This window comes from Vanellus vanellus, assembly GCF_965231255.1.
Source record: "Vanellus vanellus genome assembly, chromosome: 4".
NCBI classification, from domain to species: Eukaryota; Metazoa; Chordata; class Aves; order Charadriiformes; family Charadriidae; genus Vanellus; species Vanellus vanellus.
Window position 1 is genome coordinate 27,713,590 of NC_138909.1, and position 72,089 is coordinate 27,785,678.

Below are 72,089 nucleotides of genomic sequence, written 5' to 3' on the forward strand. Positions count from 1 at the left end.
ACGTTCTCCATCTCATCTGCAGTAAAACAGAAAACAGCTGGGGTTAAGCTGACGCACTTCAAAATCATACTTTAAGTCAAATAGTGACATGAATGAGGGACTGATACCAACCATCCCCCTAAATTACCTTACATTCTGACTTGGTAAACACAACAAACTTAACTCTGTCCAGCCATAATTAGAAACAACAACAAAAAAGCAGCTGGCTCTTTACTGAAGAAAAACAAACTCAATGTATCAAACTAGCAAGAAACATTTTTTTTCAATATTGTTTCCCTTATTTAAGAAGCAGCCTATTCTGCATCTGCCATGAAGATTTGGATGGTGGGTTGAGATCACACTGAAAGTCAGGGTGGCCTACATCAGAAAAGTTGCATTTCACAGAACATTTGCTATTGATATGTTGGGAAAGTGTCAGACTTGCGGGAGGAGTGGAGAGTATTTGCATGATACATTAATAAGAAACAGTTTAGTATACTAGATTACTAAAACATGGTTAATTTTGAAGCCAAAGCCCACACATTCTTAACTTTGTTTCCCAGCTGAAGAGCCAATATACTCATGTATTGTACAGGAACCGGCGCGTTATTCTTTGAAAGCAAACCCAGTGTTTAGAAAACCCAAACCTGAGCTAACAGCACAGCATATAGGCATCACGCAGGATGTTATTTTAAGCTGTAATGCAGAAATGTCAATATACTTGATATCTTTATTTGCGGCACGGGTGTTTTGAGAAAGCAGGTTACATACGTTCTTGCTTTACAAGTCCTGTGAAACCGAGATAGTTTCATTTGTCTTGGGAAGCTTGGTGTCTGACAGACTGACAGGACGTCTATTCAACAGTTCTGAGAGGTTTGAAGAGATGCAGGGACGTACGCTCCTCTTCTTCAGTTTTGAGAGGGAGCTGTTTTTTGAGACTGTTCTTCTCATCCCAGGATCATTTTAAAGAACGAGTTACTTTCTGAAATGCAGAGTTTAACTGAGTTTAATTCAGTTTGCTGTACAAGATCCCTAGCTGCTGCGCCTGTCTTCTAGAAGCATTAATCATCTTCCCCACCTGGAAAAGAACACTGGACCTATAGGAATGTATGTCCTCTAGAGCTAATTTTAAACATAGTATTGACAAAGAAGTCCAATTTCCTAAAATCATATGAAAAATTAGAACTAGAGTAGATTAAGTATATTCTCGGTTTAATCAACACAAAAAATAATACAACTTCCAAGTCAAAACCAGGCATGGCATCCATGTTGCAGCAGAGTGAAAAAGCTATCAAATGCTGCTGTAATTGGCTGGTCGTCTGTAAGTTCAACGTTTATAATACTGAAGCTAGTGTGAGAGAGAGAGTGTGTGAGTGAATTTCTGATCATCTTAATCTTTTCTTTCTTTTTTTTTTTTGAAAGGGAATTTTCTGTCTTTGATAATGAATGCATGGTAAGGGGCAGTGGCTTTCACTGAAGCAGCAGAGCTGCACCTCCCAGCCACTTTGGGTTGGACACTTGCCTTACAGTTAATCTCACTGTTGCTTGAGTGAGAAACTCGAGTTGTAGATGGTGTCCTCTGAAAAGTGCCCTGGATTCTCGCTCCTTCTATTTCTTTTTTCTTTTTTCTTTCTGAAAAATACCTGGCTCTGATAGTAGTCATCTGCACTGCTTTGATGGTTTGTTACTGACAATGTGGGTTGTGTGTGGTAGCAAATAAAAAGGATAGTCTCTTAGCCTTTAACCGGGTCACAAAATACCATGCAATTTGGGAGGGGGTTATTTCCACAAAGATACTCCCCACTCCTGCCCCAGTGATACTGAGATGATGATCATCTGTAAACCAGTGTGGACAGAGATAACAAAAAAGACGTGTAGTTAGACAATATGCAAGTTAAAAAAGTAATAAAACATGTTGTAACAATAAACTCATATTAATTTCCCTTTATCATAAAATCATAGAATGGTTTAGGTTGGAAGGGAACTTGAAGGTCATCTAGTTCCAACCCCCCTGCCATGGGGGTTGATTACTTATAGAATCCCTGTGAAGAATCTTCTCTTGCTCAGAATTTTAGATAAAAAATTACGGTTTTATCCAATAGTATGTTTGTGATACATGAAGATGTAGTTATAAGAGATCTTTTTCAGTAAATTTATACAGAATTTAAAAATGAATATCAGAATTGATGCTTTGCTGTTTCAATATTGCAGACTATTTACTGTTATTTTGTGAAAAATTCCTGACCAAGAAAGATTAAGATTTAGCATGTATCAGTAACAACTTATTTTCATTTAGTATGTAAAATTGGGAAGATTACATGACCCAGACATAAAGTATGGGGTAGAAGTGCAGTATTCTTTGCACACTGACAATCGGAGCCAACTCTAGGCAGATACATAGAAATAAAAAATTTGAGACTTTAAATACCAATTAAATGTCCAAAATTGATCAGAATTATCAATTGAATAGTAAATGAAAAAAGAGTCAATGTAGTAAGTTGCAGGTTTGAAACCTTGGCTTAAAACCTATTAAAAAAATAACCATAAAATGTTCCTAGATTGTTAGCTGATTTACTTCTTCCTGATGACTCTCTTAGTACTTATTCCCTTTCCCTGTTAGATTTTGTTCTCTTCCTCATAAATTGAATTCCACTGTTTTAATAATTTAATCATTCATTCTCTCATTACTCGTACTTAATACAATTTTGAAGTGGCTATTAGCACCTTTTGTTGCCATCCAGTACTTTTATGGGTATTGAAAATCTGTCATTACTGAACTGGGCAATCTGAGTGATTTCAGTACTGACTCTGTCAGGATACAAGTTAATATTTTGGACTATAAACTAACGCTTCACGCCTCTAGGGAAGCCTAAAAGATCTAGCCTGGGCTGAAAGAATCAGAAACATGAAATGAGAATCATTCTAAAACCTAACATTTCCATGTTTCCATTATTTCATTATGTTTTGCTTTGAAAAAAATGGAAAATCAAATTCAAAGATCAAAGGCCACATAGCTTTCTACACACAAACTAGCATTTCATCTAGATTATACATGTAAATAAAGTTGCAGCTTGCTCCTAAGACATTAAAAGCAAAGGTCAGATGATGGAAATAAAGGGAAAAACATGTAAGTCTGTTTGTTCTGCATTTCTTGGCAGCCAATACATTCGGTATTCTGGTACTTGTTATGCAGAAAAATAGAGCTGCCTATTGCGGATAATAGCAAAAAAGGCAAAGGACCAGTTCTTTTCCTCTTGTAACTCCATCGGTGTCAATGGACTTAAACCAGGAATTCATTTGGCAGGGGTCTTCGAGTCATCACTTGAGGTTCAAGTGCTAAATTCGTCCCAGAAAAGTTATGCTGAGTAAGGCTGGCAAAAACAGCCGATTAACTCTTTCAGCTGGAAAAATCTGGGCCAGAGCAGGCCTTGGAGCACGGTGCTAGGAAGAGCCAAGCTTTGGGAAGGAAGCTTAGGCTGAGGTTTACATAGTTATTGTCTTTGAATTACCGAAGGCCACAGTGGGGCTGAGTTACCGAACGCCAGAATGGGAGTAAATTTAGATGCTCCCTGGGGTATTTGTGTTTTGAGCAGTGAAGCAAGCTGGCTTCTCTCTATCACACTGGCTGCGCACCAAAGGGAAGAGGCTCCCCTTCCTTCCCTTTCTGATCATTTTTGTCATCTTATGCTGAGAGAAAAACAGGGAAACGACCGCAACCAGGGAATGGAGTGTAAACATACGCGCACAAGAGGAAAACTCGCAACATGTTGTTCTCACCTGTAACTATTGAGCTTCACGGTTGCTCTCCATCACCCATGCAACTAGCCAGGAATGCAGCCTGCATAGTTTGTGGAATGGCTATCCTAATTTTACCCTCTTCTGAGATTTTAGGGGGGAAAAAAGTCCCATAATTCCAAATTTTGCTGCTACTTTATTTAGCAGCCATGTAGACAGTGTCTTTAGAACAGTATGGATTGAACCTCTTTTTTTTTTTTTTTTCCCCACTTTCAACAACAGACGGAGCAAAGAGATATGGGGTATCTTTTGTGCTAGCTTGAGGTTCTTTTTCTCTGCTATGCAAGAGTGGGATACTAATTTGTTCTTTTCACACTTGTGTGAAAATGGCATATGGAATGTTATTTTTATTCTTTCACGTCAAGTACCATGTCCTCTGCAAAGCACACCTTTGTAGGTGGTCAGGAGGCAGCCATTAAGTTGCCTTTTCAACGGAAAAACTGTTTCAACTGAAACAAATCAGAACTTTAAAAAATCCCAGAAATGCAATCCATTTGCAAAACAAAATTTTCCAAATTTTTTTCCAAAATTACTTTTTATTTAGACATTTCCTTTATTGGAATTATTATTGCCAATTATTGCAAGCATATTGGAATGACAGGACTAAGTTGATCAGGAATGACCTTTAAAATATTATTTCATCAAGAAGAGAAGTGAGATATCCCTTACTAAGGACAATTATTTATAAAGTCTACATTTTTGTTTTAGAACACAACCCAATTGGAGAGGCAGCTCATAAGTGATCAATACCAGATTCTTATTTTATCAAATGCCGTCATATTAGACTGTTAGCGGGACAGATTTTGACTCTATTTTATGAACTAACCATTCAGCATAAATTCCTACTGCAGATAAGGAATTTTTGCCATGTCATATTATATCCTGATTCTACAGCAATATGCTTTCGCTAAAAAAAAAAACAAAAACCTGCATGGGGGTTTATGTTCTAGAAGACTTACCTCTTTATCAGTTGGTTGTTTTCTTAAGCAAAGATGGGGAGTAAAATTGAGCAATCACACAGAGAAGGAAGCAACCTCCCTAACTCCCTTTTTTGCAAAGCAGAGACTCTACTCTTTCTCAGAGTGAGATATTTATTGCAGCCTGTAGATACACTGTCCTGGCTCCAGAAACATTTGTTTAAGGCAGGTTTGCAAGCCAAAGCAAATGATTGAAAATGCTTTTACGTTTGCTGTTTTATACAGTCTTCAGATGTGACTGTGTTTATCAGAAAACACAAGATAAATGTAATAAACAGCAATCAGCTTTTTCAGTACTTATTATAGCTAAGGTTGCACAATGGTTTCCATTCTAACTCCCTTTTCAGCCTCATAATTTTCTGCTGTTTTCATTCCTGAGAAGGGAATTTTCCTTACGGTTATTTTTCTTTGGAAAGTTTGAGTAACTTGGCTCCAATATTGCCAAGAATATTGCAAAGAAAATGGGTGTATGTAGACTTGCTAATTATAAGTATTTTTATTGTTTGAACGACTCTTCAACATATGCAGCTGGGGGAGGGAGCCTGAAATTTCAGCTATTTCCATATCAAGTCAGATGTCTTTCTGGGCTACCGCGAATTCGTGTTTTGGTTTGCGCGTTGTGATCCTTTGGAGAACCACGTGCTGTGCATACACAGCCTTGCCTGCGGCGCTCTGTGCTGGGGCCAGCGGCAGTCCCGCACACGGACACGGGAGGAGGAGGACAAAACACCGCCTGGCCATTGCTGCCCCTCTCGCTCTGCCCCTGTGGCTCGCTCCCATCGGGGAGACCAGAGGGTTTAACTTGTGGCCTCCTGGGCGTGAGACCCACACCTTTGCTGCGTTTTGCTGAAACCTTTCCTTTTGGAAAGTACTTCTTTCTCTGAATGCTGAAACGTATGCCGCTTTAGGAGCGTGTGGTCAGGCTGAGTTCAGTTCAGTGACACAGTGAAGATGTGTTAGAGAAAATGCTGACGTGTCTTAAAATAATTTAAATTGACTGGTTATTATGTTTGGCTTTTGAAGCGATGTTTGTCGACAGTTATTAATTTTGGTGGGCTGGGAGTGTTTCTCTTTTCTTTTGTTGTCCTCCCAAGAAATCGGTGATTCCCACTCTGAAGGGTTAATGGTTGTCAGAGGGGCTGACTCAAATCCTGAACTGTGAGCAACCAAGCCAGTCGCCGCACACTGTGTCGTTAATAAACTGTGACACCATCCTGGACTGTTTTAATCAGGAAAATGAGTTATTTATGAGGAATAACAGTAACATTCAGTACTCGTCTCTTTGGAAAAAAAAATCAGCAGGAGAAAAATCATAAATATGGATTTCAAAACAGGTTTATTGCATCATTTGCCTTCCTGCTCATGAGGAGCATGGCATTAGGAATTAGACCCAAAAATACAGAAATCAAAGGATACAATATTTCTTCTCCTGTTCCCGTGACCGGGGTTGCACGCTGCGAGCCTGCCTCTCTCTGGGCTGTGGTCATGCCTCCTCCTCCGGCTACAGCCGGGGCTGCCCGTCGCGGCTTAGCCGGGCCAGGCAGCAATTACACCAGCAGCTGCGCTTGCTGACAGTTTTGGGGAGAGGGTAACCTTTAGAGGGAGAGGTGAGCTGGGACCTCTTGATGTGGCCAGGCCAGGTGGGCGCCACATCAGCGCGGGGTTCCTCTGCAGCCTGTGTCAAAACCCTACCAGGGGTTGATGGTGGTAGCCCAGCGAGTGCGGCGCTGGAGTTGGCGGGTACACCAGCAGTGCCGAGGAGCAACGCTGAGCCACTGCTGCCAGCACCTCGCTACGCCATCCCTGCACTGCGCTGGCAGCGTGTCCCACAGCACAGAGTGGTCAGGGGTGAAGGCTGAGGAGGAGGAAGAGCTTCACCTGCCTGGCAGCCTGTGCCAGAGGCTGCAGAAGGGGCTCCCTGGCACTTTTGGGTCACAGGGGCAGGGCTGCGGCTCTCACACGTCCTCTGTCAAGAGGGAAACAAGAGGAGGAGTGGGCCAGCTTTTGGGGCAGTGCTCACACCTGTGGACTTCAATGCCGGTAGAAACACAGCACAAGCTCTAATGAGTGGTTCCCCTGATGCTAATATAGAAATATACCCTGTGGAGAAGAGTTTTGTGGTGGCCATAGACTGTTAGCGTGGATTTCTGGAGCTGACACCTACCTGATGTGCTTTTAGGTATCGTACGCCCCAACCCGTCCTCTGGATGCTTTGCTGGGGCCGCGGTCTAAGGACACGAAGCATTTGGTGGAAATGCTGGAGTGAGGGGATTCCCTTGCTCTTTGTCCCCACAAACCAGTGCCTGCACTCTCTTCCCCTTGTACTGCCACATAAAGTCTTCTCTGTGATGGTGGGGGCAATTAGTTAAGGGGCTTCGGATTGCAAGAGGAATACAAAAATCGTGAAAAAGGAAAGAAACAAACCCAAAACGTGTCCCTGTAGAGAGCTGGAGGACAGAGGGGAGTAAGGAACTCCTTAAATGTGCTTTTTTAAAAGAAAATATTGTATTGTTGAGCTGCAGCCTTAGCAAAACTAGGTATTGCTTGATGGGCCTGATTGAATTTTTTAGTCAGAAATTAAATAAAAGACAGAGTAGGCCCCAGGGGCAGTGCTACAGGAGATTTGGCCATATCCAAGTTGTTAGAGTTGCTGTAAGGGGCAATGGAAATTCAGTGCAGCTGGTGAACCTAAAAAACAATAACAAAAAACAATATACCTCTGTGTTATAGAATGTCTTTCATACAACAAATATCCCAAAATGCTTTATATAGAATTAAAAACAGATTTAATTTGAAGAACAGGTAATTTTGTTTATTTAAGGGAAAGAAAAACATAGGACATTAGACTGGACTAAAGCTGGTACAAATCAAAACCGGTTCAACTGAAGTAAGGTGGCTTAAAATATAGAAGTTATAAAATACACAGGATTATAATCTGTCCCATAATATTTTGCATTTACAGTATGTAATTTTGGCCCTTTGGAGAAGGTCAGGTAAAGGATCTCTCCATTATTGTTGTATTTCCTTTTTGTCCTTAAATTGAATGTATTCATTTTTTGTGTTCCTGTATTTCTTGTTTTTGTCTTGATTTCTGGTAGGCTCTGGCTTCTCCAAACATTTCCTCTTTAAAAAAGTTTCAGAGACAAAAGGGGGAAAAAAAAAAAGGCAAGAAGAAAGAACAAAAAAAAAAAAAAAGGTTACTCTTCCACACCTTTCCTGCCCCCATAAAATCCCCATTCCTCCAAGACAAATGAAAAATGAGCACAACGAATCTAATGGAACTCCCTGGCAAAGAATATAATGGGGGAGTTCATACAGAAAAATAAAGAGATAGTAGAAAGGCAATTAAAATGTTGGTATTTTTCAATGAAAATACTAACGAATTGATTTTTTTTTTTTGCCAATTTTTATTTTGGCATGGATAGGTAGTGAAACTGGAAAAATTCTACAAAATCCTTTGTTTAAGGCCACTCATTTTTTTTTAAATCAAATTTATAAACAAGTGTAATTAAAAGAAACACCAAAGCATTTTTAAAACAGAAATATGTGTTTGGAACATCTAAACCTCTAAAACGTATTCAGGGTATGAATACCTGATTTAGAAATAAATACAAGCTTTACTCTCTTGTGTGTCTCCTCTTTATGGGTGCAAATAAGACAAAAGAAAACCCTACTTTTCTTACACAAAGCATGCTAATTTAGACCCAAAGAGGTATAAATGCATATTTCTGTATTGAAAGGTACATATTTCAAACCTTAAATAAGAACCGAGTACAAGCAGAACTTGCTGTAGTTCTCAGTGTTGCAGCTGGAGGTCTCACTGGGGTTTAATGAACCTTTGCCCTCGTGGCTGTTGAGCTTTGTGTGCGCGGGTTGTAACCAGCACAGTCTCTCCTTCTGCCTACTGGGAATCTGCAGGAGGGAGTAGCAGTTAAAGCTGAGCATGGGGGTCTTCAAACAATCTGCTTCCCGAGTTAGGGTATAAGTGCCACCTCTGGAGGATCCCGGGAAGATTTGCAGTTACGGACGCAATGGTCAGCAGCAGGTTCGCTCTCTAGGATATGGTACTTGGGGATGGTCAGTGGAAATCTCTCATCACGTGTTATGTAGCGTTTGCCACTGACTGCTGTTTTTTGGGGTAATGCTTCTTCTATTATTCTGTATGGTGAGCTGCAAAACTTTGTTTTGGGCAAAAGGCTGCATTGCTCTGAAATGTTTGACTAACCACACGCACAAAGTACACGGGCCTTAGCTTCTCCAAGCTGGCCACCCAAACTTAGCCATCAACTTAGTGGTAAACTCTCTTTCTGCCTGGTCTTCATAAGTGCAACATCCTCTCCTTCGTGCGCTTAATGCACTTAACCACTGGGTTGTGTAGCCGGTTCCTCTGTTAGATTCCCGATGGCACTTGAATGTTTTAGAAGTTCTTGGTGTCTCTCAAAATCTACGTTGTAGTGGTACACTCGCAAATCAAAAAACCAGAGATGCTTCCTGGTATTTTTTCTCCATACCAACTTATCTGAGTAGATACTGTGAAGTAAATCTGTGTCTTTAAAGGACATAAGAGTTACAGCAATGAGGAGCATAGGAAATCCACACCTTGGTTTGGAAGTCTGTATTTGATCAGTTTGAAGTACAGAAAGTGTGGGCTGAATGCTACTTGGAAGTGGAAAAAAAACAACAATCAAATAGCTTGTTTTTCTACAAGTATATCTATATATCATGCTTTTGTTAAGGAAAAAAAAAGCTCCTCCCCGACAGAGGTTTAGTGTTCTGTCCATCTACTTCTGATTTCTTCGGTCTTGAGTGGCATGTTGGTCTGGCAGCAGTTGCCCTGCGGTGAAGTGGGTTCTTGCTTCCTCTGGAGGGAACTACCTGTCAGGGTAGCAAAGCAAAACCTGTTTCCATTTCCTCAGCGATGCTCCAAACTATCTTCCCTTCAGAACAGTGATTTACAAGATAGGTCTTGCCCTGTTGGAAAGACACTCACTTCCATTCCCACTAAATTTAAATTAATGTCTGGAAACTTAGTTGAATCCAGCTGACTGATGAACTTCATATTTAGCTGAATCCAGACTGATTTGAAAAATTGAGTTTGTGCGCCTGTTCTTAAATATCTGAAAAGCTTTAAGGATTCCTTCCTAGTTTTCTTGAAATGCCTAGAGGTTATGAATATATGGGGACTTTATTTACATCAAATGACTTGGAATGTGGCTTGCTTTTTATTAAGTAATAAATTTACTAATATATTCATAGATATATATTTAATTAATTTAGATAGTCTACTTATAGTCTGGTCCTTTAGGTCCTGTGTGCCTCTCTTCAATACCACACATGTCCATTTATTTCAAGAAGAGCTGAATGATAGTTGCGTGAGCTCACCATATTGTGTTTTTTATTGTCGTGGATTCTCTTTGTGTGTCTCATCAGTTTATTTTGTTCTCTTTGTAATCCTCTCTTATTCAAAGCAACTCTGGTGGAGAACACTCCGGCAATGACTTAGAAGTTTCTGTTCCTTCCTGCGTAAGAGAAACACAGGTGGATATTTGTTGTGCTTTTTTTAAAGAGTATCTGTCACAGCCAAATCCTAACACAATATGCCAACTTACAGCCTTCAGTGAAGCAAAAGACAAGAGGGTGGTGGTATTTCTTGAGTGCACGCAAGAGAGAACATACAAAAAAGTTATAATTTGAGGGGAGCTGCTAGTGCTGCCACCAAAGCTAACAAACAAGTTAATAGATTCAGAGCCCAGTGAAATATACCATAAATTGTGCGTTGTATAAAGGATTTTGGAGAAGGGGACTGTTTGAAGTGTGAATTAACATAGCCTCCCGTATGTCTTGATCAATAGTCCAGACCCACCTATAATTTTATCAAATGTCTTAGGGGTGAGAAAAATGACATTTTGCTTGTCCCAATTTTTGTGGTAATCTCACAAAACCTACTGACTTGATATTTTTACAAATTTGGTACCGTCCATGAAGCAGGACGAATCAGAGCTAAGGCTCCGTGGTGGCATATATGGAGAACCACAGGAAGAGAGATGTGAATTGTAACTTAAGTGTTCTCTGCAGCGTATTTATCCCCAGCAAGAAAACAAAATGTGACTGGGGCAGTCCGTGGTAATAGGAAGAGGAAATGCAGGACTGACTTGTTATTAGAAATCAGGGAGCTGTTACCAGTTTGTGTTTCCCCATCTCAGCTTGATCCTGCATGAATGGGTGGGTGGACGTCAGCACTCCTGTGTTTGTGCGCGAGGCTGCCTATGCACATGTGTACATACACTGCGTATGTACATCTGAGCAGATTGCATGTTTCTCTGTGGCTGTGATTTTACCCATTTTGTGGTGTGTGTAATATTCATATGGCGCTCTGCCAACTTTCTATGAAATTATTTGTTAGAGCTTTTCCTGTGGTCCCGATGGCCTTTTGGTTTTGGGAGGGGTGAAACACCAGGAGGGGGCTGGGTCTCCAAAAAAATCAAAAAGGACTGGCTTTTATCAGTTTCTTGTGAAATTGCATATTGCTTTCCAATCTTTTAGAAAAAGAAATCCTTACAAATGTCTTCAGGAATTGTCAGGGATAAAGAATTTATTTAAGGCTGCACAAAGATGGAAAATGGAAATGCTGTGAAGAAGGCAACCATTGGGGTTGTTTTGTTTTTTCTTAACCCAATTTTCTGAAATGAAGTGCTAATAAAACTGCTTCCAACTTCAAAATCAGTAAATGTGAGCTTATATGAAGCTTGAGTCAGAGCAAATACCATGCTCTGTAGAACAGTTTAAAATCCAGTCATGGGGGTTGATATGTCATTTCAGTTGTTACTTTAAAAACAATCAGCCTTCTCTGTGAGATGGGATTAAATCCTCCCGAACAATTCTACGGTTTGAGCTGTGGAAAAAGATTTAAATTAATCTACTCTTTACACGATGCTCTGTTTTAACACGATACAAGCCCTAACACTAGGACGCACTGCTAACAGTCATGTGTCAATAAATAGATAGTTTTTAAAAAAACTTACCCAAGGTAGCGTGGCTCATGGAGTACTACCTGCCCAGAGTTCCCATCCCCCAGGAGGGCTTCTGCTCACTGGGAGCAGGAGCATTGGGGGCCGAAAGAGAGCACCACTCCTCCTTGATATTTCTTGCCTTAGCAACCTCCTTTTGCGCAGATGTTAATTTAGAAGAAATGAAATTTCAGGTGTGCGTTTCTCCTTCAACCCTACTGCCAAGTAAAGAGGTAGAGTAACTGGAAGGGATTGGTAGGTTAGAGGAGGGGATGCCTCAGGAGAGGGGAAAACTCTGTACTGTTCCCAGCCAAGGTAGTGTTTGTACGTGAACACATGGGACAGCAAGACGGCTGCTCCTCTCACCCTCTTTTGTTCCCTCCACCCCACTTTCACATGCCTATGGGAAAGAGAAGGGCTTGTAGCTGCTCCACTGCAGTACACAAGCGCCCCATGGTGATCTCTGCACTAAATCTTTTGCAGGTAACAGGGAAAAGAGAAGAGCTGGGTTTGTCCCAGTTCTCCTAATTTTGCACTCGGTGTCCCTGTTTACCTTCCTTTTCCTGAAACACGGTGTTTGGCACTGCGGCAGGGAGATGCGAGTGCCTTGGAGCGTGTGGGTGTAGTTAGTAGCACCTGGGTGTTTCGCAGCAAGTGGATGTGTGCTCATGCCAAGGAAATGGAGAAAATGAAGACAAAATAAGTCTCTCGGGGTGCTAGTGGCACTGTGGCACTGGGGAGTGTCACGTTTAGGAGCAGTGCAGCATTAGCAGCCGGACGCGTTCTGTACCAAGGCAATGGACTTTGCAGGCTTGGGCATAACATTTGGCAGGGTTTGCGTGCCAGCCCTGTGCTTTCACAGCCCTGCGGGACTAACATGCTTTGCACCTCTATGCATTTTGGGGAGCAGGAGCACCTCGATGCATGCTTCAGCTTGGCAGCATGCTTTGGGGAACCCGTGCGGCAAAGCCTGTTGCTGGCCGTCCTCTTTGTCCAGACTTGACCTCCACCTCTGGGCCGGACACCGGGGTGGCAGCGAGGTGCAGGTGACAGCGTGGCACGCATGTCCGGGGCCGTGCGTGGCTGTGCTTTGTCTCCCCACCCCGGGCAGACCCCGGCCGGAGAGAGGGGCAACCTGCCCGGCTGGGGAGAGGGCGTCCTCCGGGGAGGTGGGAGCCGGGTGGGGGGACGGAGAGAGCGAGAGTCGCTGCGCGGCGTGTCCCAGCGCTGGGCTGGGGGCGGAGGGAAGGGGGCGATAATAACGGGGGGGGGGGGAGGGGGGAGCAGCGAGAGGCTGCCGGAGACCTACGAGGGGGAACAGCGCAGGGAGCCCGGCGGGGGGGTCTGCCACGCCGTGTCCCGGAGCTCCCGCCGCCGGTGGGGGACACAGCCCCGGGGCTCCCCCCGCCCCGCACCGGCCGGGCTGGAGGAGGAGGAGGAAGAAGAAGAAGCCAGGCGCTTTCACTCCTGCTGGCGGCAGAGGCTGAGGCGAAAGGCAGAAAAAGGAGGAGGGGAATAAAAAGTAAAGAGAGGGGGAGAGAGAGAGTGAAAGAAAACTAAGCCCAGCTTTTGCCGGTGCTGCTTGGATTGGATCTGGTTTGAGTTTCCTCTCTGCTGGCTTGTGCAGCAAGAGAGGAGGAGTGGGGGGAAGTAACTCACTCACTCACTCTTCCTCTGAAGCTCAAGCAAACGTGCTGGTGACTGCGCTGGTGGGGAGCTGCCCTGGGTGCAGTTGCCTCGTAGCTTATTGCGCTCAGTCACTAAAGAATTGCCTGGACTTCTCGAGGACCTGGAGGAAAAAGCCGTCGCTTCACAGACCCGATAGTTGCTCAGTGCCTATAGGCTTGACACAGTTTTTTACCTAGGGGATTCTTTTTTATTATTATTTTTCTCTCGTGTCTCTCAGAACAGCAGTTCCTTGAGTGCGTGGCATTGAAATCCATTGCTTTAACAACTTTGGGAGATACTTTGAAAAACTTTTTTTTTCCTCCCTTTTCTTTGCCTTAAAAAAAAAAAAAAGGAAAAAAAGATAATCCTTTTCTGGGGGAGGGGAGATGATTGTGCTGATGTGGAATAAGTGCTGCTGCTGTCTCCTCTTACTAGCCGCGGTCCTGATGGTGGAGAGCTCCCAGCTAGACAGCTCCAGCTCCAAGGTGAACTCCATCAAGTCCACCCTGATGGGGGAGGCTCCAACTCAGGCAACCAACAGATCTGCAGGCATCCACCAGGGACTGACGCTTGCTAGCAGTAAGAAGGGCAAAATGCTAGAGCAGATGGGAAAACCTCCCAAGCACTATCACCGGCAAGGAGAGGTAGGACATCGCTTCATTGCTCCAGTGTCTGTCCGTCTGTGTGCTATATGCAAGTAATTGCTAGTCCTCCCCTCACATTGTTTCCAAAGCTTTACTGTGCTAAATTAATTAATTTGCTTCATTGGGGCTGTCTGGGACAACATCATGTCATAATTGATGTTAAGAACTGCGCAAGAGGGAGTTAGAAGGTTTTAAACCTTTCACTTTTCTCTGTAGGGTTAATAAGTGATAGAAAAAAGAGTAATCTAAAAAATATCCTCTTCAGCATCTTTTTGTTTGACTCCTTCAAAGCGCTACTAGAAGTAAAGGAAGAAATTTCTTGTTAACTCTCAGATGTTAAATGAATTGAATTTGAATAGGTGAGGAAAATTTCAGCATGAAGTAAAACCTGTGTTTACAGTGGTGAAACAAACTTGGTTTTAAAAATCACACCTAGCAAGTTAATCTCTGATATCTTCCTCCATCGTGAGAATAAAAAAGCATGCTGTCCCAGTGGTATAGTTTAGGGCACATTCATTTGCTTAATATGACAGAAAATAAATTCTAGGTTTCTTGCCCAGTTACACTCCAGTGGTTGTGGAAGTTTTCTTTGGTTAAGTCCATTTGAGAGAAGCGGGGAGTAACAGCCCTGAATATGAAGTTTGAGTGTAAGGAAGAAAGAAAAGGTTATAGAAACTTTATGAAAAAAAGACCCTGACTTCCTTATGCAGTCATCTATCCTCTCTGCCCTGCTTGGAAACTTGGAAGTCTGATAGCAAATTACCTTCGTTCAGCTGTCTTTGTTGTAAACTATAAAGCAACATTTTAAGCCACCAGTTCTCTACTGCTCTATCAAGTCTCGACTTGGATGGTATGAAAGTTGCACACTGGGGTATTGAAGGAGGTAGACTTCTGCAGAAAATATAGATTTTATACTATGGGGTATTATTAGTATCTCCAAATACAGCTGCTTTTCATAAGCAACAGACAGTGTAGCAGCAAGGGAGCTGCCAACATTCAGCACTAGAAAGGCAAAATACTGAATGCTTGAAGTGTCTGTATCTTGCCTACACTTTCCTTAGAGCAGCAGAGAAGAAGCAAATTCAAGCAGTGTGCTGAACTTGCTAAAGCGTTTCACATCAGCTTCCTAGTAATTGAATGTTGTCATTCGGTTTTGTGTGCAGCCATAACGGTAGTGGTAGTTTTGGTTTTTGCATGTGAGAAAATGGTTTTTAAACTCCTCCAAGCTTTCTCTCCCTACCCACTCAATTGTTTTATAATTTACCCAGGTCGCCTCTCCTTACCTCTGAGTGAAGTTTAGTAACAGATGCTGTGCTGAAGTTTTATATTACTAAAGCAGTGTGCTCTTTCCTAGTGCACGTTGTAATAATTACTATGTTAAATCACCTGGAGGAAATACAGGAGCATGATACGCTTTCTTATGTGTTTTCCTTGGGTTTTCTTTGTTTTCTGTGTGTTCACAAAAAGTCAATATGTAGGACCTATTTTCCCCCTGCGCTTTATCTCAGTCTCATGAGTTTCAGTGAGAGTACTTGTGGGGTTGTGCTGTACAGCCCCAAACATGATATGTAATTTTTCCCTTTTGGGGAAGTCTTTACGCCTTTCCCCATGTACAACATCCTTAGCATTTCAATGTGTAGTCAGCGCAGTGTTGAGAATGATTGATTACAATTCACCCAGTTCCTGGAAAACAAGCTGAACTGCGCCCCGGTTGCATTTGCAAGATTTGCCCCTTATTTGCCAGCCTGGATTGTTTGCTGGGGACTTAGTTACTGGCATGAACTGCCAAGGTACACTTCAAGTCATAGCTGACACTGCAAGTGTCTGTAATGATAGAAGAGGTACCATACACGTTAAGACGTCTTGTTTGTAGCACGAGCAAAGACCCCTGGAGAAACAGTGACTTTGGCTCCCAGGAGCAAAGCCTGACCTTCCGGCAAGGGCTGTCGGTGCTGATTTCGCCCTCTCTCGCTGGGACTCTGTCCCCGGCTCCTGCGCCTTGTCATGCAGATGTAGTCCATGAAAACGACTCAGATTTGCTACCAATAATTTGAGATGTTACTTTTGGCCATCTGCAGGAAGCAACACAATTAACACAGAATTGCAGTAAAAAGAAGAAAGGGGAAAAAAAAAAGTTAATTTTTGTCATAATGCTTCATCTTTGGCAATACTTCCAGTTGCAGGTTTGGTAAGCCACTGCGTTTTTTAACAGTGGTGTCACACATCTCAACCAATTAAGACATGACATTTTCATAATTTTTTTTTTTAAAGTACTCTCTCGGCAGGTTACTACTTGATTTGTTTAGATTATGGGACTTTGTGCTGAAGTTTTGCATGCCATTTACTGAAAGAACGGGCCTATGCTTTTATTTTTTATTTATAATGTGTCAAAAGTAGGGGTACCTTTTATATCTTGGGAACATTAAATGGTAAGTTGAGTGTTCTGTTTGCAACTAGGAAATAGTTTTAGTAAGGACCAATGATATACAGCTTAAAGGAAAATTAATAGAATTTTGCTGTTGCAGTTGTGACAGCTCTGGGCTGTGCATTCAACTCTCTGCAGATACACATAGTGGAAATCAGAGAACTCTTACCAAAACTGATGAAAGGACCATCAGCCAGCAACCTATTTACTTATTCGGCTTGGTATACTAATGTACTTTCAGAACGTTTCTTTAATATGTTAATGTAACATTTTCAATTATGTTAATTCTCAGGACTAGGAGCAACTTTAATCAGCAGTAAATCAACGGATGCAATAGTTCATGGCTTATCTGGAGTGTTGATGTACTTCAGCTGGTAGTTAGTGCTTCTGCCCAGAAAGGGAAGATCCAGCGCTTCTTTGTCAGGCAAAGTTCCAGCTCAAATTAATGAAAATACTCGCATGAGCAAAGCAAGCTGACCCAGCTTGCTGGAGGGACTGGCGGGGCAAATGTGGATTTTTAGTAAGACTTACATTTTTATGTCTTTCTGAGGAATATTATTTATTTTGTGTTCTTATTCCCTTTACTGCCTTGGATCAGCAGAGAATGAGAAGCACTGATGTGCTAAATCGGTGAGATTTTACTGCCTTCACTGTTCTTCACTGTCACTCCTGTTTTCCCCTTTCTGCAAACTGTTAATGTTTTTTCCAATTTCACAGGGAATCAGAAAATATCTACAGCATTTGCACAAGGGAGAAATATGCTCAGAAATAGGAACGTACAGTGCACGTTAGACTACATTACTTTTTGGGGGGTCAGTACTACATGCTGTCTGCCATCAATTTCGTTTCAAAAGTCGATTTAGAAAAATGACTTCTAGGAACAGTAGCCTCTCTAGCAAATTGTTCTGGACATATCATTCCTCTAAATAAATACAATACAGTGAATAGAGTCCTAAATTAAAAAGGCCAGATTAGCAATGACGGTAGATTAAGTTTTCTGCATGTTGGATACAGCTTCCACTGTGTTAGGACAAGCTCTCCTGTGTGATGCCTCTTGCTCAATTATAGGGATGCAACTTGAAAGGGAATATCTCATGTATCATAGCTGTGATTGAAAGGCATAGCTGTTCCATAGATTCATGGATGATGGTACCGTAGCCTCTTTGATTCACAATCTTTTTTTTTTTTCTTTTTACTTCTTGCCTCTGGGTTATAGTCTCCTCTCTTCTCTGAGGCTTGTCCCCTCTGTCAGGTATTGGGGTTTGCACTCCTTTGCGCTCTACAGCCTTTAATGATCCAGTAGGCTGAGACCTACCAAACTTTATTTCCAGCCATTTTCCTTCTTTAATCTGTGGGTGCTATTATCTTCTGCCCTTTCCAAGTCCTGGCCACAAGCCATTGCTTCGGCTCTTTCCCCAGCAAGTCATGTCTGTCTTTCCCTTTGCTGCTACGTAGCTGGTTGGGTTTGTGCTTCCCACTGGGACCATCCCTCCCACTTCCTCCACGCACACGATGCGATCAGCAGCAACGAAGGAAAGAACTGGGACAGCCAAGAGGGGTCCGGTACAACTGTGGGGCTGAATAAGAGATAATGCGGTCTGGAAAAGGGAGAGAGGAGTGAAAAGCCGGGACAAGTTTTAACACTGCAGAGGCACGATCGACAGATATCAGCTAAGCCTTTGTATTCCAAATGTACTTAGTTTAATTTTAATTTTTTTTTTTTTTAAACTCTATCACAGCTTGAGCTAAGAGGCTTGAGACCACAGAAGCCAAACCAAAAAGTCAATAATGCAAATTGCTAAGTTGACACTGATCTCATACCTATCTGCGCATGGACATACATGTGTTTCTTGAACAGGACAGAGTTACCCACAAGGACTTGCTAGAAAATGCTTGGATGATGCTTTGTAGCAAGTAAAACAGCATGAGATGTAGTAATTGACTGCAGTGCCCTGAGAATGTTACAATAAAATGTACCAAAGACACCAAAAATGTAACCACAATATCTTGAATAGCTCTCAACCAAGACAGTATAAACTATTTCTTCATGTGATTAAAAATAAATTAATTACAATACTTAGAAATTACATCCAGCCATGGCTTGCCTTTTTTTTTTTTTTTAAGATAAAAAAATAAATACAGAATTGCTTAATTTGCAGAGGTCACCAGAGAATGTATTCTTTGCTCTTGCTGTTTGCTGTTAGGAATCTGGGAGACATACTGGTTTACTGGCAGCAGTCTTGCTAAATAGCTGAGTGGCTTGTCTCTTGATCGCAAAAATGGGATGCAGAGTATTATCTCCTTCCTGGGTCATGCTTCACGTCCCCTTCAATTTGTTATTATTAGACTTCTTAATATAGAGCAAAAGCTCCTATAAAGCGGCTTTACTACAACTATTTCCTATTAATGTTGTAACAATGCCTAGAAAACTTCCAGGACTGATGTGCTATCGGGTGTGCAAATACTTAGGAAGAGTTAGTTTCTGTCTGTCAGAGTCTAAGGACAACACAAAAGATGATGAAGCGTGGTTACATTTTGCTCTCAGAAAAATGAGTCTGATTAACTCGTTATGTTTGGTTAACTGATGCTTTGCAGATGCAAATATAGCACAAGTTTAATTTTGATTTTAATTATCTCAACACCGGATGTATCTTGCAAGCGCTTCATATCTCATGGTTTGTCAGTCGAGCCTTTGGTCCTTTTACAGTTGTACTTACAAATGCCTCACCCTGGAAATGTCGTTCAGGAGGAATTTAACTCCGCAAAGGAGGAGCCCCATAAAGCTCCTGCTTCTGTTTGGTTTTCAAGCATTGCTTTCCTCTTTGGGTTTTGTGTATCTGAGAAGTTTAAGAGCTATGTAAAAATGTTAATTTGGAGAACACCTGCAAAGCAGAGACCTTCCCTTCCCGCTCGGGCTTGCAGATGCCCCTGCCAAGCTCACGCAACCCCCACATGCGCACATCGGTCGTGGCTGGCAAGAGTCAGGGTGCAACGGGCCAGGCTCGGAGCCGGCAGCCCCCACTTGGCCTATGGTTGGCAGATGGCTTGTCACCACGTCCTGCCACGGGGCTGGGCAGCTTTGTGTCGGTGTCGGCACTGCAGTCATGAGATGTTTATGACAGATCTGAGGAGCTGAAGTTTGCACGACACTACAGAAATGGGGAAGAAAACCAGAAGCCGCCTCTCTGCTTTTCCTGCATCAGTAAAACTTCAAGTGTATTTAGAGTTATTTATTTCTTATTTATTTTAGAGAACTGAGGATAATTCTTTGGAAATCTTTCTCTTTCAGTGCTATGTTCTAGGCTGTGTTTCTGGTACCTTTAGATTGAAACCAGCTTCTATAAGTTTCATATCCATGGATGTGAAAGGCCCGTACAAAAGCCAAGAAGATCAGAAGGTTTACTTCTTTAAAATTAATTTTACCTGCAAAAATCTTTATTTTCATTAGAGAACATGAACATTCATCTCTTCTTTTTTTGATCAAGTATAGGATGTGTAATGACCATATGTGTCCCCAAACCATCACTTCTTCAGTATAGTTTTTTCTCTTTTTGATTGAAGGGCAGATTTATTTTAACGGAGCACTTCGTGAACACAAAACGGTTTTCAAATTGCAATGAAATGTGAAAATAGGTGGATTTGTGATATTCCAAGCTCATTGCAGAATCCTTTGCTCTAGAATGAGCTACAGAAAGTAGTGTTAGAGAGAGATCGTGTAAAAGGATTCATATGGTCATAATAAGTGACCAAAGCACAGCAGTTTACAAATTCAATAATGAGTTTTGTTCATCTTAGTTACAGTTTTCTTGGGATTGGCCCTAAATCCATCTATGATTTATACATTTGTGTTCGAACTTGAGTTATGAAAGTGAATGGATATAAACACACAGCGGGAACGTGGAGTTCATTCATACCGCAGCTATTTTGTTCTTACTAAAGGAAAGATGGGGGTAATGCTACAAAAAGGAAAAAAAAAGTTTAAGAGTTGTTTTTTTCCCCCCTCAAAGCGCATAAGCTCACAGTTCAGCCCCTTGGGACTTTCTTAAAGCTAAGCTTTGATATGATTGAATTTTCATATGCACAGTAATGAATCTTGGAGACATGCATGTTGCACATGTGTAGTGCAAATGGCACTGGTTTAGCATTTTTAGCAGTGAGCGAAGGTGGACTGTTCTGCACATGCTCGGGAATGAGGTGTTGCTTCACTCTGCGAGCCCTCGGCCTCATTCTCTGTGCATCATGTAAGTGTGAACCAGGCTGTGCATGCTTTTAAAAGCATACTTATCGGTCGAGTGAATGAGAGGACAGGGTTCAGTTCTACGCGTTTTGGCAGCTTGCGTTGAGGGAAGCAGTGACTTGCTGTCAGTGTGATCTCTTCCCTGCAAGTCTGAAACGTGTAAAGCGGAGATCTCTTAAAAGGCATTGCAAACAGAGTATGTTTATGTTGCAGCAGGAAACTTTTGTTCTTGGAGTCTCATTCTTAACTAGAGCGGCACCAGGGAAAGTAATACATGTGATGGGGGAAAAGCTCCTTTGTTTTTCCTTTTGCACAGAGCAGGGTAGTTCCCAGAATTGTTCCTTTTGCTATATGTTCTTACAGAAAATGGTAAGATTCTATTCTTGACAGCCTGTAAAGATCCTAAAGCTGAAAGTTTTGCTGTAAAACCAGGTCTCTGGAAAGGAGAAGAGAAAACAGTATGTAAAACCAGTAACAGAAATGCAAAATGCTAAGCCCAACTAATAAAAAAAAAAAAAAAAGAAGATACTGACAGATGTGCTACCATCTTGTATTTAGCATTTTTACTTTCATGTGACTTTCTCCCCTCTTTTTAGTTTTGTTTTTTTTTTTTTTTTTTTTTTTTAGAGCAAAACTCTAGTGTTTCATGAAGTTCAGCCACGGTAGTCTGGATGGCCAGTATTCATGTCAAGTCAAAAGAAGCCGTAGAAATCTAGGTCCTGTGTTTAACTGGGGCTTGGGTCCCATCTCAGATAGCTTAGGTTGTTTCCTGAAGTCAATACTGAAAATAGATTTTGGGCTTCCCAGTGCTGCAAATTCTTAGGAAGACTCCACCTGCCACCCACTCTTACAGCTAGATTTACTGCTGTGCCGGAGTGCTTTCCCTGATTTTCTTACCGTAGGTGTGTTCATGTGGAGTATAATACAGAGGTACTTTGGCTTATATGGTCTCTGTTCAGGGGTACTTTTTATAGAGCATGGGTTTAAGAGGAGAAAAGCCTCTGTCCAATATGACATAGAGCTGCAAGCAAGAGATGCTGTTAGGGAGCCTTGGGCTCTGTAGACAGTTTGTCTGTTCAGTAGCAGCTGAGTGAAAAATGGCCAAATGAAGCTTCTGTTGGCTTGACCTGGCAGGGCTAGTAGAGACTGCAGAACTTGCCATATTTCTTTGTTTTTTTCTGTTTTGGTTTGAAAATGGGAGAGCAGAGCCTGCCTCCCATCCATTTCATTGTGAATTTCCTGGAAGACTTGGGATCCTGTTTTCTATCTTAAAAAAGAAAAGTTTGTGTTTCTCTCTGTCTTGTGGGGCATTAGCTTGTCAAGGACACAGAGACTGAACTGTCAGTCTCCTATTTCTCCTCTTTGGTAGGAGGAGTACTGAGTAGATACTTTCTTTTTCAAACATCATCTCCCCTGTCATCCTTCAGGTGGGACGGAAGGAGAGAGATGTCAAATGGCCATCTCCTCGGTTAGAGGTAGACAGGACAAATGCATTCCTTACCAAAGAAATAGTTGCCAATTGTGATTTAATAGTTGACATATAGCTTTCGCATAGAGAGACACCATATGGTGAATAACATGAAGGGATAATAATAATGGAAGAAGCAGAAGGGGAAGAAAAAAGCTGGCTACTATCCTGTGTTTGCATCAGGGAAGAGGATGACTGTTTGGCAGGCTAGAGAAGGTGGCATGGCTGGTGTGTTATCTAATGATGAATTCATGAGTGTTTACAGAGATAATCCCCCCACAAAGAGAAGAATAATGATGCCAGGCTGTTTATCTCATTAACTCCCTGGGATGATGGGAGCCACCAAATAAATGTGAAGACTGTTTCATGTATTTAGCACAGCCTGGAAGTTTTACCAGGCTTGTCATTCGTAAATTTTAAATTTCAGTTTGTCATCCACTTAGGTAGTAATAATGATGCCATCTAACCCACATCTAACATGGGTGAGCTTACCACTACAGGGTTGCCCAGTGAGACTGGAAGTTGTTCTTCTCAGTTCCTGTTACTCCCAACAAAGCTAAATTGGCACTGTATATTATTGATAATAATAATAATTAATGTATATTATTCATTACCAACTCCTGTGACGGGGAGAGAGAATAGGTGTGGGTCAGAACTGAAGAATGAAAATCCTGGGGGCCGTGGGAGGACCAGGAAATCAGGAGGTTACCATCCTTTCTCCATACCTTCTCTGGGTTGGAGCCAAGTGTTGATGCTACCTCATGTGTCATCTTAGGAGCAATGAGAAAAACTGCCTATCAAAAGTTAGGCTTAAAAGTCTGCTTTTGGTGGAGGGCCTAAACTGCTTAGCTATATAAAATGTTTTTGTAATTGTTTGAATAAATACAAGGCTTTAAAAATGCTCTTCAGGAATGCTTGTAAACTTCTGTGCTTGGTTTCGTCCCCATTGCTATCTTCCAGACATCCCACTCCTCGCCAAGGAAATGGCTTTTTAACAAGAAGAATCCTCTGGAAATTACTTTCTGAGGGGGTCCTTGCCACAGCAGCTGCAACAAATTGCAATTGAACTTCAGTCCCAATTGTTTTTTATTGCTAAAAGGATAAGTGACCAAGTGAACACTTGTATTATAGCTTTGTGACAATTAATTAGGTATCAAATTGTAGCGTGTGGTGTTGTCTAACCAGAAGATTAAGGTTTTTTCTGTGGAGGGAAATTTCTCTCAGACTTTGTACCAGTGCTTACGCTGAAAGAGACTGGGAAGGACTTGCCGATCCCAAACTGTCCTGTGGTTAGGCCGACTTAAGGTTTTCCTTCCCCTGAGACCTTGGCTCTGGGGCCGGGGCTGGGGCCTGGCCAGCGATGTCAGTCCAAGCAGAGTATAACCGGCACAAGGAGGCAGCCGAAAAGAGAAGTCACGGCACGGCAGTCTAATGCGTGCTGATCCACTCCTCGCTGTGTAAACAAGTCTCCGGGGGGTATTTTCTGAGCAAGTTGGTTTTGAGCAGCAGCATAGCTTTAGCATAGCTCAGATTATGCTAACTGTGAAGCGTTTTTGGCATGGTTTTCCAAATAAGTAACACGGAGTCCAGGGAGGTCAAGGAAGGATGGAGCAAAACCTTGCGATGGTACAGGCTACTTCCTCGTGTCTTTGAGCAGGGTTTGGCAGCTGGAAAGGAGTCGCAGGTCTGCTTGCCTTCTCCTCAGCCGGTCTGCTCCAACTCCGGGGCCAGCAGGGAGGATAAGGAAGACTCTGTTCCTTCATTTCTCTGGGGAAGTGACTAGAATGGGAAAGAAGGTGCATCTTTTAATACATGGGAAACAGGAAGTTCTAAGTTTTGGTATTGCACAAATACATAAAATATGCTAGATAGTGCAAAATTTTGTAAGGATTTCAGAGGTAGGAACTCAGGCTTTCTTAGCTTATGTGTTTGTCTATATACATATGAAAATCTTGGTTTAAGGATTATGTAAACAACAGTGGTAGACAGATAAATCATAAATTAAAATGCATTATTATTATTATTAAAAATGCAAGAGCTTTTTTAATCTTTGGATTTCACTGGAAGTGTAGACGAAACAACTGGCTGGAGTGCTGAAGTGGGAAGGTTATCAGGTGGCTGGAAGAATGAGTTTGAAAGTCAAAGTTTCATGTTTAGCTTTCCCCCGCTTGCTTTCCTGATTTGCCAAACTGGGAAGCACACATTTGGCCCTGCGCTTGACAGGGATTTTGGATAGCTTTGTTAAAAAACATTTGTAACACGTTTAAAGACCTTCATGCACAGAGATGCCTGATAGGCAGAAGATGTTCATTTGAAATGCTATGTCTGCTACTGGTGCACTTCAATGAACTCAGGTTATGGAGGGTTTAAGTACCAGACAGCAAAACTAGATACACTCCTCAGCTCCTGGGAAAGGAGATTCCTAATGAACTTCGTGGGTCAGGTTCCCTCCTTCCCAGGCACGCTGGCCTTACTGTCACCGCTGTAGGTTTGGGATTTGGGTTTGGTTTTGGTTTTGTTCATTACAGTCGCAAGGATGGTGCCTTTTCTTAAACACTGTCCTCTTAAGTTATCAATGAAAGATAGATAAGAGAATCTTTATTACAGGCACACATGTGCACCGCAGGTGTGAAGGGAACTCTTAAACTGTTTATGGGTACACAAAGCCCTATGAACAAAGAGGGCAGAAAAGAATGTTGTCATTTTAAGGAAAGATATGTTTTAAGGCCCTGTTAAAAATAAAGCCAAAAAGGAACAGCAAATGGGCTGCAGATTGTGTAACAGGGATATTAGCACTGTGAAAATCTTTCGTTTTTCTAACTAGGCATGTACCACAGACAGGCTCGGCTAGCCGAGATACCACTTGACACTGGACGGGGGTATCCACTTTTAGGCTCTTGTCTTAACGAGTTATCCAGAAAAACTCCTTCCAATAGGAACAAACAGATGAAGAGTGGGATAGCACTGTCTTAACTCTGTTTTAAAGGTTTTAGATGAATAGAAGCCAGTACATATGTTGTATGAACAAGTATGACAGTGGTGTATGAGTTCCAGGTCTGGGGTGCAGTTGTCACTCTTGAATTTGGTGTGACTGAAGTCTGTTTTACAGCTAAAGAGTCAGAACAGAAGTGTCAAGGATGGGGAAAATGAGACAAACCCTGTTATCTTCTGTAACAGCTACGTGATGATATCTTCACTTGTTCAGGAACAGCTTTCAAGTCCACTAAGGGATACGTCTGTAATGGTGGTGACAATTTAGTACCTAAAGAAGTGATGTAACTCACTCCCCTCCAGCACTCTTTCCCAGCAGTTGCACCAAAAAAAAGGTGTCCGCAGATGCAAGTTCACACTGCCCAGAAATGCCACACTTTGGCTCCATACTCTGCAAAATGCACTCCCTCATTGCCCGTCTTACCCACAAGGTGCCGCATGCTTCTGCGCAGAAAGCCATCTCAAAGGTTGGGCCCTGTTTATAGATAGGATGAATCTGAAAGGTATTTATGTACGTAAGTCCCTGAATATTTTCAGTGGGAATTAGGTTCTGCGTGCCTTTAGGGAGCGGGACTGTGGCCTTTTCATCTCAGAGGAAATCGTCCGGCTGAGACTCCCTCACTGGAAAGCAAGCTCAGGGAGAAGGAGCTCTCTTGTCTTTCATCACCTATGTAAGACAGTCTGAATTTGGTCATCAGAATAATGTGTTATAATTATTATTACAGAAAAAGTTAAGAATAATTTACAAATAATTTACGCTGTTCCCTCAATGATGAAATAATGATATGGAAGATTGGTGACGGATCTGTATCTAAACTACAAGACACAGTTCCTGTGGCCCTTCTCTACAGATTTCAATCTCTATCCAGAGTAACCCTTTTCTTAAAGCAGGGTAATTTTTTTTTTTCAGTGTAAAACCGGACAAGGGTGCAGAGATGTTGCAAGCAGAGCTGTAGCATTTCTCTTTAATGAGCCTCTTCCTGACCCACCCTATGTAAAGCAGTTGACACATCATGTGTTGTGCAGCTGGGATGGCTACCCTGGCACATGTATCTGACACATGAACATATTGACTTTGGCCTTTTGGGAGCACCGGACCCATGCTGTTCTCCAGAGATGTGTCTAAGTCATTTCCCAGATGCCGTGGATATAGCGGCGGTAGGAGCAAAAGCTGAAGTGGAATTCACTAATTCAGATTTAGCTGATTCTGTGAAAACTGATTGCACAACAGAGACTGTCACTCAGTTTCTGGATTTGATTTTCTCTCTTTCCCTGGTTTGACCTCCAGTGCTCCTTCTGGCTGTTGGTCTGTATTCGGGTGTCTAGTTGTAGAGTTTGTGTGTGGGGAGGTGGGGGGTGTTTGGGGTTTCTGAGGGGTGGTTGTTTTGGGGGCTTTTTTGGGGGGGGTTGTTGTTTGGGGCTTTTTTAAATGCAAGATTTTTGAGATATAGTGCTTCAAATTTGAATTTTACCCCTTGACTGAAGGGCAGACCAGTTTCTGTAAGATATCAGCTGGAGGGTCTGAAGGGCTGCTTAGGTGGTGCAAGGCTAAATTTCAGCCAGGGTGATCCATGCTGCTGAAATAGCAAGAGCAGGCAAGAGCAGCCACGAACACGGTTTGTGCGCTGGTGGGTAGTACAACACGTGTCTGTGTTACCGCGGGACGGGGAGCTCTGGTGCTGTTGACTTTGCTGGAAGTCTTTGTGCTCGTATGCTGGGGAAACTTTGGCCACTTTTAGTAAAATTTCACACTGCTTTTACTTTTGATCCCCTTCTGTCCTAAATGACCCTATTGGCAGGAAATTAATCTAACTGGTAGCTTCTAGAAGACATTTTGTGAACATTTGCTTCTTCTAAAGTTTATTTTCACAGTTTGTTTCACCTGAATATTTTCCAGAACCAAAAACCTCAAATGCTCTGCTGTCCTGATAACATGTGCGAGGCTGAGGCTTCCCTCTTGCTTCCAGCCTGCCTCACTAAACACTCCCTTAATACGCAGCCTTAATCAAATTTGTATAGATAATATTAAGGTTAATGTTTTTTAAAAAGCACTCTTTTACCAGGCTAATGACAGATCAAAATCAAATGACACTGTTTCTGGTAAGTAATTTACCACTGCTTTTCAAATACTTGTGTGAATGGAGCTGAAGCACAGAAAGTTTAAAGAAGCTGAATTGCCAAGGGATAACCTGTTTCATAACTGATTAGAATGGCTAATAACTGATCAGCAGACAGGAAAAATAAGTCAGACTAAATGACCAGCTTTCACAATGCAGGGAGACTATAAGCAAAATTTCATGCAAATCTTTTAGAGAATAACGCTGTTCAACTTGTTGGTAAATTGTCTGGAAAATGAGGGATTAGTGAGGCACAGAAGTTTTTAATGAAATGTATTCAGAAGAATAAGAAATTAAATGTGTGAGGGTGACAGAGCACTGGAACAGGCTGCCCAGGGAGGTTGTGGAGTCCCCTTCCCTGGAGATTTTCAAGACCCGCCTGGATGCAGTCCTGAGTAATGTGCTCTGGGCAATCCTGCTTTAGCAGGAGAGTTGGACTAGATGATCTCTAGAGGTCCCTTCCAACTCTGATAATTCTGTGATTCTGTGATTCTGTGAAATGCACCACAAAGAGTTGCAGGAAATTTCAGTATACTGAGCATCTGAGAAATAAAACCCACAGGTAAAATTCCATTTCTATAGGTATAAAGCAATGTGCGTGGCATAATGTCATGGCAGCTAGGCACATTACAGTGATAACTACTGCTGAATTAGAGTCACTTTAGCTATCGGTTAGTGTTGAAGCAGCAGCAGAGAGACAAAAAAAAAAAAAAAGAAAAGCCAAGCAGAATATCGGGAACTGAAAGCAAAACAGAGGGCATTTTTACACTACTTTTCAGTTCATGGTGCTGCTCATCCTGAATAACTTTTAAAAGGATATAGAAGCAGTCAGGATTAGATGGGGCAGAGGACAGCAGGGATGATGAGAGAAGCAGAACTGCTTTAACAGAGCAGAAATTAAATAGGACACAACGCCCCGGGTTGGAAAAGGGATGCCTGTGGGAGAACAGGACAGAGAGATATAAAATACTGAAGGGTGAGGAAGAGGTGAGTCGGGAGCAATCACTCACTATTTGCCTTAGCAGAAGAGCCAAAAGCAGACAGTGTGAAATTATCAGACAGCCAGAAACTAGTTTTTCATATTGTATAGCTCATTGCCACATGATGCTGTGGGAGCCATATGGAACTGCTCAAACAGAGATGAGACAGACGCGGAGACGAGAGTTTGCACTGGTAGGTACTAAACAGTGGTAAAACTTCTAGTTTCAGATGTGTCTAAGCTGTTGTTTGCTGAAGCTGGGAGAGTTTATCGAGGAGAAATGAGAAATCCTTCTGTACTTGCCTATTCTCTACTCCTTGGCGTATTTGCAACTAGCAGGAAACTGGCCTAACCTCTTTGCTCTGATGCTTTATGGCAACTTTTATGTACATATGTAGTTTATCAATAATTCATTATTTTTATCAACATAATAAATCAATATCGATTTATATTTTATCATATCATATATAACCCAGCTTGTTACCCCAATTTATCATGAAACTTAAGCATATGCGGTTAAATGCAAGCATTTGTGGTGTTTAGCTCAGTTAGGATGTGCATATATGAATATTAGTCAGGCAAATATTTAAATATTTTGCTGGACTCTATTCATCTTTGGGTCTGTGACAGTGGGCACTGATTTTTCATATCCTCCCCAATGCCCGTTGAAATCAATGTGAATATTCCCACGAACTTCAGTGTGGGTTTGTTATCCAGAGCAACTTCTAGGCAAAATCTCCAAAGAAATTGCTGCAGCAAATGGAAAACATGACTATAATGAAAAGGAAATGGAAAAACGAAGAAATAGACAAAGCGGCTTAGAACAGATTTACAAAGTATGTAGCACGCACAAGTCGGCGGAGACTTTTCAAAGAATTTTGCTACCATTTAGTCAGCTACAGAAGTAAATATTTTCAAAAAGGGTTAGACTTTCAAGTCATTCATCACTGAGAATGAAGGTTTTTGGTTTTGGGGGGTCTCTTTTGCTTTTCTTTGTTACTTCCTCAAGCTTTTTTTTTTTTGCTCCTGAGTAAATTGTTCCCTCCCAAATTATTATTATACATGAGTATCTTCATACTTTATAGAAACTTCATTAGTACATCCTGTAATTTTGTAGGGAGCTTCTATGGTACACTCTGTATAACTCAGTGAATTGACTTCAACTTACCTTCAGAATCCACTTTTTTTTTCTGCTCAGACCTCTCAGCCCTTCTGTATGCAGAGCTATCTTTGAAGCCAGAGTTCACTATAGACAAGGTCAGCGAACCTGGACCGGACAGCAGAGTAAGTGTCACTTGCTCACCAGCTCATAGCAGAAGCAGTCAATACTTCCTCCTGCCTCTTGGTGAAGTATGTTCTAAGCTGACGAAAATATGCAACCCTGGAAGACAAAAGTGAGATTTTTCTCCTTTAAATATACTCTGTATTTCAGTGAGGCATTAATAGAACACTTTAGTAGTGCAAATTACGTTTATCGCTTCTGCTGTTAGAACAACCTTACAGCTTTTTGAAAAGTCTAACATATTCAAAGCTGATAGAGTTTTGATGGAAACTACTCTCACCCCAGGGAAGTTAACAGGGTTGGTTAGCTCCATCTACAAGTATATGCAGACATCCGAGAACAAAGAGCAACTCGGGATTAGAGTCAAACAGCCCAAGAATCTCCTACTTTATCTTTCAAATCTATTTGACCGGAGATTTTAGGGAGCCTAAATAAAAGTCACAGTTATAAGTGCCGGGAGGGTGTCTTTCCTCCGATATCCCTACGCATCAGGCAAAAGTGGGAATTCGCAGCTAAAAATATTGTGTTCTCTCTGCTGCTCCCCCTAGCCGCAGTCTCTCATTACCAGTTCTGATTTAATGAATATTGTTAGTACTAAAAATATTTTAAAACCCTCCTTTGATCTCCTCTTCCACCTCTAAGCTCCCAACCAGTTGCAAGCCATGGTTAACACATACGTCTAAAATACTTTGACGTTCAAACCCGGATTGCAACCACCCAGGCTCAGTAAAAAGCCTGTCAGAGCCGCTGCCCCTCCACTGCACTGGAGAGCAAGAAGTGGTGCCTTGTGACTAGTTGATTGACATGAGGTGTCATGTAACTAACGTCTATGTCTAATGCAGTACATGATTGTTGATAGATGTGACCAGGTCCAGTCTGCTCCCCTCTTTAAAGCAGAAACGTAAAGGAACTTGCTATCCTGAACTTGACTTCTTGTTAAAATCTCTGATTTTGACAGCATTTTTACTGGGAAGAAATTCCCAACTAATGCTGTTTATACTGCTGGTTTTGTGCATATAGCACAACGGTTACTTGAGCGTGCCGTTTTTAATGGGCATGTGGTATAGTATTTACAGGGGCCACAAATGCATATTTGCTTGTTTGGTTTTGTGGTTTTTATTTTTTCAGCTAATGTGGGGCTGTCAGGTCCCTTTTACAGTTTTAGGTTACATAGCCTGATTTTTCAAAGTGGGCTTCCAGCTTACTTACAGGCTGCAGCTGAAAGGTACTGGGTGCTTAGTCACTTTTGAAAATCAGCCCACTTATCTAGATGTCTAGAGGAAGCCCCGGTCACACCTCCACTCCGTTGTCTATGTCAGTTCTCATTTCAGCACTTAAAAAAATTAATCAAAGCCTCCAAATTCTTCCCTCATGTCCTTCCCTCAGGACTGTGATATTATACCTTTTTTTCTAGGTGTTAGACATCCAGTAAAAAAGAATGTATCTCCTCATTGCTCATGAATGGAGAAGTTGCTAGTCTTTCTAGCCTGCGCACTGTCAGCCACCCAAGCCAATAGAGGTCTTCATGATGTGGTAATAAAAGCATTGGTTTGCTGTTTGCATCTTGATGCTGCAGCGTTGCTGTTGCTGATAGAAATGCACTGGTGAGAGCAATATAGATTTTGGGTTTTTTTGAAATTGGTTTTGCAATGACATTTCTCTGCTTAAAAAAAGACAATTTAGAAATTGTTTTTATGATGCAGAATTTGAAATGGGAAGTAGGCACTAAAATTCCCTGGATTTGGAGTAGAACGCCACCTCTCCTTTTCCCAGAGGTTTCTATCTGGGCTTGTCTAAATCTTTTATGATTCAGCAAGACTTCCTACACAGTTAAAATATTTCTTGTTGCCTTCAAAGCATTGTATTACCCGCACAGCATTGCATTATTAGTAGTAAAGGGCGCGTAAGCAGAAGTTAAACTGAAATAGAAGACTCGAGTCATTCAGACAAAGCTAAGTGCACAAAGTATTGGAGAAAGAGTGGAGGTTACCTTCCCAAGACGGTCCACTGTTATGAGGGTGTAAATTAAAGTGAATGCAGTGAAATTTGCTCCACAAGTCATATTCAATACATGAGCGTCTCATTCAAAAGCGTAAAGGGAAGCACTTGATTCACCCATGAGTGAAAGCCTATCGGCTTTAGTCATTTAGTCTGCTGATTCATCAGTTATGCTAAACTTTTGTGGCATTGATTACAAAAATTTGTCATTGTATGCCATCTGAATTTCCCCATTGATGTGGAAATGCTCCTCTCAGAAAAAAACTGTATGATATTTTAAGAAACTCAAAACATTTGGAAGATAACTTAAATCCAAACATTTACACTATCAGAAGCAGAGTATTTTCAGAGAAGAAAGACACAGATGCAATTAATACAGAATGTATTAAATGTCATAAAGTTTAATAGGAGCTTGATTGTTATACTGCTTAAATCAATATTGCCTTAAACAGTAGTTTTTCTAAATTTGCCTTAGAAATATTTGTTTTAAAAAGATGCACACCTAACATATTTTCTGCTTTTAGAACTCCATTTTTGACAGAGCATTCTGGTTCCAGAATTCCTGGAAACATCAGAACTTAGTGAGTGCTTTTAGTGTTTAACAGGAAACAGAAAAAAATGTAATGGAAACTGCAAGATTTGCCTGGGACTGCTCCATTTTCCCGTAAAAATTCTTGGAATAAAAAGTTTCTTTTTTCTTTTTAATCCTTCAATGAAAAAAATGTGCTTTATTCGTAATTTGTACAGATTTGAAGCAGAAAAATATCACAATTTACTGCAGATAGGAAAAGTATTTGCTTGTGAACTTGCATTTGCTCTTGAATCGTCAGGTTACTGCTGCATTCATATTCCTTCCTTGTAGGCTTTCATGCTCCCTCATCCATCTCTGCAATATTATATTGTTCAATTTAGTGAACTCTGGAGTGTATAGAAGTCTAAGTTCCCAGGACCCTGAATTAGACTGGAACTCAATTCATCTGACAGACCTTTGAAACGGGGGCTGTAATTCCCAGTTCATTTGGATACTAAACGATCATTTAACCTCCTCTCTGTATTTGCACTTGCTGACTCGTTGCTTTTTAGGCAGGAGAAGTCAGTCAACCTTCAGATCAGAAGCATGTGGTGCCCTTCCAGCAGACAAACATTTTCCACCAACATTTTGAAGAGAATAGAAATCTAAATAAATAACCCCCAAGGTTGAAAAGGGCCTATTCACCAAACATTGGTAAAGTAATGCCACAGGAAAAATAAACGTTCAGCAAAGTGATCTTTCATTTGAAAATTGGATCCAGATTTTACAAGCTGAGAAGGGTGAAAAACTGTGTCAAATGCAGGGCAATGTAGTTTGTCTACAAAGCGTGTTGCCACAAGATGCTAATGTTCTGCTTATGGAGAAGTGTGATCTAGGCAAAAAGTAGACAGTTTGTTTATCAGCGGACTGCTGAAATCACAGTACCATGAACATTATCCTTCGTAATATATACTATTCATGTATATGTACAGGTAGTTCGGAATGGTACAATTCAGGACAGATTCATCTGGCAACGCATCATTTTGAAAATGAAGCTTTCTGTTCTTTGAACAAAGATGGTAAGATCATTATGTCCGGAAGGCAACAACAGTAGAGCACAAAATGAGACTTTTGGGAAAATCGAGCATTCAGTTCCCGGTTTATCTTTTGAGGAAAAGTGTTTGCTTCCACCATGGAGCTAAGTTTAGTAGTGGAAGTAGTAATACGTTATCCAAGCATGGAGGAAAGGAGTGTAGGGACTTAATGGCCAGTTATTCTATTAAAATGCAGTATTATAATTCTGCTGCCTCTTCAAGCAGCAATGCTTATTTGAAATCCAAGGTTCGTTTTCTGAAAAGAAAAATCACCCAAAGCTTATTATAACTTGGAAAACCTCATTCTCCCCAAGTTGCACTGATTTTGTTCCACCTGTGCAAGTCCTCTGAATAGAAGGGAAATTTCAGCAATACAATACCTTTAAGTCTGTGATATTTGTAAGAGCTAAATCCAAAATCTTTGTGCCCCGGGCTAAGGTGAATTTGTGGTGCAGTTGACTTACCAAGTGATCAATCAGGCTGTGGAAAAAGTTTTTCAGAAGGTAACTAAAGCATTTCTACCTTTAAAATCCTTTCAGAATTTTAGCCAAGGACAGAATTTTGGGGATGGAATAGTAAGGAGAATGTCTCTGGCTTTCTCGCTAGAATAGCATATCCTAATTTGGACCGTATATTATTTTTTACATCATATCTGACTTATATATCTGCACACATATGCATATATATACTAAGACTATGGTATGTGGATTAAGCAGGAAAGTTATAATTTATTTTCTGGTTGTTACCAATACTCTGATACGAATAGAACTGCTTTTGCAATCTCTAGTACCAGGAAGAGGAAAAAGGTCATAAACCCAACATTTTCTCAAGAAGTTTTGATAAAGACACAAAACCTTCAATTCTTGTTAGGGGAAAAAACCTAGAAATCGGATCTCTTCAAAACTAAGTTATTGACAATTCTAAATTTTATTATTCAGTCTTACTCACTTCTCAAAGTATAACAAATTTCCTTTTCTAAATATCTTTTGAAGATAAGTTTGAAGTTTGGAATTAAAGTAAAATTGTTGTGAAACAGGTTTCTTTTAAAAATGGCATAGTGCGCTTTCATGTGTATTGTTTTCCAGTATTTAAATTTGGTCAGTTCACAAAGAGGATGAGGATGATTTTATCTGTTGGAGATGAAACCTTTCCTGGGATCAGGCTATGCACTTTTTCTGGTTCGCTCATCACCAGTAATAATAATTCGGTGGTTGTCTTTTGGTCAAGAATTTTTCTGGTAATGTACACACTAGAAGAGATTTCCATTATTTAGCTGGATCCAGGTTAACAGGAGTGATAAATGGGGGGAAGTCTTTATTAAGGTCGTTCAGAAACCAGCTGATTCTAGGTGGATCTGATGGGACAATTAAACGTAATCCCTTACTTCAGCAACCTGATTTCAGGTGGAAAGACTAATTAACGCTAAGAGGTTCTGTAGTGCAAAACTAGGGTTTCTTAGATTAAAAAAACCCTGTGATAATAGTTGTGTTTTTCATCTTGGAAAACAAAGTTTAAAGAGAAAAACTTGTTAGCATGATGCCAAGAAGAAAAAAAATAGAATTTGCCATCCTCTTTCCCCTAATACTTTTGTCTTTTGCCATCTCTCCCACTTTTGTGGGCTGGGCTTGTCTCGCTTCTGTAAGGTAGAGTTTCTTCTGTAGTATCTTCAAAGCAATGGGCACCTTTTAATTTTCTTCTGTCGTAGCCACAGGGCTTCAAGTGGAGAGACACACGGGACTCGTTGGAGAACGGGGCGTTCTCTCTACATTAAGACTTTGAGGAAAACCAGAAGCAGTAGAAGAATTTCCTGAGCTCTGTTGAATCAGAATATGATTTCTATAGAATTGCAGCTCATCACACTGCCTCCTATTTTACAGGAAAGCTAACACAGGTGAGGCTGAAGATGGCTAAAATATATATACTCTGCCCCAAAGCCTGCTGAAGTTAGCCTCGTGTCAACTGATTTCAACTTGCAGGGACCGCTTTGACTTTGACTAAGGTCTCTCAAAAGAAATAACCACAGCAATAATAAATGTAACATTGAACTCAGATATCTATGTCAGAAATCTGGAATGTGAAGTAGAATCTAACTGCTTGGTGCAACTTGACATATTCCTGTGGAAATCAGTGGGAGATTGCCAGTTTCCACCAACAGAAAATCTGGCCCTGCAAATAACTTTATCTTCTTTCAATTCCTATCGTTCCCGAACTACAATGCCACAAAACAAAGCTGCATTAACTGTTTCCTCATGTAGGTGTGTACCTTGGCATATCTGACACAGAACAGTAGTTAGGGGTATCAGCCGGCCTTCCGTGTCTGGTTTTGTAAAATTGTATGTCAGTTGAAACTGCCATACAAATATGCCTTGTCTTTGTCCTACTCCTCAGCATTGGAGCCGAATTTTAAAACATGGCTATAGGGCTTGTTTGCTTGTATTTGCTGTTTGCTGTTAGCTGGTGGTGGTTCTGTCTCACATTCATCATGAGAATGCACTGGGAAACACAGTTGTCAGTTACATAGAATTATTTCTCAACATCTTCCTACTTGGTAAGGTAAGAATGGGATTTATAAAACAAAGAAATGTCCATTTGACATGTGGTGTTGTGACTTACTGGTTAAAACTATTTGTGCAGTGTGACATCAGTAGGTTTTCAAACTACATCAAGGAAATGTTTATCGACACGGCTGTTTCTGTAGCACTGAGAAACGAGTAAATAGGTGTAAAGGAAAAACTTTTTAAAGTTCTTCTAGGAGAATTTAAATCCCATATTTTCCAACAACGCGAATACGTCTGCATTTGAATGGTAAACCAGAAAGGTTTATAGTGCATATGGTACCTATTTGAATTTTTTAAATGTCTAATTTCTGCTGTGGAAATGGAGGCCAGCTTGGGTTATTTATTGTGGGATGCAGAAGGAAATCACGACCCTTTGCAGGGACACGTTAGAATCCCTGCACCATTCAGGCAGTTTTCTCCTGTCACACCTACTTAAATTTTCAAAAAGACGCTTTAATGTATTGAGTGTGCTCTGGATCATGCTAGTTCCTGAGCGCTTATGACAGCTTTCAGAGATTGCTGGTGGCTCCCAGTAGATTGTAATTCTAGAAACAGGAGCCTGATGCTAAGCATCACCACCTGTTCTCCATTATTTTCTTTCAGAAGAAAACAATGCAGGGATAAGATTACATACTAATGGAACCTATTTTCACTAAGTAGGTACATTTGGTCACATGTAATTTGGTGGCCCATAAAAGAAAAAAAGAAACTAGTGAGCTGTTTTCAAAAGGGAGAAGCAAATAAAACTTAAATGAAGAGTTTCCTAACTCCGTTAACTAAACCCGATTCTTACATGGCAGGTATACCAATATGCAGTATGTAAGTACATACAGATCCCTTGTTGGAATAGCTGTGTTTTCAATTTGATTTGTTGACATATCCTAAAAGACTTTGGACCTCATTCAGCTCTTTGTAAATCCACTACAGAGCTGGATTTGAACCCTTCTGGCATTTACACTGGAATTCCTATTTCGACTTTGCTTAGAACAATGCCGGTCTTGTCTGTAACTGAGGTTCCTCTGCTGCCTCGCAGTAGAAAACAATTATATATAACATTGTTATAACAATACTTGAAAATTATGTAGTTGTTTGTTACATTCTGTTATCATTTGCCATATGCCGGCACGGTCTCATGTTGTATCTCTGCTATACGTTCATGTGACGTACATCTAGATAAGTGAAAGAATTTTAAAAATAAAATCATCAATGCATCTGTGTATAGGTTTTAGCATGCGCATGTGGTATAGGTAGGCAGTACATTTTTCAAGCATGAAAGTATACATATGTCTCCTCCTCTTGAAATCCTGAACATGATAGAATTCATATAGAATCTGCGATAGCCTGGCTCATGGTTGTCACTAGTCCCGGTTATGGATGCAGACCAGACTCTAAACAGTACCCAAATCTACTTCTTAGCACCCAAATCTACTTCTTTAGTACTTTTTGTTGCGGTTTTTCCTTTTGCCAATATCTTATTCCCAAGGCTGTTATGAAAAAGCGTTTTTTTAAAAAAAGTTTTTTCCTGTTTGTGCTGCTCTGAGAGTTCACATCTGACTGTTGGTAGCCTTTCAGTAGTACTGCTTCTCACAAACTCTTCGGGAAAAAGTGGTGGGGTTTTTTTTTTTGAAATAACATTTGTTTTCTGAATTGTGTTAGTTCCTGAATTTTGAAAATGAGATTCAGCAGTTAATTGGAAGCCAGTAAAGGAAGGGTCACTGCACTTTACCCACAGCCACGCACTTTAGGGTTGGTGAGGTAGGAGTGGTTTGTTTTCTGCATGCGTGCTCAGGCTCTGCCACCTGCCAGTACAAGCCCCATGCCTGTAGCCTTGTAGTCCCAGAGCTCCCCTGGTGGCAGGCACCCTGCTGGGGGACAAGGATAGATTTAACTCCTCCCAAACAATGGTAAAAGTTTTACCAGTCATTCTAGGCCCCTTTTTTTTTTTTGGACAAAGCTTAGGTAGAACCTGGACAACTAAAAGGTTTCTAGTCTGGACTTCCCGTGTGATCTGTGGGAAGGCATCCAGCAGGGACCTGCGGAGGAGCACTCAAGTTAGAGCTGACAGTACCTGGCAGAGATCTGCCACCCTTCTCAGCTGAGGTTTCACTACAAACCTGTGGGTCTTTTCTATTTTGCCACAAGCAGCCTGATATTCAAAGTACAAAGCTCCTGTATTCCCTCATTTAGGGCAAAATCTTCAATCAGTAATCCCATCAGAATCGATGGAGTCATGCGTGTACTGGACACTTTGTAGGTACTCGGGTCCTTTTCTAGAGTAGGATTGGTGGAGGTTGTATGGAGCAGCCTAAATGTAAGTGCTCTCTTAGCCATAAATACCAATGGAGAAAAGCTTGGGATCAAAAAGCAATCTGGTTTATTCTCTCAGACGTGTTTGTTCTGTAGTATTGAACTGGAGTCTTAACTCTGAAATTGGAACAGGTTTTGCTCAGGGGAAGCAGAAAAAGTAGATTTATGGAGTGTTCTACAACTGCTTTTTCTGAATGCAGTAGTGGTTTTTTAAGTATTTTTAGCTTTGCAAATGTGTCTAATGACTTAAATATTTATAGGCTTGGTTAGTCTACAAAAGCAGATTATTAAGCTTTGAAAGAGTTTAATTTCAGATGTACAAAATAGATTTTTGAGGACATTGTCAGACCATGACATTACTCTCTGCATAGATGAGTGGATGTGGTGTTTCAGAAAAATTGACACACAGAGTCTTTACTTTTCTGTGAGAAAACCAAACTGTTTGTATGCCTCTTTTCAAGACTTTGTCCAAGTTGCTCTAAAATAACTTAAAGTGAATGCTTCCAACTAACACATAATTTAAATTGCATAATATTTTTATGCTGTCAAGTATTGATGACCTGCTCTTCGAATCTTTATTCATATGCTAAGTCTTTAATTAATAAATCCATCGTGAAGCCCGGCAAAACCGTGGGATTACGTATCCCAGGGAGGACTACTTGCATTGGGAAGAGATTGCAAGACCATGCCTTTTCAGCCTTTTGATTTCCTAAGTAAATTAAAACCTTTGTTCTGATTTTGGCTGGGAAAGTCCCTTTGTTGGCCAGCCACACAAAATTTCCATTCATTTGCATCAGGGTTTTTTTTTGTTTTGTTTTGTTTTGTTTTTTCCTCCTCACAGAGCAGATAACAGCAGTGCTGGATTGAACATCTAAAGGACTCCGGCAGAGAGGGAGTCTGCACCCGCACAACGAGCGCTGTACAAATAGCTCTGCTGTTATTCATGTAGCTTGCTAATGAAAACAATGATCTGGGAGAGTCATGAACAGAGTTCTGCCTAATGGAGTCTCATTAAAACAACAGTTTGCTGCTTTTCTTTTGAACTTTCAAAAGTCTTTCTTGACTTACACCCGATAGGAATGATAAGGGTACTACTGCACGTTCCTCAGTAATCTGTAACACGCAGAAGTTTTTCCATTCAGATGTGTGCGTATGTGTATTTACATGAAAGATGGGCCTAAGACACTCATTTCCAAACCAGATGTGCTTTGACTTGAAGACTTTAAGATAATTAACTTGAATTTTTTGGTGTATGGTAAACAACTGTGGCTTAGCCATGAGTAAAAAGAAGCTGACACTGAAAAGAAATGAGGAAAGAAGGTCGGCAAAGGTTTGTATAAATAGCTGGAAGAGGTGCTGGGGAGGATCCAGACAGTTTTATTTTGCTCTTAGCATGCAGTCCCTACTGGCCATCACTCTACAAACAGCTGCATTTTCTTGGTGTGACAGATTGTAGCACCGCTGCTAATGCTGACATTTGTCAGTGCCTTCAATTTTGCTTCACTGGGTTTTATAATGAGGACTTAAAAATACAGGAAAGAAATAGCGAGGTCAATGATTGCAAAGGGGTGTGTGTAGACAGACTTTGTCCTCTGTTTAAAGAAAAATGGGCTAACTGCGTTAGCATGTGCTTCTTCCTTTATTTTTCCAGATCTCATGATCAAGCATGGTAAATCTTGTTAGCGCAAGATGAGGAAAAGATGAGAAGATTTGTAGAAGGATGTTTTGGAGCAGAGTGATTATGTTCTGTCAGAATGTGCTAGAAAAATGTCAAAATAGCATTTTAATTGTATTTGCACAGTCAATTAATACTCAGAAGTATACAGATGCCTAACTGATGAGCAGTACTTTTATGATACCGCTTACTGAGGGCCTTCTCTCAGTATCAAAACTGGTATTAGTGATCCCAATGCTCTTTTACATATTCAACCTGTAGGCTTCAGTATGATTGCATTGGTTTAATTGAGAAAAAAATCTCTTCTATTGACTACACCTGGACAAAGGTACTTAAATTAGATTAAATCTTTGTAAGTACACTAGGTGCTATCTAAAACTTAAGCGAAGTATTAAGTAATTCATATGTACTATTGTTGCAGCTCAAAATAGCCTGATACCTTCAAACCAAAAGTTTTGACTGATCTTTTTAATTATACTGATGAAAACGTATATCTTTCCTTTAGTGACAAAGCTTACCTCCATAAAATGTGTATCCTAATTTTTAAGCCTTTAAGGTAGAGCACTGTCTTGCTTTGGGCCAAGCCCTGAAGCATCATATTTAGATGAGGTTCTGTTGATTAAAATGCAAACAGTGCACCAAGGGGATCAAATGCAGGTTTTCAGGAATAAAACCACTGTTTGCTATGCACCGTGCCTATATATGTCCAAAAAAAAAAAAAAATTGTAGCTGCGTAACTCTAGTATGGCTTCAGAGAGTCCAGGCTTTGGAGTGGGCTTTACAGGAGTGTTCAGAGCAGCAGGTTCCCACAGCAAGAACTGGGACTCTGTAGCAGTTCTTCCTTCCCCTGCAGGCGTTGGGGGTGGAGTGAGTCGTTCCTCTTTCCTTTAGCTTTTGCATCTGTGCACAGCACGTGGGGCATTAGCACCCCTAAAGCAGCCCCCAGTCTTGGTTGCTTGGGTGCCACTGATACCAGGGAAAATGAATAGCAATGACAATGGCATTTCAGTGTTTCCAGGGAGGGGCATTTCTACTCATACTCATCTGGACAGGGGTCAAAACGTGAAGTCATAGAAGCAAAGCACTACAGAGGTCTGGTACTCTCTCCTCTCTTCCCTTCCTATGCACGTAGGAAAGATGGCAAGAGATTGGCTAATGAAATGATGGCAAAACCTGATGGTTAGCTCCTCTCCATTATATTCTGGTGACCATGACTCCCAGGAACCTAAATACCTGAATTAATGAGGCAGCGAGTAGCTGGAAGGCTGTGTCCCAGTGCCTCAGTTTTGAGAGATCCTTTTAGTAGGCCAAGTGCTGTTTGCTCCTATCCCATATGATCCTCTGAATTGGTTTGAAGGAAACGCACCAAATTTAGCAACTGCTCCAACATTTTAACAGCGATGCTTTGTTACACTATTCACTCATTTTCCTACTTGGGAGAAACTTCTGAAGCCAGTGGGAATTGTGCCTTTTTCGGGACTGTGTGGTCTGTAGGAAAGGCTGCATTTTCTGTGTGTTTTCACAAAACAGGCAAACACTTAGTTGAATTTAGACACTTGGATACGCCAAGAGCTGTCTAGTGGTTTTTGCAGCTCTTTCAGCAGAGTAGGTGTGTAACCACCGCTGAAGTAACTGTTGGTTCTGCGCAGGCAGAGAGAAATCCTCAAGTCTGAGTGCTGTTCAGTGCGCAGTGTTAAAGACATGGAGCAAAGGGCAGCTTGCTAGGGAAATGTGCCGTCTCACTTGTTTCGAGTGCAAAGTATTCTGGGCAGTCCTGTCTCCTGGAGAATTTGAAGAGCAGGAAAATGAAATGAAATTGGTTGACTTGGGAAATACCCTTCTCATGACTGAGGAAAGCCATCTAGTGTTACTTCATTACTTTTCTGTGATGAAGTACTTTTCATTCACGTCAGTCTAGTCTGCTTTTCTGCCTTCTTGAGCTATAACTAGGAAAATAATCTGTTGGCTAAGAGGTGAAACATGTTTTGTGTACAGTAAACTATTACAAATATGCTTGCGTTCTCACACGCATAAACATATAGATAACATCAAGCATTTGTGTAATTCCACTGCTGCTAGTTGAACTACCCAAGACTTAATTATAAATATTTTTAATCTGCCTAATTAAAATTTCCTCTTTTCTGTTTTTTCTTTCTTTTTTTTTATTTTTCTGGAGTGACATATGAAGTACAGGGAAAGCAATAAATCACATCTCCTTTACATCTTCCAGCAAACACTCTAGTAAAAAGGTAAGGAAGGAGATTATCCTTTGCTGTAATCATACAGCCATCGTCAATGGTTGGTTTCAGCGTGGACTTTAAGGAGAGCTCTGCACACATTCACGCTCTAAGAATTGTTTGGCAGTTGTTAAATAGTCTGGGTAAGTTCCTCTGTAAAATATGCTTTAAGCAATCAATTTCTTTATGTAATATATGCTTCCATGGGTAGGACTAGAAAGTAGGACTACATTTTTTCATACTTGGCTGGTAAATGTGGCCACCTTGATTGGTGTTTATATCCTTGTATAGAGCAGATAATTGTTAAAGACATATTCACTTGTATTTAGCACATCTGAAAGGAAGGGTACAGTTCAGAAAAAAGGAAAGAATCCTATAATTAAATGGATAGGGATTGGAGACAATTACTTGTGTACTGTGGACTTCTTATGTGGCCTTGGCATAGCTGAGCCATTTAATCTCCACTACCTTGGGTCCATCTGTTGAAAAGAAAAAAGAAAGAAGAAATTAAAAAGAAAAAGGCAAACAAAATCAACCAACAATCCAAGTCCTTAAAACATTTTCTGCCCTTGTTTGGTCTTGCTTATGTAGATTACTAGCAGTTAAAGAACTGATCATGCAGAATTATAAGAAAGCATAGCACCTAGACGCTGCCTCTGGGTATGGTTGTAATGCAAATAACATCAACAAGAGGAGTTCAGATATGGGTTGACTGTGTTTGCACTCTGGGGCATCTAAATGCGAAAAATGCTTGCTAATGAAGCATGCAGTACCCTGGAGAATCCAGCTCATGCAGAATAAGAGTTGTCAAGAAGGTGGTGCAATATTACCATGGTTCCTGTTTCTTTGGCTTTCCTAACAAGTATCAGATATCCACGGAAGTTTTCATTACAATAAAGTTGCGTGAACTGAAGAATAGTATCAGGTTGCCGCATCTGGCTTAGCTTTAGAAGTGGAAATATAGTAATGGGATAAACGAAAGGGCCACCCACTATAAAGTGTGGGTGACCAGTATAAGGAAAAAAAAAATCTTTAATGGATATTTATTCCAAAGGCTGTTACAAAGAAACTGCTCTCAGACTGATGTAGTGCCAAACATAGAGGATTAAACTTTTTAATGACCTTTTGTTGATCAACATCCAAGACATCTAGGAACAAAGAAGAGATTCCGTAACTCCACATAAAGAATATTATTTTCAGACAAGAAGAGAGTGCTTGAAAACTTAAGTCCAGAATATATGCTAAAACATAGCAGGGAAGAGGATAAATACAAGTCTCAGCTGCAGAACAGCTTATTTTGAGGGTGGAGAACAGATTTACAGTTAATTCAATGTTAAATGCCAGAATCCTAGGTAATAGCATGCTGTCAAAGACTAGAATAGGAAATGTCCATTTTGGCTTGATTCAGAAATTGCATAGGATTGTTCCTGTTTCTTTGGACTTTTTTTTTTGTACCTTTATCAAGAAATGACTGTCCCCTGTAGGTAATGGACCTGAGTCTGGATTTTTTTAATTATCTTTTTTTTTTTTTTTCCTCTCATTTCTATGAGATTAGTTGTTTTCTTTATGAATTAGATACTTTTGGAAATCCTGTTGTCCTGTCTCTTCTGTGTCATGGTCACTAGGCAAGACACTTGCACTGAGGCAAGTCTTGCTTGAAAATGGAAAGGGGCCCAAAAGGTTGAGAAGAGGGTGTAGTCAGAGTACATCGTCTGGAATGAAAGATGGTCCCTCGGTGGCTATTGCAGACTGAAACTAAGAGCAGTCCCTACTAACACAGGGGCTGCAGACATAAACGTAGTCTGAAGCCACCCTGTTCTTGCCTCCTGGACTGCATGTGCTCAGCTCTCTCTTCTGAGAATTGGGGCCTGGGTTTGTTTGAATTAATAGTGAAGTCATTACACTATGTAAATATGTTAGTGTTCATCTGGTTTTACTCACAAGTTATGCTTGCCTTGCTGTGTTGTTCCTGTTTTCTTGTTTGTGCAAAATTAACCAGGAGCATTTAAAAAAAAAAGGGAAGAAAGGGTAAATAGTGTTGAAACCTTGATTGCTAGGTTATTTACCACAGGCTGAAGTTGGGTAGGCAGCTCTAACTTAAGCCTGTAATAAGAGTACAGTGATTTTTTTAATGATGCTGTTAGGTGTCCTTTCCTTTTCTGCCATCTTTGGCCTCCTTTCAGTAAAGTGTGATAATTTGCCTTAATAGCCCAGTGTTATATTTCTTCCTTTTACTGAGGAGTCAGCTGAACAGCAATATGAGTCTAACCACTTCACAGAGGTTGCCTGTGCCCTCAGGGGGCTGTGATCAAGCCCTTTCCCAGGACAGCTGCTCTTTTGCAGGTAGTCCCACTGCATGAGCGCTGCTGGCTCCTCGTACAAGCATAGCTGCTCCTAGAATGAGTCAGGAGAGGAGCCACACTCTTGTATTGTAATTCTGCCTGTTGTTATGAAGGGGAAAGCCCCAAGTTACATTATTGACTAGTCCTGTTTCTCAGTCTCACTCATGCAGAACAAATGTAAGAAGTGAAGAAATATCATCCTCCCCCCCCTCTTAAGGAAAAAAAAAAAAAAAACAAACAAAAAACTCACGAACGTCTGTGGCCGCATCTCTGAATTCTGTAGTGCATGAGACTGGAAGCTGGCGTAGGTGTCCCAGCGTTGTTTGTTTGTTCTGATATTAAAGCTGGGCTGACTGATTTTTGATGTCCAATTTTAATGTGCTTTGGAGTTCAAAGGACTTGGTCCCTCTCAGTTCCCCTTGCAATGGATCAGTCGCAGCCATCACGTTGCAGAGGGGCTCATGTGGAGCAGGAAAAGAGGGAAGGTGTTTTGAATATCAGATGACAGTGGTGGTTTCTAATGAGTAGAGAAAAAACTGGGGATTGAAAGAGGCGTATGAGCCAGGTGTTCTCACATAAGTGACCATCAGGGAGACAAACAATAATGCTGACATTTGGTAACAATGTTAGATTGCAGTCAGTGGTCTGCTGAGATGGAGACTGTGGTTCATCCTTCTCAGACATATGGCATCTGGCTGTCTCTGGAGCTGACACGAACTCATGTTTTCAGGGCTGTCCTTTTAAACATGAGGGCCAGAGAAACTGCATTTTGAAAACTAGTGTCTTAAATGCTTTGCATTCTGCAACGCAAAGCGTATTCTGCAAGGAATACCTAAGAGTCATTTCCAGGGTGAGGACTGCAGACGTTGCACAAATGTTTATAATGTGGAAGCGTTCTCTCTCCAGGCGCTGTAGCGGACAAAGGGAGTTTTTGCGCAGACTTCAGTAAAACAGGGTTTCTCCCTTGCTTTTTCTAGATTTTGTGAATGCTTAAAAGCGAAGGAAGTTTATTGCCTTAGTAGCTATACTACAGAAGGTAAAGCTGTCATCTCACTTTTCGTGCTGTGAATACATGGTTGCAGAGATGGTTGCCAATAAAAGCTCCACCTTGAAAGTGCGTCATGATTTGGGTGTGTTCAGACCCAGGTGTTAGAACAGTAACTTACTGCCAGTTCTCAGCAGTGTTACTCTACTCCCAACAGCAGTATGTGAGTATCTACCTGTGGTTTAATGCTTACTGCTTTGTGAGCCATAGGATCTGCTAGCGGTTTCCATCTGGACAGTATTCTTAGATTAATAAAATACTCCATACTTCTAGAGTTAATAGATCCAGAGAGAAACTGGTTTTGGCAACCCACTGTTCATCCATTGCAGTAAACACGTTGATCAAAAAGCCAGAAGAATCTTACTCTGGAACAGATGATAAATAGCCAATTAGAGACAAAACTAAAAAGCAAAACCATCAGAAAAGGGGTGGGGAAAAGGCAGAGATAAAAGGGCAAGAAGAGTCTGCTGGAAAGGCTGGACATAGAACAAAGTGCGCGTTAACAAACCTTTATTCTTCGAGCAGTCTTTGGTGATGCATTCAAAAATGACATAAAATCAAGACCTAGAGGCTTCCTGTCACATTGATTTAGTACTACATTGTTGACTTCAAAGATTACCTAACATTGTTTTGAAGCTCTCTGTTGTAATGCCGCTGCTGGTAGTTCACCAGACAATATGAACCCTATGCGTTGAGACAAAGTCCATAAAAGTTGGGGCCAAACTGACTGTACCCCAAACTTCTGAACCTTCTTTAATCGTGTCTTATGTAAGGTGCCAGTTCTGTAGAGCAGGAAGCTTCCTTCAAAATCAAGCAGTGTAGGAGGCTCATGGTCTTTCCAAAGAAGGAAGCACTGCCATGTAATCCCATGGTCACGGTACGCAGTAGGGAGGGAAAACTTGAGCACCTGTGTATGCACGGTGTGCGTGGGGTGGGAAGCACGGTATGCTTCCTTTGAAATGGCAGGATTCAGCAGTGACACCAATATGGATCTGAGGTTGATAACTGGCCTTAAATGTGTGATAGAACAGGAAGACCCATAGCTGTGTGGCCTTGGGAACTACAATATATATGCTGCATCTTGGTGATAGTTTTATGCTGTTCTGTGGTGTAAACAACATACATCTGTGCATATTTAGGGCATAGCGTGCTGCCCTTTAAGTCCTTTGGAAATATAACTCATTCCAGGTTTTGCCTAGGCGAGGAGTTGAAGGTGAATCAAGTTGAATAAACTTGTAAGGTGGATTACTTTAAGTGCCTTAAACTTTTGAGTTTATACTTTCATAACACATATAAAATGCGCTAAACAAAGGCCAATTTAATTCAGATAATATAATATCCAGGAATTTAATTGACCCACTTGCAGTCTTTCAGATTACCCTATCTGTGTGTCCTCCTGCAGCCAAAGTCAGCTTTAAACAGATGCTACCTCCTGCCAGTAGGACACAAAATATAGGTACTTCTGTAAGAAAAGGTGTTGAATTGTAAGCTGTTGAATAAGAGGTTCTGCTGTAGACCTGAAATGCTCGTTGAAATCCACCATGTGGGCCAGGAGATCACATAGGGTCACAATATGAATGAGATTTCAGACGGGAAAAGTCTTTGGAGGTTTTCTCTCTCTACTGGAAGAGTCACCACTCGCACTGGCTAGCTCTGTATGCAACAGGGCAGCACAGCTCCCGTGTTTATTTTAAGGTGTTTGACTCTCTTTCTGCCAGATACAGCTCCATGCTCGCCCTAAGCACAGCTCCCCATGCAACTGCCTGCCGCTTGCAGAATGGGAAGTTGTTTTCCGTGACATTTTTGTTGGGAAGAGGAAAGATGGAGTCAGGAACCACATGAGTCCTGCAGCCTTGTCAGTTCAGAGGGACCTCAGTGAGGTTTGTTTTTTGGTTTTTAAGATCTGAGTTTTCTTTGGCTCTAGTGAATCATGAGAGCTGGACTACTGCATGTTTTAGAAATGTTCTTTCCCTGGTGGTCTAGCAGTGGATTGAGTATTACTTTGAAACATGAATATTTATTGTCTTAATAATGCAGGCTTCTGGGGCCGTTAGCCACACAGTTTGAAAGAATGATCTTTGGAGGTTGCAGTATACATCTCCACGATGTAGCACTGTGAATCAGACCTCATGAACAGCAGTGTTGTTTTAAGCTGAAGAGTTAAAAATAAGTTATTGCTAGAAGAAAGTGCCTGTGCTTAATCTAGAGGCGGAATACAGTGCTTTACTCTCTCGGTCTGGCAGACAAGTGGGTCAGAGACAAGAAGGAGGCTTGGTGAGAAAAATTGAATCATTAAACTTGTCATGGCAACTGAATGGAGTAAATCTGTTTCATTGCAACTACTGTGAGTTTTGCTTTCAGGAGTGGTCTGTGCCACAGCAGTCACTGAGAGTTGAGAGTTTCTGGTGAGATCAGTCTGAGACAGGATCCATGTCTGGAGCTGTCTGAGAGCACAGCATGATTTCCTCCGTGGGATAAATTAGCCATGGCTTTCTGCTTGTGCACAGTGAGATCCCTCGCTATCATCTATGCTTGTGTTGAGCTAAGAATAGAAAAAAGCAACATCAGCAGGGCTGTGGGAAAACTGCATTGCTCCAGATGGCTGCTGATAAACTCTTTTCTCACTTGGGATTAAAAACAAAATAATAGTAAATGAGGGTCATTTCCCATCCACATCTTAATTTACATGTTTGCTTAACAGCTAAGAGAAAGCTAGGTCGAAGTTTGTCAGTTAAACATGAATTTGTCTGAATACACTTGAGATGCTATCAAAAAGTAGTTTAATTGCCTTGCGGGGAAAAATACGACCCATGAAGAGTTCAGGGTTTGTTTGTTTGTTAAAAAGCTTTGACTTCCTCCTTTCCCCCCTCCATTTAGCTTTATCACATTTATGTGGTTCTGAATGAAGAGCTCTTATTTCCATTGTTACAAAGGTTTGTGTCCTGTGAGATCATGTTAGGTCTTCTTCTTGACTTTCATAGAGAGGATCTTCATTCTATCTCAAAAGAGGTGGGTGGGACAAATCCCATGTGTGGTGTATTCATCTAGCTCTACAGACCACATGTTGCATGCAACTGTCCCACCAATGTTGATCAGCTAAAAGCCAAAACAAATTTGAGATCCCAACTCAGAATCAGGCCCAACCAAGGAGCCAAACAATGACTTGCATTCTTTCTAATTAGTCTTGACAGCAGGCTATTTGGTTAAAGCATATGCTTGCATTTCCTAATTTATTGGCATGCTTTTACATTGGATTAACTAATTCTTCAGAGAGCGAGAGAAAAGCAAGAGCAGACTCGGCACCCCTGTGGCTACTTCATATGTTTGCTCTATGGGGACCAAGTTCTCGCTCAGTAAGATAGCTCTGTCCTGTCCAAAGTAGGACAGGAAGGAGAGGCTCTCACCGTGATGAGCCAGTTGGTTGCTTCATTGTGCCTGATGGCTGTGGAATATTAAGCAATATGCACAGTTCCGAGACTAAAGGGCAAACAAGCTCTATTGTTCATCTCTTATGCGGAGGGTGGAAACTGTTCTCTTGCCTATAGTTCAGGCCAGTTTTGGTCATCTAGTTAGCACACTGGCTGTAGAGAGGCCAGCTTCCATCTACTTTACAGACATTATTTTAAAATTTACAAAAGTATAATTAATTGAAATAGAGAAAATAATCTATTTTTCCGTAAGTAACAAGTGAGTAATAAACTGAGTTGCAGTACCAGTTAATTTGCTGTAAGCTGTCCCACAGGCATGGTGTGAATATAAAAGATTATATAGGTGTGATATAAAAGAGAAGTCTGTTGACAGCAGAAAAAGACATTTCTGCTGGATGAGATAGCATAACCTAGTGGCACAGGTGTTTGTGTAGGGTATTAATAATCAGGGATTCTGTATGTGCAAGAGTGTGAGCAGTAGCCTAAATTTGATTTCTAACACACTGGTACCTAGGAAGCACGACCATTCCTGGGATAATCTATGTGTCCATTTTCTTAAGCCACTCGTTTCACCTTTGCAATAGCTACTGCCTCTGTGCCAGGTGAGAGAGTGATGAAGGATTGACCTGGATAGCTCTACAGTACTCTTACTTTCCAGCTGTACAACTGTCTGTGACTTTTCTCCTGTTCTTCAGCTCAGTCCCCAGTACCATCACAGGATGATTGTACGAGTCAGAAGCTGGCCGTGTGTCCAGTACAGTAACCGCCATGATACTGTCAGTTATGTGGTACATTAGACTTTAGTTCATGTCTTGAGTGCTGCTCACCATCCACAGTAAAAGGGTAATGAATAACCTCCATGCTGTTTCTTCTGCTGGGAGTGGTAGTAGCCATGATCTCCTGCCAGGACCAACTCTGGACTTGGACTTTAGTGCACTGCTTCTGGGACAGTCACTACTGATATCAGTTCCACCAAATCACTTATTTAGGCACAGCTCCTCTCAGCGTTGAAGGTGGGTCTGAAGACAGCAGCGTCTCGGACTGCTTGTGCTGGATAAGTGATGACACAGCCTAGGTAAAATATGCCAGTGGCTCTTCCTGCCTTTTTCTGACATAGTTAGCTAGTACAGTGTGGAGTAGCTTCAGCATAAAAACAAACGCGACATCATAATATGAGCAAACGAGAGCCTGGTGACTAAGACACTGGCTGGGAATATTGTCTTCAAATATTTGCTGGAGGCCATGCTGAAATTCAAGCCCTTATCTCCCAAAGCTCAATAAAGCGTGTCTGCGATCAGTCTGCTCACTCACCCTTCAGCACATTACAGCGTCTGTGTTTATTACTCTCCCCCTGGAGTGCTTCTCCATTACGTTTTATAGTGCCAGACAGAGAGACTCGGACTGACTGACTCCATAACACGACAATCCCACCAGTTAGTGTTGCTCCAGCTTGTGGTTCAGGATGGCCACATGAAATATGCGGGACAGTAAATGACTCCAGCAAAAATATCAAGAAAACTTCATTGCACCAAGAAAAGGTGCTGTTAGATCTCCTCTGCCGAAAGGGGGAGACAAAGGTAGAAATAAACCTCACTCCTGCATGCTCCTCAAATCAAGGGAATGGGATTAGCCACTTAGTCACAAAGGTTAGTCAGTCCCTTCCTAAGCCTCCCTGTGAAGTTAATACAAAAAGAAGAGCCTCAGTAGTACTCCTGGAAGGACCGGTTTGACTATACAACCCCCCAACTTTTCTCCTCTATTATCTGCATAGTTTTCATTGAGTATCTCTGTCATGCGCTCTTGGCATTTTGAATGTAAATTCAGGAAGGGCAGCAATGGACATTCATATTCTCTGTCTCAAAAAGAAACGTTTAACATTTACGTGTTGCTATGACCTGGCTGGCAAAGGTGAGTCTCGGTGGACTGATGCAGGGGACATCCTGGCACAGTATGAGCTGCGGCCATTTAAATATCTAGCCTGAATCCTCCAGCATTGCAAAAAATGCAGTACATCTTTGCTGTACATTTTTGGATATGCATTATTCAAGGATAGAAAAGTAATTGGAATGACTGAGGAGAAAACATCTCAGCAAGCAGCGCTCTTAATCAGACAACACATTCTGAAAATGCGACTCATTATCACAGGCAAATCTAGTTTATGTCATGCTACGGATGACTTGATCGCCTGTAATCCGGGCTAAAAAAATTAAATAAGATTGTTTAAATGCAGCTTCAGGGAGTGCTACATATTTTATCTCGGTTTCATCTGGTTTCCCATAATATCAAAGCTGTGTTTAGTGGATAGAGATTTACGACCAGAAAATGATATGTATAGCTGAAGAATGTGAAGGGATGATCTGCCTTGTAGAATTAGTTATCATTGCTGGGGAAGTAGAGCTGGTTTACAGCTTGCATTTTCTCTCTCCATCTGGGACTGATTTGTGTCTTTGCGTTGTATATAGGAAATGTTCTCTGCAATTCTCTGAACATAGAGACTGTGTTTCAGGCACTGCGGTGTAGGAGATTTTGAAAACCTTCACTCACGCATAGACAATTGTTAGCATGTACACTTTTCCAAGTATGTTTTCTTTATCTTGTATTTTAAAATATATATGCATATTTATACATAAATTGGCTCTGCTGCTGCCAAAATTGGGACAGTTATTTTCCCTCCTGTCAGCCAAGGCTATGTACACACTATATTGTTTTATTTTTGTGTTTTAATACTGAATGCTGTGCAGCAATAGAAATTACTTTGCTGAGAGCAGGAGCTATTCCAATGAATGTCTAGTGACTAGGAGACAGACACAAGGCTATGAAGGCATTTTTGTTTCCAGCTCTCTGTGATTGATAGCTAGGATATCAAATGGATGGTGGTTTTGGAAGAAAGATCAAGGCAACTGATGGCATCAGGCATTTGCAAGAGCATTTTTCATATAGCTGGCTGGCAGCTGGTCTTTTGGGGTTTTGAATGGACTTGCCAGTTGCTGTCTGAGCTACATGTAACACAAAATTATTTTTTGATGTGCTGCTGTCATTTGCCTGAGGTAGGTCAATGTTTTGGCTTATCTTTTAATTTCAAAAGTGTCAACTTTATTTAGGATGGGGCTCTAGAGTCGGACTAAAGGCTGAGGAATGTCTCTTTCGTTGACAACTTTTAATGTTGAAATTGTCTTTGGTTACTTTTATCATTCTTAAAGACTGAGCTGAGAGTTGGCGATTAGATGCATATCTTAAAATATCTTTTACATGTTACTCAGCCTAAAAGCCCAAAGTAAAACAGGCACTAGATATGGTATGTGAGAGCATTCATTAGCACCATTCAGGATCGGGGAACTCTTTTTTTTAAAAGCTATTTGAGGAACCAAAAGAAAACTGCAAGTAGGCTTCTTGCTGACAAGTTGCAGGTGTATACCACATGCCCATATTGGAAAAAAGATGCGGTTATGAAGGTCTTGATGACAGACAAGGGTCTAAAATGCCTTCATCTCCAGGTTTTAGCTAGTTCATCTGTTTTTTATTTGCATTTCCCCCAGCTAGCATTGTTAGTATTTTCCAGACTCAGTATAGCCGTGCACAGGTCTATATAAAATCACTTTTCTGCATTGTAAGATCCTTAGTTTAGTAAGGTCTCATTTAAGTCAGGGAAGCCTTGCTTTTAAGGTCAGTATATCATAAATTGTAAGTCAGTGTTAATGATTTCTTGCTGGAAAAAATAGGGAAAGGAGTGATGAGATCGAGGGCCGAGCACCTCAGTTCCTCTTTGCTAGAATAGGTAGAACCCACTTGTGCCTTAAGAGTACCAAACAGGTGAGTGCTTGCTACTCCTAGCTAAAAGATCTGGCCGCCTTTGATGCTCATCCTCTCGAGGATGAACTCAAGAGGAAATGTTTATTCTTAAGGGAGAAAGACTTACACATACGTCAGGTTACTCCAAACAGCTGCACTCTGGAATCATTCTTCAGACGCATATTCAGAGGGCAGAAGTAATGGGGCAGCAGCACTTGGGAAACATCCAGCCTGAACTTTTGGTACTGTGAAGTAAATTTTGACAAAGAAAACTATTAATGAAGTCACATGGGAAATGGCATGGTTCGCCCTCACCCTAACGGCACTAGAGAAACTTGCTTTATTATCAGACCTCTTGTTTCTTCTGCGATTCTCAAGAGGGTGACACAAAGACAGAGAAACATGAAGTTCTCCATCTAAAAGAACAATTTGCAGAGCAAATTCTCAACAGCCTCCAAGTTTTTCTTTTCTGAGAACAATATAATCAAGCCTTGATTTAAAATATTATTAGAAAAGTAGTCAGCCTGCACTGAAAATTAGTCAGTTGAGCTTTTTGTTTGTGGTGGTTAATCAGTTGCAAGAGTCATTTTGAAAACAGTAAAAGCAGTACTTTGAGTTATTTAAAATGCTGGACAAAATTAGTCGAGGAAGCGTAAACATAATTTTCCAGGAAGTCCCCAAAATTTAGTCTCATCTTTTTATCTAAACAAATTCCTCAAGTATAATTTTGAAGAATGAAAAAAATCTATGATTAATTTAATAGGCAGTAAAATTAGATGCAGACAGAGAGCATAGTTGTAGCTGTGTGGGAGTCAGCAGAAAGGATCCTGGAATGTGGCAGTGTGTGTTGTTGTGTATCCGTAAAGCATCAAGTCTTTTCCTTTTGTAGGAATAAACTTTTCATTCTCTGCCTTTATGGGAGAATACAGTGCTTTCACATCCTTTTTTTAAAAGTCAGTTTTCCTGTAAGGTAATGCTGAGTTTGACGAATATAGGAGAATAGTATACATGTGTCTCTGCTTGCAGGGAATTATATGTGCAAGACGGTTTGTGCTCTATAATGTATGTCATGCTGCACACTCTAGGGTGGTGTTTAGCAGGTGGCAAGTCTAAGGTGTATACTAAGCCCATGAGTGAAGTAAAGGTTATCAAAGGAAAAAGCTGACCAGTCATGTTTGTTCATTTCCAAGGGGTCCAACTGGTGTGGGCCGGTGGGGAGTGGTGCAATTGCAAAGGAGCTTGTACCAATGTGGTGTAGATGTTCACTGTGAGAACAGTGAACTTATCCATCAGTGTGTTTGACAACTATCAAAGCAAAATGCCTCCTTGGGCTTTAAATTAAAACAATACTTATGGTGGGGTGTGTTTCAGGATTTTTATGAACTGAGAGGAGTCTTATGGCTCCATTTATTCTTCACTGGGGAGTTTTAAGCTCTTGTCTATGAATCAGAGGCCGGAACCCACAAAAATATGAGTTCTCTTGTGCCAACATATGTTTGAGGCAAGAAAAGATGAAACCACCAGGGAGCTGGTTGTATCTCCCCGATTCATTAAGCAGATACATCTTCAGCAGCAGCATGAGCTTAAAGATTGCTATATGGCTGCAGTGAAGCATCTCTACCTGCATCTCCTGGTCCCAGTGACTGATACCTCAATTTTTAGTTTCTTGGTTTGTTTGGGGGTTTTGTTGGTGGGTTGTGTTTTTTTTTTTGTTTGGGTTTTGTTTTTATTTTTATTGGGCTGCATACTCACCTTGTACAAAGGAGTGCTTCACTGTAAACCTTTCTTTTACCCATCAGGCCTACCCTTGCACCAATGATAAGGAATGCGAAGTTGGGCGATACTGTCATAGTCCTCATCAAGCAACGTCTGCGTGCATGATGTGTCGGAGGAAGAAGAAGCGTTGCCACAGAGACGGCATGTGCTGCCCCGGGAACCGCTGCAACAATGGTACGTCGGTCATTTCTTGGTTTTCCTCCATAAAATCAGCATTTTGATAGCATCTGTTTCTCTGCATCTTCCCTGCAACAGTGGCTGTGCTTCTTTTTCTAAACCAAGAAAACTTCATTTTCTACTCCATTCCACTCCACTTTTTTCTTTAATAGTATTTCTATGTTTAAGGTTTGTGTACTACCAGACTTTTTCCCATTTTGGGGTGGGGAAACCCAAAAATGCTGCTGCTGCTGCTGACTGGAATCACAACACTACATTCAGTGTGGTTTGATTCACTGGAAGACTGCACAGAACCTGTATTTTTAAGGAAGCAAAAGACTTAATGAATACTTGGTCTTCTCTCCCTTGGGAGGGTTATAACCGTAGTGTTTGCATTCCCATACTCTCCTCTGGAGACTGGAGAGGGATGTCTGTGAGGCAGTCTCCAGGTGCTCAGACCATAAAGCCACAGTGACGGCCAGACTGTCTGACAGGAAGTGAAGCAGAACTGCGGTGAAGTTGGGTGCCGGGGATCAGGTGTCATTAGAGCTGAGCATCACTGAGGCCAAGCCCCAGCACTTTCATGGTCATGGTCCCGATCCTGGTGTGTATATGTCTCTTGGCTGCTTTTTCTCATGTTCAAATCTTTGACTGTCTTTTCCTCACAGGCATTTGCATACCAGTAACTGAAAGCATCCTTACACCTCACATCCCTGCTCTAGAAGGGCCACGCAACAAAAAGAACAGCCATTATGCTAGCAAGGATTTGGGATGGCAAAACCTAGGGAGGCCACGCTCCAAGCTGTCGCACATAAAAGGTAAGATTTGCACTACACTGCTTTGTTCCTTCGTGTTATGAATCATGTTATTGCTGTTAAGGTACAGCAATGCAAACCAGAAATAGGCACTAATTTCACAGGGAGTGAACGTCTATGGTGAGAATTCACAGAGTGACTCAAAAAGTGATGTAACATCAACCAACAGTTCCTGTGATTGAAATAGCATCTGCCGCCTTCTCTGTATCAGAGGTGGCCTGAAAATCCATTTTTCAGTTGTGCAAGATTGCACACATCCTCCTTTTGTAACAGTCATGTAATTAAGCATTTGTAATTCTGCTTACAATCCTGTGGGTGAATTTCTCCTTACTAAGTCTTATGGCAGCTGTCATTAATTACCCCCTTGAACCTTCCTAATTCATATCTTCCCTTGTGTTTACATCCTTCAAATAGCCACAGATGGAAATATCATCTCTTCTTTTTTCTGAGCTTCTTTTTTCAGTCTGTATTGAATCTGTAGGTCCACGTTTTCCCATGAGGTAAAATAGTTTGGTTGCTCTTTTTAGGACATGAAGGCGATCCCTGCCTGCGGTCATCAGACTGTATTGAGGGACACTGCTGTGCTCGCCATTTCTGGACCAAAATTTGCAAGCCTGTGTTGCGTCAGGGGGAGGTGTGCACCAAACAGCGCAAGAAAGGGTCCCATGGACTGGAGATTTTCCAACGATGTGACTGTGCCAAGGGCCTGTCTTGCAAAGTATGGAAAGATGCGACCTCCTCTTCTAAATCAAGACTTCACGTATGCCAGAAAATCTGAATGAGGATTGGGAAGATTAGTATTAAGTGACTGTGGCTTTATGTATTTAATGCATTACGGCATGGTGGGAAATGAGGACTGCAAATGAAAGCGGAATGGCTAAAGTAAGAGTTAGGGTAGGAGTAGAAGTCACACCAAACGCATTTCTTTTTGAGCTGGTGGTAAACGCAAGTGCAGCTGGAGTTCTCCTACTGTGCGGCTCTTCTGTAAATAACTTCTACAGTTTGTGGGAAATGCTAGTATGCAAACAACCACAGTGGAAATTCATGTCACTTACCTTGCTGTGTTGTCCCGTGATGTTTCAGGGGTTCAGTGTTAGGGCTACAGTGGGTTTCCAGCGTGGTAATGACTGCTACATAAATTGTATACATTTTACTCCTATAGGAAGCAGTGCATGCCAGGAAGACTCATCTGTCACCACGTTATTGGTCACATTGCAGGTGTGAGAAATGGAAATAAAGTTACTGTGAATGTCCACACGCCCTTGTCATGCAGGGCTGATGCTTCAGCAAAGAAAGCACTCCTGCAGGACAAGAGTGCTACGTTTTGCAGGCCCTCATGAAAGGGGTGAAAACTTGCCATCTCACAATTTCAAGAGAGCAGCGGTTTCTCTAGAGGAGGCATTTAAACAGGGTTTTGTTTCCAATACGTAGGTAAATTGAAATGCTTTATGTAGTTCAGTGTCATAGTATGGCACTTAATCGCTTGTATTTGCCTCACTTTACTGCTAGCATACATTACATTGGGTTGAACAGATGAAGCAAATATGTGCATGCTGAATCCAGAATTATATACAGGCAGTTGCTCATTAGTCCTAAATATACTTTTTTTTTTTTGCCTAAGCATACTTGCATTATAGACATTTCCAAAAGAAATAGCAGAGTGTTGAAATGCCTAACACAAAGAGGTAGGAAGTTGTGTCACTGTGCTGTTGTAACAAGTGATGTAGACAATTGTCGAGGGGTTTAGAGCATACTGCTACAACCTCAAATTTTTACATTTTATTCGTAGCAACAGGCTACTGATGGCACTCTGCAGAAGTATAATGGATTTGTTTCTTAGAGGCAGCAAAGAAAAAGGGGTTGGCTCTTGTGAGCAACTCCTCTCCTGCGGAAAAGGATGTAAGAAGATGGTACGACTGCAAATGACTTATTAAACATCATGCGATGTCACAGCATACCAGCCTCCAGCACGTATTCAGCCTGAACTTAATGTCCTCTCAGTCTGGATTGTTCTGCCAGGAATCATGGAAGTACATGGACTGTGGAAACAGCTGACAACACTACTTTGTGCGCTGGTTAAGGAAAGGACAGTCTCTATCCCTTGACTTGTCTCCCCTGTCTTTTCAAACTTTTTTCATTTTATTTGCAAGTACTCCTTTGTATAAACATTGGTAAAGAGACTGATATTTCTTTAAAGAAGCCTGATTCTATAATTGACCTACTGCTAAGTTGTAATTACCCATTTATAATTACCCATTTTCACGTTTTTTAATACAAGGGGCTTTTCTGTTTAATCAGTTCTGAACAACGTGGGTAGACCAGTATGTAGTTTGAGTTTGAAGACTATGCCACCCATACCTAAGACACCTTTTCCCACTGACATGTCTCTACCAGTAACTGTTTTAAAAGCTATAGCTTAGCTACATCACCTGACTTTCTAGTTAGAACACAGACCTCAGCTACATTGCCTTTATCTTTCATAAGAGTCTAAATAAGAAGGGTATTTCACACACCTCTCTCCCTCCCGCAGTTAGATTTTATTGACTTAGAGGGACTGCTCAAAGACGGAGTCTTCTGTTTTTTAAGTGTCTTGGTCAGAGTTTTATCTTGCAGTCCTATCATTGCAACTCTGCTTATTTCAGAGTTTTTCCAGTGTAACTGAAACAGGAATAAGGCTCAGAAAGAGCATAATTTCAAGATATTAAAAAAGGACAGGAACCAATTTTGCAAATTTACTACACTGACACAGCACATACTCAACAGAGGAACTCCATTGCTGTCATTGTGACTACAGATAAAAGAAAATGATAGCCAGCACGAGCAGGGAGGTTGCAGAAATGGGGTCTCAGCAATTTTGAGCTCTTCTTATCATTAGCCTACCCCCCCCCCCCCCCCCCCCCCCCCCCCCTTTTCCTCTTGCAAAACATAGTTATCTGGGATAATTTATTTACAGGAAATGTTTAATGAGATGTATTTTCTTATAGAGATATTTCTTACACAAAGCTTTGTAGCAGAATATATTTGCAGCCTGTTGACTTAATGTAGAAAAATGTATAATAAGATTAAATATATTAAATGTTCTTTCCCATTCCTCCCCAAATATTTCACCCATATTTTTTTCCTTACCTGCTGCTTAAGAAGAGTAGTTCTTTCTGGAAAGATATGCAAATCTATTGAAAAAAAATACATATGTTTTAGCTGTACAAGAAAAAGTATCTGATTGATTGTACTTGTGTCTCAACGCACTATGTAGGCTGAGTTATGGTAAAACACATGAAGGTCATCTTAAAATCCCCATGCATCGCTTCTACAAAACTGGTTTAAGTGGCAACTATCTTTATGCTTCTCTTGGGACATTTTACACCTAAACATTCACGAATAAGTTTTGAAAATAATGTACCCGGATGCATAATTTTCAATCAGCCAGGTTAAATGGGAAAGGTGCCCAGCCACATTCCCTGGATAGTGATACACGCCAGCGAGACTCACAGTGGGTGAAGCTGGTATTCAAATTACATGGCATTTTGCTGTAGGCTACAGCATACAAATGCACTCCTGCAAGATCTAGAACTAGCTATTCTGAAATGGCAGATAATAGCATTCAGCTCTAATAATATGAAAGAAGCCAAAAATATTGCTACTAAAACCAGCCAAGTTCTGATCCCAGGAACCCCCCGCAGAGCTCAATAAATATTGCAAAATAATGGCTGTGGTTATTGAGCAATGGTCTCAACATCCTTGTTACTTGTTTCTAGTAACCCTTTGCTCGAACAGATGTATATTTGGAGGATGGAATGGTCTCCACGTCGCACTAGTGTTTGCTACTGTTATTTGCGATATTTGGTGGGTAGGCCTTTGAAAATTCTAACGCTTTTAACAACGTAATGAAGCTGTGAGCATCTTCAGAGCCCAATGACTTCAACAGAGCTTGAGACTGCCAAAGCCTTCAGAGATTTAATCTGGGAACAAAAACAATAGGCACAGGCAGTTTGTCGCACATCACAAATACTGAGCAACACAGCTGAACTGAATAGCACGCAAACTGTTTCGCAAGACTGAAGTTTGATTGTTTAGAAGCCATTCAGTTAACATTTTGAGGAAATATCAGTTTGAGAATAAAAGAACAGCTATATTTGGAGATAATTGCTCTCACTCACTGTGTCACTCATCAAGGAAATTAAGACTGACTTTGGCTCAGTAACATTCCAGAAATCTGCTGTCATGAAACAAGTACTGAAAAGATTATTGCTGAACAATTCAGATGATACTCTACCTATTAGCCTAGAATAGCCTCAGCAATGCAACATCTCTTTGGAAATACTTATTAACTTTCCTAAAAATAATGGATTTCTACTCTATAACAGCATATATTTGATTTACAGTATAAATGTGGGTATGTATCTTTACTGTACTATTTGCTTTGTCTTACGTTGTTTGCGACCTATAGTATTTATGACTTTAAACATTTTTTAATGAAAGCAATTAATATAGATTTATGCACTTACTTGTATAACAACACTTTCAACAGTGTACGTCCAGCACCTGACACCTAAAACACAATTCACCAGAATTCAAGCCTTTTCCTGTGTATTCTGACTTTCCTGCTCGTTGTCTCAACAACAGCAAAAAAAAAAAAAACACAAACCCACCAAACACCATGAACTGTCTTGGGCAGAGGCTGAGAAGAGACATTCCTAAACTGTTCCTTGTCACCAACCCACCAGCCTCTCTGCTTTCGCTTCAGAGCCCTGCAACATCACTACCAGTAGGGAAGGTAAATGCTATAAAGGAAAGTATTTATTTTTTCATCCCTTCCTCTTTCCTTTCCTTCTAGGAAAACCATTTACAAAAAGATATCCTGAAGGTCAAAGCCAGCAGAAACTCATATAGCAGCTACTCTAAGCCAAGGCTTTTAGGAGTCTTGAGATCTATCGTTTAATGTTCAAAAACTTCAATTGCTAAGAGATTTATGTAGACAATAAGACCACATTTACACAAAAATAAAGACACCTAACACTGGACTGTCAGTCAAGTGTTCTGAAAATAACTGTCTATGGCAGGGGGAATGATGACACACGATGGACAAAACTAACAACCCCAAAGCACCCTCACCCCTAGTCCTTGACAAAGAGAACGCAGTTATTTTTTTTTGCACTGGACACTGTTTCAGTCCACACAAAGCCATCACAATTTTGTTTTTAAATCACACTCATAATAAAGGTGTGCTTTCTTACCTAGCTCACCGGTCTGACGTATGGCACACGGTGCTGCATTAGACAAGAGTGATGGAATAATGTTAGTCTAGAGGTCTGCACTCCCTCATTTAAATCATAACGTTTCACTGAGATGAACAGAAACTTTCTGCTCAAGTGCCTTATTATCCAACACAGTTTTTAGCATGCCCACCACTGCTAATAAGTGCTTACAATTCAACACAGACCCTAGATCCATTCTTACCTGATGTTTTACCTTCAACTTTATGTGACTGTTGTCAGGTGCTAAAATGCGGCAAAATTTCATTAGATGCTATTGCAAAAACTTGTGACTGCTCATCCTATGCCACCCAGTTACCAAGAATGGAGGAAGGGCAAACATGCTTTGTGTGTGTTCCTGAGCCACGTCACCACAGCACTGACCCAAAGAGGGGAGCCCTGACTGAGTGATTTGGGTCCCTCAAAACCTGAAGTGGTGAGCGTGTGTCCCCTCTGACACCTTGGTCCTCTGCATATCCAAATCCCAGTAATTCCTGAGGCTTTGGGTTTGTCACCAGCCCTCAGACACATTGTTCAGCCAACATTGCTATAGTGCGCAGCCTGCCTGTGCCTAGGGATCCCACTGGAAGACTGCGGAGAAGGCAGGAAGAGACAAAAGCGGGAGACGGCTGCTGCGTTGCAGAACTCCAGCTGGTCCCAGAGTTATTATTTTGACCACCACTGATGGGCCTGACCCTGATGGATATACAGCATTGGATGGAGCTCATTGAAAACTTGTTTATTCTGGCAGCTCCCTGTTTTTTTTGGAATTGCTTATTGTTATAGCAGGAGTGTCAATTACTTATTTACAAATGTCTGGTACCAATAAACTCTTTCTTTGTTTTTTTACAGTACCGGCTTGCAGCTTGATTTAGAAGTGGCTTGCTGCATGCCAACTTCCTGAAGCAGAGGAAATAATCTTCTAGAGGAAATGAACATTTTAAGAAGCACAGGGTGGTTTGGGTTTTTTTTCTTTTTAGGAAAAAAATATTTAGAAAAAGCGGAGGAAAAATGCATCATTAATACAAAAAGATCTCCTGACGCAGATCTTAGAGTTTTAGTCCTTGGCAAAACTCATACTGTACTTCTCCACTGCTATTATCAAAGTTGGCCAAAGAGTAGTCAACTAATCAAAAATGTTTTCCTGTGTAGCTGCTATGGCATGTATATTCCTGTTTTCTATTTCTTATAAGTTAATGTTTATTTCTGAGAGCATGTTATTCATCAATATTCACTCAATAGGCTTGCAAACTTTTTTTACAATCAACTATTAATCAAACATTCAGTAATTCAGTACAATTGTAAGCTTACAGATATTGTTTCTTTCCTTGATGACAGTAATTTTTAGTGGAGCCATTAAGGTATATAGATATATACAAAGTAATGAATAACGTGGTTCTGGAACAAATTTGCCAGGAATTTTGGAATGTATCACAGAAATTAATCCAATGACCACCCAAAGCTTTAGAAATATCCACCTCAAAATGATTTGCGCAATGTCTTTATCTCACTACCGGAGCAGTTATGGATACTGTAGCAATGCTTCTTTAGAACAATGGATGACAAAATAAAGTCCTCACATATGCGTTCTCAAAGAACAGTTAACTCTTCTACTTCAAATAATATTTAACTCTTTTATTGAGTTAAGTTCAGGACAGGGAGATACTGCCTTTCCTAATGCAGCACAGTGTTAACTGGCTATATTGTGTTAAGTTTGGAGAACCACTGGATTAAGTTATTGAAACTTTAATTACTTGAAAGCTAGTGCTTTTTATCTTGGAGCTTCCTTCTAACCTGTGTGGAGATCAATGTTTATGGGAGGAACAGTCTGCAAGTCATAAATGTTCCCCATTAGAAATTTGTCAGGATGACTGTAAATAACTGTAAAGCAAGAGGCCTTCCGTCTGCTACCATGACACCCAGTGAGATCTCAAAATGTATCAAAACCTATGAATTTATCAGATTAATTTTCATTTCTCTGCACCTCTGGATTTTTAGCTCTGGCATAGTCAGATGTGGAAATGCCAAAATCCAATTCTCGTAGTGTCTCCAGCCTGACAACAAACAGAATCTTACAACAATAGTTTCCATCACAGAGCCCGTTTTCATGAGATTTGCAGCGCAAAGCATATATTTCAAAAAGTTTGAAAGGTTTGAAGCAGAATCCAGAATTCTTCATGTTTATTCAAGTACCAAGTTTCAAACATTTTGAGATTCACTTATTCAAAGCTTTTGTAGAAATGTATGAAATGTATACATTACAACAAAATGTATACATTACAACAAAATATACATATACAATGTATATTCTATACAAATAGAAATGTATACAACTGCAGTTACATAACATATTGTGCAATGCACAGAATAAGTACATCTTCAAAAAACAGAAGAAATCAAATGAAGTTTTCCCTCTAAAGTTTAATGCTGAAAACTCAAAGTCACCCATGACAGAGTGCAATCGTTTAGCACTTATCTTGTATTGTACAGGGTCTATCTTAACGATTCAAACTAAAAATACCTCAGTGCTTTAGTACAAGTCACCTGAATGCTTGAGTGACACTAAGACTATAATATTGTCATCAGGGTACAATTGCACTGTCGTATACCTTTCAGCATTTACAGCAATAGGATTTCACCCTGGGTGCGTTGTGATAATTACTTATTGAAAATAAGTGGATATTAACAGGCTATTCCCACCATGGTGCCATAAACCTGGCCATATAATTTATGTATTGATGGTCGTTGTCACCATTGGTGATACATCCTCTCTGAATAAGGAAATAGGAAGACATTCAACTGAAGAAATCTTGCTTTGCACATAAACATTTTAACAAAAGATGGAATTAAGTAATTAAGCTGCATCTTACCTTTAATAAGGGTCAACTTCCCTAGGTGTTGTCTTCCATACCTGAACAAATCAGTTCATTTGTGTGTGACCAACATGTATTTAATGAGCTCCTCAGCTGTGTTGTCAGAGTAATTTTAAAAATGATACAGGAAATTAGTTTTCATCCAAGAGTTCAAATCTTCAAATTTTATTTTTTATGAATCCACATTTCTGCCTTTTAAAAAAAAAAAAAATAGACTGCTAGAATTTTCAGCCTCTTTCTGGAATATTCCACCTCTACCTACCAAACTGCAGAACTTAAATCAAAGTAATTATGTGAAATGTAGAATAAAGCAGAACCAAACAGTTTATAATATCTACTAAGCATTAACAAATCGAATAGACAAACTGCCAAGGAAATGTGAGATGAACTTTGCAACAGCTTGAAATAAATGCCAAAATTTCCCAAAATTTAAATGTTAAATTTTTCCTAAAAGTATTTCCCAAAATACATCTCTGAAATATAAACACTTTGATTTACCAATGATCCAATAGGCAGAAAGTCACATAGAAAGCAGCAGCAGCTGAGGTGCAGCACTTCAGTAAGGTTTTCAAATGTCCTTGTGTCACCATGTGGCACAGGTCACCTTTCCTGGAAAATCAAAGCAAAACCAGAAAACACTCAAAGCAGAACTGAAAAGACTTCAGATATTGGCAGTAGCAACATTGCAGGAATACAAAACAATTGCAGGAAAAGATTCCCAGAGGAGAATAAGGAGGATTGGTTATGGGGTCGAGGGTTTATTGACTATTTTAGAAAGAAAATTACTCTGAAGATGATGATGAAATGCTATAAAGTAATGAGAGATTGAGAGATGGTAACCTGATGCAACAATTTAAAATTCTTCATGTCAGAAAGAAACAGTAGGTCATCGCAATACTCCTGTGCATTGTAAGCTACAGTATTTTATCCACTTAGCCCTTTTAAACAGTCGTGAACAACTTTCCTAAAGCACCACTTGCACATGATGTCAAACAGTGTTTCCTTCAAAGTCATCTCGATTTGAAGTCACCAAGAGAGGAGGTGACTTGTTCCGTATTTAAACACATTTTGCTTATCCACATTTGTTTTTATCTGGATTTTTCTTTTCCTGTTGGATGAAGGAGACATCTAGTACCTACTAACTTTTCCACATGAAGCTACATCTACACTGAAAGCCACTCACACTTCGATCTCCTTATCACCCTTTGTATCACGGTCCTTTTTGCTGAAAGCACACGTTAGCATTACAGAATAGCCAAAGAAAGGTTAGCAGGAGTTTTTTGACAGCTGTACTGCGAACATCTGAGGCTTTCACATCTTGGGAAGTTGGTGAAACTATTTGGGATTTTGGGATAAGCACGGTAACTGCTAAAGTGATCAGCAGTTAAATGCTTATATCAGATTTGTTGACATTTAAATTAGTATCTGTGGAGACACTCAAATAAATGCTGTAGTTTAAAGCTCATCAGAACTAGAGCTGGTGGGAAAACCTGTGGAAAAGATTTTTTTATTTTCTTTTACTGCTTCCATTTGGGGGTAGAGAACATTTTTGATCATGGAATTTTATGTTTGGTCAGCTCTAGATAAAAATGTATTTTATACTAACAAAGCGTTCTTTATCAGTGCTGCAGCTTTTTTGCAAAAACTAATACTGCAACCTTGATATTTAGAAAATTTCCTCAAGTCATAGCAAGGACTGTAGAGTCCAGCCCTCCCTGTCTAAGCTCCCAATGCAGAAATGGTTTCCAGTTCTTAGTAAGATGACATTGGCAATGGGAAATGGAGTCTAAGTTTCCTTCTGTTCTGTACAAGGGTCAGAAAATAAATTATCCCTAGAAACAGTAGTTTTTAGTATCTCTGGGAAATCAAGGTTTACTACATTTTTAAAGTTGTTAATTTTAATGCTTAAAAAATACATAGGTACTTAGTTGTCAAAGAGGAGACCTGGCACAGGATTCCTTTCGGCTAATTTTAACTATCTGAATGTTAGATGTCATGACAAGATTAGTCATACAGACAAGAGATGCTGAGAAAATAATCCACCCGCCCGATGTTAGAGCCTGCTCCTGCAGGTGGCTGTCTGCTGCCTACCCTGCCTCTGTTTCCCTGCTGAGTAAAGATAGAGCTTTGACACTGAGTGCATACCAGACCTATAGCTTTCGGACGGGTAAGGATGGAGATGAATTGTATGTACCCGTGGTGCACAAAAGGGAGAGGTTTAACGTACAGACAGCAGGGAGAGAAGAGTGGGTCAAATACTGCCTAAAATAAATATTTGATGCTCTATCACTGTCCATAATTTAAGCTTCACATAGTTAACCCTGGCATGGTGCAGTTTTTGTACCCCTCTAATCAACACTTCACACACCACCTCTGATTGCATCTGGTTCTTGCTCTCTGTTCTTCATACCTCTACAAGAGTACAGAACTGCCTTTGCCCCCAAGGGACACCTCTCACGCCCTCCTGAGCACCTCTCCCTCCCTCAGGCACTGGTGCCCTGCCTGGTGATGCCTCCCTCATTGACTGCTCATTAAATTTTCAACCAGAGTTTTTGCTCAGATTAACTCTTCGTTTCTGGAAGAGTCTCCCCATAAACAACCAGGACACCCACATGCATCTTTGACAGCATCTGAACCACCAGCATGGCCCTATTGTTTTGTTTTACCCATTCCTCCACCCCAGTCTGCAGCCATCCGTCTGTACTTGAAGTCTAAGCTCTTTGGTGCTAAGACTGACTTTCTGTTCTGTATTTGTACAGCACTTAGCACCAGAGCATCCCAGTTCACGAGCTAAAGGTCTACTATCTTTGGAAACACAAACATCAGGTGGGATTATTCTGCTAACAATTCCTAAAGCAAAACGAAAACACAGCACTGTCCTGCCTCTGAAATATAAACGCTTTGAGTACATGGAGGCCGATCTACCAATGATCCAACAGGCAGAAAGTCATCTAGAAGCCAGCGGCAGCAGCCGAGGTTGAAAACAACAGTTTTCAACTTCTGGTCCATGAAACCCCCACGTTCAGAGAGCCTAAGCTAGAAAGCACACCTGTTGTCAGTAAGTTGGAAAAAAAAAAAATAAATAGGAGTTTGCAAATCAAAAAGAGACTAGAAAAATACTGTACTAAACCAAGAGCCATAAACCTCATCATCTGCATAACAGGCTCTGGGAAGTTATTCCATCTTTAGAGCCAGAATGTGAATCAAGTTGCAAATGCGAGCAAGTGGATGGCACTGCTTCAATGTCTTCTCCCAGACAGGTACAGCTGCACGTTTCCATCTATGGCTACACGTTTCCATTTACAACAACAACACTTTAAAGTGTGTTTGCCATCATACTTGGTATCATGCTAACTGCAGAAACTCTTATTATCTGCTGTTCCCAATCCCATGAAAAACATATGACTTCACTACACTGGGATTACAAACTGCTCCTAAAGCAATGTGGTAATTTAAATTCCATTTCCCAGATGGGCAACGCAAACAAGCAGTAGATGGACCTTCCAGTTAGCTTTTTTTTTTTTTTCCCCCCTTTTAAATAAATGATGCGTGACAGTCATATGCTAAACTCATTTGTCAATCTTATTTTTTTATCTATTGCCTGGAAAATGCAGCAACCTAACCCTGGACCGAGGGAAGGGAGACTTTGGGGCTGTGAATTAAAAACAGTCTGCTATGGGGAGTGAGGACAGGTGCAGGCTTTGGCCCAGCTGAGGAGGTGGAGGAGCTGATTGTGAGAAGGGTCTAGACAGGACCATTAATTAGGAAGAGGGAGAAGAAGAGGGCACTGTGTCAAGCCAATTTTAAACCCCATGACTTTTCACCTGAAGCACCCTGGTCCACATCCAGCCGTGACCAAGGGGACTCCAGCTTGTCCTGATGATGTGAAGGTAAAATGCTCTGCACGCACTGTGGTCGGTGGTCTTGGACCTATTCCCGGAGAAGTAGAGTTCGCAGCTCGTCTCAACTTTGGTCCAACTGGCAATCCTTGTTTTGTTATAACGAGGCCCAAGGTGGAAATAAGCTGGGGAGGCACATTCTTTCTTTCCTCCTGACAGGTGCCTCTCTCCAAGGAGCTGCTCACACACTGATGTGGCCATGTGAGTTGGGCCATAGACATCAGTGTGAGCCCCACCACGCTGAGAAAGGTGACACAGCGCGGCCACCACACGGTCGATGAGGAGGAGTCTCCTCAGGAAAGGAAGAGGCTGTGTGCACCAGTGGTTTTATACACACACACACCCCCCCTCCCAACCAGGCCCCCAGGAGCACAGTGCGTCCCACATGGAAAGGTGGAGTGATTTAATTCATAGCCAACACAAGGCAGCCCTCAAGGAGACATGATGGATAAGCCTAGTGGTGCAGTCCAGCAGAGCTGTTAATTTCTCCTGGGGGGAGAAGAGCAAGCACCTGCCACATTTAGAAGAAGTTATGGACATGTGACTCCCTGCTCAGACAAAGGGACAATTCTGACACAGACAGGTGGGATTCTGCACAAGCCCATGAAGGCCGGGCACATCGGGCCCTGTTGACCGATGCCATGACACCTATTTGGTGGCTTGCATGCCAGGCCGATTCATGTGGTTATTAAAAGCCATTCGTCTACCAACTCAAGAAAGGGAAATAAGTCAAAATAAGCTTCGTAATACAGGAGCTCATCGCGTTATATGAAATATAATGAGATCTAAAGGAAACCAATACTTGCCACTCATAAATAAAGCAAATACTGTATAGCTTTTGACCATAAAAGGATGTCAGCCTTCAAAAAGGCAAGTTGGACACAGAAACTTCTTTTGTATATGACTGTCATGCTTTTGTTTTCTTAAGTAGAACTCCCCTCCCTTCTTCCTAACGCTATCAGTCTTTCCTTTACTGGCCAACACTAAACCATTGAAACCAGAGAAGTCTCACCAAACTATTACATCACTCTTTCCCCTGAAGGGGCAAGATTTCTGCTCAGGGTAAGTTTCTTGGATCTTTTTCCTTGACATTTCTTCATTTTTAGTTTTTGGAAAGTTGCTTTGCCTTAGGATAGGTTTTTCCCTGCTGTTTGGTTGATTTTGCAGTAGAAAGGGAAGGGGTGTTCAGACTCACGAACTGGGAAGGTTCATGCTGGGGTGGAAAGGTCTTTCAGGTATTTTTTAGGAAGCCAGACAACACCTGCCCACCGGCTTTTGTTTCCTGGTATTTACTGACATAGTCTGGAGCTCTGGGACTAATGCTGGACCCAGCTATCCTTGGGCGCTAAAAGACGACTGAGCTTTTACATATTATCTTTTACCTATTCCTGAGTTTACAAAACTTTCCCTTTTTAAGGACACTTAGCTGAAGTCTATCTATCAGAGGAATGCAAGGTCAACGACTCATAACAGAGTTTATCTAGAAGCATCTCTTACTTTTTGCAGCCAAGCTCTATTTCTATTACCTTCACCATCTTCAAAACAATCTTTAAAGCATTTGGAGATATACAGAGGGACAAAATCTACAGTCCATTTCAAATTCACCCAGTAAGTAACCAGGTAATTCACCGAGTTCTCAAGATAAAAATATCATGTCAGAAATAACATTTTTTTTTTAATCAGTTATACCATCATATGTCTGTTTATATTACTCTTTGCACTGAAAAACCTAAAAATCACTTTCCCTTTTTTATTTGCTTCTGTTAACAAGGCCATTTCCCTAAAAAAAAAAAACCACCAAAACCAAAACAAAACTCTTAAGGACCATGCTTCTATGTAATTTAAACAATTTGCAACTGCTTTTGAAAATTTTCAAACACTGAAATCATATTTCTAACAAAAAAGTATAATTCTACTTGTATTAGTTTTGTCCCTTAAAGCATTTTTGTTGTTTCACAAATGCGTCTACGCTAGGAAAACTGAGAATAAATTTCAAAAATCTGTACTTAGTGACACAAATTGAGAAACAATATTTTGGAATTGGTTTTGGTTGGTGAAGGGAGCGAAAGGAAAGACTACCACTTTAATGTAATATATAACATATATTAAAAAGTTTTTGGAAAATACTAAACAATGCACAGGGTGAAGAAAGATCTTTATGTGACTTAGCTGTTCTCAAGCAAGGCATGTTCTTAGCCAGAATCTAAACGTACAGATACAACAATCTAATATCCATATTTTGAACTTAATAAAAAAGTCTTAAGCATTTAAATGAATTTAACCTTATATATCAAATGTCAAGGGCTAGATTTCTACTGTATTTTTCCTGTATATACAGTAAGTTGAACTAATCTTCCTGCCTCTGAATGAGATCTCATTGAAATGGCTATAACAATTTAATTGAATTTACAATGCTAGGAAAATAAACAAATTTCCCAGTATTCTTTTTTACGTGATAAGTGTTTGGCAGAGACTAAACACTTCATTTAGGAATATGTATTCAGAAGCCCTAGGCTACCGGTTGTGAAATGGGGGGCACTTTGGATTTGTCATTTGACTAAGATGTCTAATAAGGACAAATCAAGTGAGATTTTCAAAGACGCTGGCTTTTTAGCAATTGTCCTGGCTTTTGAGTTGAACTTTTCAACAATTTTCATTAAATAAATTCTTCTGACTGCTGTAATTGTTACATTGCTGTTGCGACGCTTGCACCTGTCGTATCGTCACCAGACATACTTTCAGAATTGCAATTTGAATTTAAATCCTATTGATAAACTACTAATACACTGCCTATAAAAAGAGTTCATTCACTTTTGTAACACTTGTAAATCCTGCATACCACGCCGCCCTTTTTATTCACGTGCAAGATACTTTCTCTCCACTTAAAAGCCTCGAGCTTTCTCACTCCAGCTGTGAGAGCAGCTTCTGGAGGTTCAGCCTGGAGGAAAGGAGAGGGTGGGAGTCGCGGCTGCCGCAGCCTGTCCCCTGCCCCGCAGCACGCCACGGCATGCCGTGCCAGGGGCTTGGACAACCCACTGTCACAGGCAATGTGTGTCCCACGGAGCTGATCTCCTCTTACTCGAGCCAATCGAGCTTTGCAAAAGAAACCGTAAGGAGGGAACAACCAGGCACTGAAGCCGGCGGAGCAGCTGTAGAAAAAGCTAAAATGGGGACTGCTGATACCGAAAAAATATTTTCTCGATTCTGACTGGACTTAAACTGCCCTTGACAACTGGCTGCTTGATCCAAGCTTGTTCCACTCTCATCTCAGTCCCTTCACCTCTGCTGTGCTCCACAGCTGCCCTTCTTGTCTTCCTCTCCTCCCCTATTGTTTCCCACAAATCCCCCCCTCTTTTCCTTGTCTTTCTAATCCCTGAATAACATTCCTCTGCCAAAAAGGGAGAATTAACATGTCATTTATCACCACAACATTGACGGCTATTTACTACCCCGCTCCCTTCCCTTCCCATTTTGTCTCTCTATATACTATCTCTTCAAGGCAGGGAGATCGTCTCTTACCCTACCACATTTGTACAGCATCCAGCAAACTGTGCCTGGCTTTGCTTGGTCTCTCATAAATAACACAATCAGGGAAACCTCCACAAGAAGAAAAGCGAGGAAACTTCCTCTCCGAGGACTTTTGACAGTGACGAGAGATTTTCTCAAGCTGAACTCTGACAGAAAGTACCACGGTCTCACGATGTAGAAAATTCATACCATTAGTCATTTGACTTAAATGGGAGAGCTGTCTATATTCCTTGCACAGGCTATAATTCTTCATTCACGGCCTAGTAAGATGCTTCCGTTTCTGATGTTTACTACCTTTCCTCTTTGAATTTATTCGTACTACTCAGATAGTACAGCTTTCTTACAAACCTAAAAAATACAACCCAAGCTTCCCTTTGTCCCAAACTCCTGCGTGTTGTTGCTCAACAGTGTTTTTAAACTGAATAGTTCCACCAAGATCCAGATAATCTTTGCAAAGTAATTACAGCAACACCTCAGACGACCTCAGCTGTGACAGGGAAATACTTATTGGCATATACTTGTACTACAGAAATTTTAAAATAACCTACTTTTTAAGATATGTGGGGTAAAGTCAAAGACCACTAGAATGCTACAGAGCTTTTGCCCCAAAGTCACCAGAGTTTGCCAAGTTGTTGGAGAAATCTCTGGTTTACGTTCAGTTTATAAGTTAAAAAAAAAGAAAGATGCATAATGAAAACTTAGACAGAATGAGAAAAGCACAGCATTCTGGAAACCTGGGAAACTTCCTTCAATAAAGCTATAAAAACTCCCAGCAGTGTTTGCTAGGTTTTGTAATGTTCTTACCCATTAGCTTTTTGAACAGGCACGTATGGTTTTTCAGGGCTTCCGTTTGCACCGACCATCATTCTTCTGCATGGTCCTATGCAGCAACGACCGAGGCGCCTGTATTGGCCAGTCTCAGTGCAGATCCATTACTCAGTCACCGTGGCTTCCCTAAGCCATGACCGCAACGTCCAGCAAACCCTCTCATGCCAGAGCCTTCCATTTCCCCTCCTCAGTCTTCTGGTTTCTTGACTTGCCCTTCCCTGAACCGTCTCTTTTACCCTCCTATGGACACCGTCCCTTTGTTATTACCTGCAATAGCCACGAGCCCGGTGGGTTTTATGCTTTTGGCCAGGTTTCAAGTTTCAGCGCTTCCCTTGCTTTTCACCCTCCACGCACTAATCATGGGTTCCCTAGTGGGGTCCCGGATCTAAATGCCTGTTTAACTTCTGTC

The 72,089-nt window shown here is 41.0% G+C and overlaps 1 protein-coding gene across 1 annotated transcript; it reads left to right on the top strand.

Annotated features, from left to right (window-relative positions):
* Nucleotides 1-13,660: 13,660 nt before the first annotated feature.
* Nucleotides 13,661-56,078, top strand: DKK2 (dickkopf WNT signaling pathway inhibitor 2; the record flags this gene model as incomplete). The annotated part of the gene is made up of 4 exons (XM_082482878.1): nucleotides 13,661-14,070; nucleotides 54,353-54,503; nucleotides 55,154-55,303; nucleotides 55,828-56,078. The coding sequence occupies exons 1-4, from the start codon at nucleotides 13,813-13,815 to the stop codon at nucleotides 56,076-56,078; spliced, it is 810 nt and encodes a 269-aa protein (XP_082339004.1). The 5' UTR covers nucleotides 13,661-13,812.
* Between the last annotated feature and the right edge of the window lie 16,011 nt (nucleotides 56,079-72,089).